We start from the raw sequence: 57,121 nt of genomic DNA, 5'->3' as shown, positions 1-57,121 counted from the left end.
GAGTTTGGGGCTGCATACATTCTCCTCTTAGAGCTTTTCATTGGACTTAAGCATGGCTCTGAGAAGTCCCGCAGTAATGGAACTAACCCAGTGTTTATTTACCCAAGCTTCTTTTTCTCCTACTTCAACAACTGTTAACATCCTGAGGGAGAGTTACTCTGAAGAAAAAACTGTAAGAGTGGGGTCTGCCTAAGTGTTGCAAAGATGATGCAATAAGATCCAGACCGTTGGAGCTTCCTTGGTGGCACAGCGGTTAAGAATCCGCCTGCCAATGCAGGGGACACGGGTTCGAGCCCCGGTCCAGGAAGATCCCATATGCCGCGGAGCAACTGAGCCTGCGCTCTAGAGCCCACGAGCCACAGCTACTAAAGCCCACGTGCCTAGAGCCCGTGCTCTGCAACAAGAAAAGCCACCGCAATGAGAAGCCCACACACCGCGACGAAGAGTAGCCCCTGCTCGCTGCAACTAGAGAAAGCCCACGCGCAGCAACAAAGACCCAACGCAGCCAAAAATAATAAATAAATAAAAACTTTAAAAAAAAAAAGATTCGGACCCTCTCAGACCAGCCTGGGCCCAGCAGCCTTCCCCATGGGGGCCTCCTCTTCCTCCACACGTGCGCAGCCTTAGGCTTTCTCCTCAGCTGCAGCTTAGAAGCTAGTTCTTAAACTGCAATCTTCTTACTCCTTTTAGCTTACCCCTCAGGTCTAGTCCCTGCAGAAAACTTCCCCTTTCCCATCTGCTCCAGAAGTTTCCGGTCCCTCGTCTCTTCCCCGTGAATTATGTGGTCAGAGCAGGCCTTTTACCTGTAGAGCCAAGAGGCTCCAGGAGCCATGCCTCAGGTGAGGTCATTCCTTTGACCCGCCCTGCCAAGGTATATGGGCAGCTGACAACCAAATGATGGGGTTTTTATCCTTCCACAGGGTATTTTGGGAGCCAATTTGGGTTTAAAAACAGACAAAACCCTTTCAGACCCAAAGGACTAAGTCAGTAGTGGTAGAATCTGATGTGTCACCGAAGGAGGGGATGGACCCCTCCAAGCATCCTTAAATCCCAGGATGTGGTCGCCGCTTTCTCAGGAACCTAACAAATACGAGCCACGGGGGAGGGAGGCCCAGAAGCAACGTTAAGAAGACCACCGGGAAAGAAGAGCTGTTCCCTACGCTGGGTAGTAATTTGTCCCCCCCACCCCATCGTCCAGACTTCCTGTCTCTCTGGGCTGTGACAACGAGAACTTCAATTACCCATAAAGGATATGTAAAGGGCTGAAGAGAAAGGAAGTGCGTCCGTGACAGCCTGCAGGCCACCTTGCTCCATTTTCACCGAGGGAACAAGGGGCAGTCTTTCCAAACAGGTGGACTTGAAGAGCCAGGGGCACTGTTGCTGGCTCAAAGCCAGTGGTCGCAGTTTGGCAGCCCCCCAAGGTCGCAGGGCCGCCTCTGAGGAGGGGTGACTCCGCGGGGATGAGTCCTGCGGAAGATTGCCCCTCCAGTGGCCGCTGGGTCTATGGCCCAGTAGCTGGCTGAGAATCTGATCTTCCTGGATGTGGGCAGGCACAGTCAAGGCACGGTTTGCTGGAGGACGCTGATAGGGTTTGGGGATCATTCTCGGAGAGACAGGGTACCTGGGAGAATCTAGAGGCTTGGCCAGAGATAAGTTTCCCGGTGGAGCCCCTGTCTGTGGCTGGGCCCTCCTGGGCAAGGCAGCCAGAGGAAGTGGATCTTTACAGGCACCTCCCTCAGGAGGCAAGGGCTCGCTTCTACCGTCTGGCAACAGCCCCGGGAAGCTTCTGCCCAGGTGAGTCAGGTGGCCTGATGGATCCAAGAGCACCTTCTGTAATACTGAGTCCACAGCCTGGGATATGGCCCCCGTCAGTTCTTTCTTCAGAATCTCCAGCAAAGCTCGTGCTCCAGAAGGAAGGAACCTGGGTTCCTCAGACTGGTGTTTGACCTCAGACACTCTGTGTCTCTCCACCCTGGAGAGGTCCCCGCTGGAACCCTGGCGGTGGTCACTGTCCACAGCCCAGGACCTAGACCCAGAGGGACCATTCCTCTGCTTTACACTCAGAGGGACCTTCCCTGTCCCTGAGCCTCCCGGGCCCTGAGCTGTGGCCTTGGGCTCGGCAGCCTGCAGGATGTGCTCCTGCAGGTGTTTTAGCTGTTGCTTCAGCAGGTGAAGCTGTTCTCTCACCCGAGGGCCCCCCTTCTTGCTTCCCCGGTCCCCGACAGGGCCTGGCTTCAGGGGGCCTTGCTGCACGGGAAGGTTCCTCTTCCGCTCCCGGGCCTTCTCTGGGCAGCACGGGCTGTCCCTGGCTGGGGCATTGCCTGGCACCGGAGGGTTAGGGGAGAGGCACATGCCTCGGACGATGGTCTCTACTCTGGCCCTCTTTGCCTGGATATGCTCATCCCAAAACCAGTCAGGGTCAGCGAGGCTGGAGCTGGGGACCTGGCTCCAGGGAAATGGTGAGTCTCTGCCCTGTTCTCTGGGGGACGGGCTTCTTCCATCTTTGGTACAAGGTTCTGCCAGGTATGAGCAGGCCTGGGATGGTTGAGAAAGCAAGCTGAAGTTTGGATCCATCTCTTGGCTCCACAGAGGCTGTTAGTCAGGGTTCCGTGAGAGAATTCCTCCCCGTCAGGTCCGCAGCTGGAGGTGCACCTACCGTGAGCTGGGGGCTTCTCTTCACTAAGAGGAGGGATTCAGACTCTGCGATGCTGGGGCTTACCCACCTCCTGGTCAGACTCTGAAATTAGAGACAGGAGAAAACAGTACATGTGACTTTGAGCAGTGCTTTTCAAACTTGTACGTGCAAACAAGTCACCTTGGGATCTTGTTAAAATGCAAATGCTGAGTCTGCGGGTCTGGAGTGGGGCAGAGATTCTGCGTTGCTAACCAGCTCCCAGGTGATGCCATTGGTCCAGACCACACTTTGAGGAGATTCTGAAGAGCAATCCTCCAAGGAGAAGGTTCTTCTCCTGCCAGGGCATAACAATAAAATAATCTGTAATAATAATGATAGTGGCAGCTAACTGCATAACTGGCATTGGGCCAAGAACTTTACATCCATTACCTTATTTATTTCTCATAACAGCTCCGTGGGAATGTTGTCAGTACTATTTACAGATAAGGAAACAGGCTCAGAGGAGTTAAGAAGTTACCTCCCTAAGGTCAAACAGCTAGTAAGTGTCAGGCTGGAGTCAGAACAATATTTGTCTTGATTCAGAGTTACTATCTGCAGCAGAATCACCCTCGGCACTTGTTAAAACAAGCAAATTCAGCAGGCCCGCCAGTCCTAATTAATCAGAATCTCTCAGTGCTGGGGCAGGGCAGTACCTGCCTTTGAAATAAGCAAACTAAATTTTGAGAACCCGCTGTTTGACCGCTATGCTATCTTGCTCCTGGAAGTGTCAGATTATGTATTTCTCTTTCAACGTTTCACAGCTACTTTTTTTTTTTTTTTTTTTTTTTTTTGCGGTACACGGGCCTCTCACTGTTGTGGCCTCTCCCGTTGCGGAGCGCAGGCTCCGGACGCACAGGCTCCGGACGCACAGGCTCAGCGGCCATGGCTCACGGGCCCAGCCGCTCCGCGGCATGTGGGATCCTCCCGGACCGGGGCACGAACCCGTGTCCCCTGCATCGGCAGGCGGACTCTCAACCACTGCGCCACCAGGGAAGCCCTCACAGCTACTTTTTAAGCATCTACTATACATCAGGCCTTCTGGGCACTTGGAGAGTCGGTGGTGAACAAGACAGCAGAGTCTTGCTCTCACAGAGCTGGGCGTGTAACAGGGGAAGAGAGAATAAATAAGTACATTTTCAGGTCGTGCTAACTGCTGTGAAGAAAAAGTACAATAAGGGACTGGAAATTGGGATGAAGGTATGGGGATAAGGAGAGAGCTATGTTAGAAAAGACTGAGTAAAGCTGTTTTATTCCCATGAATATCAAAGTACACTGCATTTGAACCAGAAGGCTTCTGGTAGCAGGTATAAGGCACTTTGAGTTTACTAAACATTCGTTCATGTAACGTCATTGCATCTCACACCAACCTTGAGAGTCAGTGTAATTCTCCCATTTTATAGAAGAGGAAACTGAGGCTCAGTGAGGCTGAGTGGCTCTCAGTTACAAGATTCCAAGTCTTCTGATGCAGCCACACTTCAGCTCCCTCCTGAAGATGAAAAGACCTGCATAAGAGACCGACTTCTCTGCCTGTTAAAAAGTTTCATCCTTTCCTAGAAAAGGTAAGTGAATTTCTTTTTTCTCTACAAATTTTCACTCTCGATTGCTGCTCTAGTCCAAATGATGGCGGGAGAGAGCTTGCTTTCTTCTTCCCACTTTCACCCTGAAGCTTACTTGGAATTCTGTGCTCCAGGAAATCTCAGCTCTTCTGCATCCAGTGGGTTCTAGTCAGTAGACTTGACCACAGCCTCCACCTGGAGCTGGCAGGTGACTGGCAGCTGCACCACACAAGCTCTCTACGAGCGACATCATGCCAAGTGCCAGGGCGGAGGGTGGGAGGTGGTGGCATCTGCCTTGCCAGATGGGAGAAGTGCCACTGAAAGAAGGCTAGGTTCTCAAGTCAGAGTAATTAGAAGATTCTGGCTTTGAGTAAGTAAAACATTTGTAAATTACTAAAAAAAAAATAGGGGGCTTCCTTGGTGGCGCACTGGTTGAGAGTCTGCCTGCCGATGCAGGGGACGCGGGTTCGTGCCCCGGTCCAGGAGGATCCCACGTGCCGCAGAGCGGCCGGGCCCGTGAGCCATGGCCGCTGAGCCTGTGCGTCCGGAGCCTGTGCTCCGCAACGGGAGAGGCCACAATGGTGAGAGGCCCGCGTACCGCCAAAAAAAAAAAAAAAAAAAGAAAAAGAGAGAAAAAAAAAAGTGACTCACCAAATTAATATAAATTAAAGAATTTGTTATCGCCAAGTTTTACCAACAGTTTGGATGGTTTACCACCTCTTAGAGAGAAACATTTAACATCCTGTGATCATTTGGCAATGAATATATATTATTTGTATCATATGAAAAAATTATTTTAAAATCATATCATCTAATAAGCATAACTGGATCATTGAGCATGCCTTAGCTGCTTTCTAACTAATAATGATCACTACACTGGAAGAATTGATATTTTAACCAAGAGGAACTACACAACAATAGTATAAACCATGTATATTTTCAGTTAAGTAGCTTCCAAAAAGAAGAGGGGTTTGGTTATAGTTATTCTAACTACTTAGTGAATAGTTCCTAAACTCAACATTTTCAAACCCAAACTCTGTAGCTGCCCCTCTGCCTTACCTCTCTGCTACCTATCTTATTGTTCAAGCCAGAAGCTGGAGAGTCTCTGTGACCCCTGCCCACCTCCTTATCCTCAACATTGATTTGGTCACCATGGCTGGTAAATTTGGGGGCAAAAATGTCTCTGAACTACATTCTGCCATGCCTTTCCCATTATGTTTTCCTGATTCCACGTCTCATAACTTTTCACCTGGACAATTCCAATACCTCATGACTGGTCCCCATCCTCTAACTTCTCCTTACTCTGGTCCTTCTTCTACATTCCTTCTTTTATTCTTTCAACAAACGTGGATTGAGCGCTGACAACAGACAAAATCCTCTGCCCATGTGAAGCTAACATCCATGCAAAGGGAGACAGATGTAATAACATACTGAGAAATGGAAGGCCGTTATATAGGGCCTTGTTGGTCATTTGTAAAAACGTTGGGCTTTACTCTGAGACAAATGAAGACCCATCGGAAGGTTATGAGCAATGTGACCCTGACTTAGTTTTAAAAGGCTCATTCTTTACTGGGTGGGGAATAAACTCGGGGGTGGGGAGCAAGGGTTGAAACAGGGAGACTACTTAGGAGGCTCTTGCGATTATCTAGATGATAATAATCCAGATGAGATGACTTGGGCCAGGGTGGCAGTAATGGAAGTGGGAACTTGGGTCAGATCTTGGATATATGTTGAAGTTGGAGGCAATGGGATTTACTAGCAGATTAGATGGGAGGCCCAAGAGAAAAAGAAGTATTACTGGTGATGACTCTGAAGTGTCTGGCCTGGAAGGATGGAGTTGCGTGAACTGAGCTGGGGAGGGCTGCAGAAGGAGTGGGCTTGGGGAGGAATATGAGGAGCCCAGTTTGGGACATGATAAACTTGAGGTAATTATTAGACATCTAAATGAGGGTGTTGAGAAAGCAGTCGGATAACTAAGCCTCAGGTTCAGTGGGGAGATCTGGGCCAGAAATATAAACTTGAGAGTTGCTGGTGTGTAGATGGGTGAGCTCATCAAGGAGTCAATGTAGATAGAGAGGGGGCTGAGGTCTGAGTCCTAGGACTTAACAGCATGAAGAGGCTGGGGCAAGAGGGGACCCAAACAGGAAAAACAAGGACCAATCAGTCCTAGGAAGAAATCTAGTCTAGTCTAGGAGTGGGGAGAGGTCAAGTCACATAAGGATGGTGAATTGACCGTTCAAGATAGTAACTCCAGATGTTAATTGGAGTCATTTGGGATCTTGATCAGAGAAGTTTTGGTGGAGTGGGGCGGGGGGGAAGCCTGGCTGGATTGAATTTTAGGGAGAGGGCAAGAAGAGGATTTGGTGACATTAACTATGACAACTTTTTCAAGGTGTTTTGTAAAGAAGAGAGAAATGGGACAGTAGCTGGAAGGAGAAGTGGGTGAAGAGAGGGTTTCTCAAAGGAACCCTCCCACACTGTTGGTGGGAATGCGAACCAGGGCAGCCAATGTGGAGAACAGTATGGAGGTTCCTAAAAAACTAAAAATAGAGCTACCGTATGATCCAGGAATCCCACTCCGGCGCATATGTCAGGAGAAAACTCTAATTCAAAAAGATACATGTTGGGAATTCCCTGGAAGTCCAGTGGTTAGGGCTCTCCGTGTTTCCACTGCAGGGGGCATAGGTTCGATTTCTGGTCAGGGAACTAAGATCCTGAATGCCGGGTGGAAAAAAATTTTAAAAATAGATACATGCACCCTAGTGCTCATAGCGGTACTAGTTACAATAGCCAAGATGTGGAAGCAACCTGAATGTCCGTCAACAGATGAATGGATAAAGAAGATGTGGTATATATAGACAGTGGAATACTAATCAGCCATAAAAAAGAACAAAATAATGCCATTTTCAGCAAAATGGATGGACCTAGAGATTATCATACTGAGTGAAGTAAGTCAGACAAAGACGAATATCATATGATATCACTTATATGTGGAATCTAAAAAAAGTGATTCAAATGAACTTATTTATAAAACAGAAATAGACCCACAGACATAGAAAACAAATTTATGATTACCAAAGGGGAGATGGGTGGGGGGAGGGATAAATTAGGAGTTTGGGATTAACATATACACACTACTATATATGAAACAGATAAACAACAAGGACCTACTGTATAGCACAGGGAACTATATTCAGTATCTTATAATGGAAAAGAACCTGAAAAAGAGTATATATGTATAACTACACCCGAAACCAATACAACATTGTAAATCAACTATACTTCAATAAAAAATAAATTTTAAAAAAAGAGAGAGAGGATTTCTCAAGACAGGAGGAATAACAGGATATTTGCAGGCTGATAACAATGATGTTGTAGAAAGATAGCATTTGTTAATATAGGCAAGAGGGGGAGAATTTCTGGAGCCTTGTCCTTGGGTAGGAAGGAGGGGGTGCGATGTGGTGCACATGAGGAGGGCTGACTTTAGAGAGGAGAACCCTCAGTTCATCAGTGGTGGCAGTAGAAAGGCAGGTACGTGGGCAGGTGCCGGCATGTGGGTAGAGGCGGTGATGGGAGCTGGGGGAAGTCCCTTTTGATTGTTTCAGTTTTCTCAGCAACATTGTCATTGGCATGAATTGTCTGAACTGTAGGTCTGCTTATGCCCATCCATGGAATCAAAGACTTTGCTAACTTCCTATCGACCATAAGGTTCAGATGTCTCAGCTCCTCTTAACATGGTCTTATTCTAACTCCTCTGGAGCCACTACCCTCAACAGTTACCTGCATTGAGTGGTTAAGAATCTGCCTGCCAACGCAGGGGACGCGGGTTTGGTCTCTGGTCCAGGAAGAACCCACATGCCGGGGAGCAGCTAAGCCCGTGTGCTACAACTACTGAGCCTGCGCTCTAGAGCCCGCGAGCCACAACTACGGAGCCTGCATGCCACAACTACTGAAGCCCAGGCGCCTAGAGCCCATGCTTCTCAATAAGAGAAGCCACCACAATGAGAAGCCCACATGCCACAACGAAGAGTAGCCCCCGCTCGCCACAACTAGAGAAAGCCTGTGCGCAGCAACGAAGACCCAATGCAGCCATAAATAAATAAATACACAATAATAATTTGTAAAAAAGAAAACAAAAAACAATTACCTGAATTACACTGTCCTGGGCTGTGTTTCCTGAGCTCACCAAACCCCTTCATGCCTCTGGGTCTTTGCACCTACTGTTCCCTCCACCTGGAAGGCCCTTCTCCTGCTTTTCCACCTGAGAAACCTCTACTCCTCTTTCAACATCCAACTGAAATGTCAGCTCCTTTCTGAAGCTATCAGTGCATCTCCCCTTCAGACCCTGAGCTCCCGCCTTGTGTCCCCAAATAGTGCCTGACCGTGAATAGTCACCAAACAGATTTGTGGTGACTCAGTTAAATAAATTATTCTCTCTGTACTTTAGACTGACTTTTGTCTCCTCATTAGAGGTACATTATTTCAGATCTCTCTAGCACCTAGCACAGAGCCTTGTGCATGAAACAAAATCAACACAGACAGACCGAGAGACAGACAGACAGACAGAGATAGAAGAGCATAGAACCACCAACTGCCAAATCTCCCTTGTGGGTTATTGAAGGTATTGTTTCTTTGTGCCCCAGAAGGCACAACTGCTAGAGTAAAAGACAGGACTCAGTGTGTCCAATGAAGCAAAAATCAGCAAGAATGCCTTGAGGTCAGAAACTGGAAGTCCAGCCAGACTCTGCTGTGGTTGGGTGCCCAGAGACGTTTACGCCCGTCTCTGTAGGACAATCATGGAAACTCTGCATCTGGGCAGCTGAGAAACAGGAAACCTCTGTGCTGGGGCCAGTCTGCTGCCCAGAGCCCTTGATCTGGGTGTGGCCTGAAGCAACAATGCTTTCTGTCTGAAAATTAACTAGCAGCACTCTCACATTCACTGATCGAAGTAGCCATTGTCACAAGCCTTTAAAAATAGGTTTACTGCCTTTCTTAGATTAAGAAAGTAATACAGAATCATTTTACCCCAAATATAGAAATGTATTAATAGGAGAAGAAAGACACTTATAATGCTTCCTCCTAGAAAAAAATCACAGCTAACATTTTGGTGTTCAACATTTTTTCCAATGTTTTTCTCTGTGTGCAGATAAATTTCCATAATTTCATTAAAAAACCAACAATGGAATCATAAATGCATAGTTCTATAGCTTCCAATTTTTTTCCCTCTTTCGTGGCAATGAATATTAATCTACAGCAACACTGTGAAAGCCAATTAGTCCAGTGTATGGATGTACCATAACTTATTTAATAAATTCCCTTTCTAGGGACAGTTAGATTCATTCTTATGTTCTCACTATTATAGCCGTAGCATGGACCTTGGAGTCTGACGCCTAGATTTTTTTAAATTAATTCATTAATTTTTGGCTGCATTGGGTCTTCGTTGCTGCCTGCGAGCTTTTCTCTAGTTTGTCGAGCAGGGGCCACTCCTCGTTGAGGTGTGCGGGTTTCTCATTGCAGTGGCTTCTCTTGTCGCGGAGCATGGGCTCTAGGCACGTGGGCTCAGTAGTTGTGGCTCGCGGGCTGTAGAGCACAGGCTCAGTAGTTGTGGCGCACGGGCTTAGTTGCTCCACGGCATGTGGGATCTTCCTGGACTAGGGCTTGAACCCAGGTCCCCTGCATTGGCAGGTGTATTCTTAACCACTGTGCCACGAGGGAAGCCCCTGACTGCCTAGATTTGAATCCCTAGAGCCACTTACTAGCTTTGTGACCTCTCTGTACTGAGCGTTCCCATCAATAAAATGGGAATAACCATAGTGCCTACTGTTATCATAGGGGTGTTGTGAGGATCCAATGAATTAACATATGTCATATTTTTAGAGCAGGTCCTGGCACACAGTAAATTGCTGATGTGTTAGCTATTGTTATTATGAGTAGTATTGGGTTGAACATGCCTATCTATATCCTTGGCAACTTATCCTATTATTTTCTTATGTTACATTTCTAGAAGTGGAAATTCTGGGTCAAAAGCTAGGCGTATGTTAAACTGATTGGGAGTGAAGATGAGGATCTGAAGGAGAATTTTCAATTTTGACTGTATATTTCTGTATTAATTGAATTTTCATAAGATAGTACTCATGCATTACTTGTATATACACTTTTAAATAGCCAGTTTGCTCTCTTACCAACATATCTTTAAAAGAACACATATCCTCTCATCCTCACCAACACTGAGCATGTCAGTCTTTTATCAGAGTCAGTCTTTTAAATCTTTGCCAATATGTGATGGGTGAAAAATGTTATCTCATCATTTGTATTTCTTGCTCATTTTTCATATATTTTTGGAGAAATAGTTATGTTGTGTATATTACAAAACTTAAACATGTTTATATCATTTGAGTCAATGTCTCTACATCTACGAAGTAAAATCAAGATGCTATTAAAAAATAAAATACATTTTTAAAAATTAGAAAAAGAAAATGAGGGCTTCCCTGGTGGTGCAGTGGTTAAGAATCCGCCTGCCAATGCAGGGGACACGGGTGCAAGCCCTGGTCCGGGAAGATCCCATATGCCACGGAGCAACTAAGCCCATGTGCCACAACTGCTGAGCCTGTGATCTAGAGCCCACGAGACACAGCTACTGAAGCCCGAGTGCCTGGAGCCCATGCTCTGCAACGGGAGAAGCCACCACAATGAGAAGCCTGTGCACTGCAGTGAAGAGTAGACCCCGCTAGCTGCAACTAGAAAAAGCCCACACACAGCAACGAAGACCCAATGCAGCCGAAAATAAATTTAAAAATTTTTTAAATAAAAATTTAAAAAAGAAAATAAAAAAGAAAATGATCTGATACCCACAGATTTATATCAAGAATGATTATCTTAATATTATTTATAAGACTAGAGAGTGGTTAAATAAATTATAAAGTATGATATCATCTATGTGATGCTATATTATGCAGCCATTTTAAAAAATCATGTTTGAGAAGAGTTTGTCAAACATTATTTTATAGTAAGTAGAGGGGAGAGAAAAATCACGTATTAAAAATACAAAGAAGAAAAGGATGAGAAAGAAATACATTAAAATGTTAGCAATAGTTCTACATGGGTGATAGAACAATAGGTAATTTTTTTCTCTATTTCTTCTTTTTACTTTTCTGTATTTTCCATAATTTCAGTGGGTATGTTCTCACTCTCGTAATTTAAAAAAAAGGCATCCCTTGCCTTGGATAATTTAATAAAACTTGCATTTATAGGGTAGCCCATGCATGTTTTGGGTCAGAAAATATATGGGAAATCTCTGTACTTTCTGCTTCATTTTGCCATGAACCTAAAACTGCTCTAAAAAAGAGTCTGTTAAAACAAACAAACAAAACTGGCATTTTTCTCTTATTGACTCTTTCCCAGACATACATTTCTGGGCACCAGACAGGAAGAACCTCACTGGAGAAGAAAATTCAGCTACAAACACAAGCATAGAACCCAGGGCTTATAAGTTAACTCCAAAGGTATGTAGGATTTTATAGCTAGAAAGTGTAAAATGAGGGCAAGGTTGAATTTCAAGTAAATAATAGACATAAGAAAGAAGCTGTGTGTCATCTCTTTTCAGCTGAAGTATTTGAAACCATGGGTACGAGCTGAAAAGACAGCTCAACTGCACAGATCACCTCCTGACCTGAGAGCCTTTTTCCCTGCGAGTCTGTGCCCTTCCATGGGATCTCCCTTGAGATCTCCCAAAAGCTCTGCTCAAGAGGGCCAAGGGGAAGAGCTGCCCACAGGGCCAGCTGGGGTGAGACTAGCAGCTCACAGGCTGTGTTTTCCCTTCTGTGGTGTGTCCACATTTAGGGAACAGCAAACACTTCTGACAAACTCCAGCAGGACCACTAAGAACCAATCAATAAAACAAGGTGGGCTTATGAGGAGTCCGTAGATAAGAGGCACCATGTGAAGCCCAAGAGATGCTAGGTCATTCTCATCCCTATGACTGACGCTCAGACCAGATTTATATGAGGTTTATTGTTATTTCCTTGATAATGTTCCTGCAAGGTTTTTGTTGGGAAAATTTAGTGTTTGTCTCTGCAGGATTTTGTTCATTCATTTCCTAGACTCAGTTGGATTCCGATTGGACCAGCCTAATAGATCACCACTCCAATATGGTTGGAGAAATACGGAGGAAAATGCCTTATCCTGAAACAGCCTCTTCTGTGCAGATGTCATGGGATCTAAGGGCCCATCACGGGTGATTCATAATAGCGATCACTTAATCATACATTTATATATGAATACATTTATGCCTGATCCATAGTATTTCTGAACAGCCTCCCATCCTCATACTTAGCAGGCTCAGCAAACTTTAGCTGCCACCTAAGACTTGTTCAAGGTGGCACATCTCGAGGACATACAGCATTTCCATGCTTTACTAAGGTGTTTTCATATACGACCTCACCTCTGCTTCATTTTCTGAGGGTCCCCTGCATCATCCACCCCCACATGGCTGTGGGTGGGAGCGGGGGCACCCATTCATCTCTGGTCCAGCCCTGAGTAGCTCTTCCCGCTGCACTGGCTGATGATGGAAATGGTGAGAGGAGGTCAGACTGACGGCCCAATATGCACAGCCCTGACCATCGACAGACATAGATGCAACCAAGTCGGAAGCCCTGGTGGTCTGCGTGACTAGTGCCATGAATTATAGAATCATCTACTGGTGTTGGATCTGGGTCAGACTTACCAGCTCTTAGGTGATCTCATACAAGTTAACTTTGCCTCTTCCCTCCCTCAGTTTCTTTGTCTGTAAAATGGGGTTGATAACAATGCCATTTACTAGGGGTTCGGTGAGGATCACAGGTGTTAACACATGTCCAGTGCTTGCTCTCTCCAGCACTGATAATAGGTGCTCCTTAAATTGCAGCTTCCTTTTCCCGTAGGGCAGGTCTGGAAGGCCCCATAGCCCTGGAACTTTAGCACTGGAATGGGCTTAGGGATCACCTGGTACAGTGGGTGGTTTCCAGACTTTTAGATTTCAATCATTAATAAAATGAAAAAAAAAAAAAAGGATCAGCTTAAGATTGCTGACACTTCATTTGCAGTTAAGGGCACAAAAATAAGTATAAAAGACTGCAACCTACTATCATTTTTATTTCATAAAAAAAGAATCTTAACCACCCTATTTAAAAAAAAAACAGGAAGGGCATAATAGCCAAATAAATTTAGCTTTGTAAAAAAAACTCTTTACATTGTCTTTTCTGAAAATCAGTGAAAACATCACAGACCAGTGTTAAGGAAGCTCCGATTGTCAAACCATTCCTTCCCTTTATGGATGAGGCAGCTGAAGCCCAGAGAGGTAGGGGGACATGCCCAAGGTCACACAGTGACTGCCATGTCTCACTGTTATCTAGGACAACACCCCTGGACATAAGAGTTCCTTTCATGTGGCTGAGACAGGTGCTCTGAGCTGCGAGTTAGTAGGTCTGGGATCTACTCCCAGCCATTTGCCCTCAAGCCACACTTTATGCCTTATCTGTTTTTCTAAAATGGGGATGAGAATCACCCCCTCACTAAGACTGTCTGAGAACCTAATGAAAGATGAGCTTCAAAACTGCTCGGAGATGCATACCAGGGTATTAGAGAGTGAGGTATTAGGAGTGAAAAGTCTCACTGTCTGTGATCTACTTGAAAGTATTTCTGCCAACACAAATAGATGAAGCAAATATGGCAACATATGAACAATAGTTAAATCTAGGTGATGGGTTTATAGATGGATGTTGTTACTCTAGTCTCTCCACTTTTCTGCATCCTTGAAATTTTTTAAAATAAACATTCCGTCATCATAAAAAGTGCTCTGGCAAGGTAAATGGAAGGGATGGTGTTACTCACAGAGAAGATGCCCTCAGGGAGGTCCGGTCCTGGGCACTTCAGCCAGGTGGGGCTCGCCACCCCAGGAGCTGGAGCAGCAACACAGCCACAGTCATGAAGTGATTCTGGTTTCCCGGCTTCCTCCCCAGGCAGGCCTGGTGCCTGTGGCTGGGTAAGGGAAGCCTCCCACCTCTTCTCCGTGCAAGGCACCATCTGACAGACCCAGCCCTGGTGCAGCCGCTGGCACTGAGGACAGTGAGGGCTGCCTAACGCAGCCAACCAGTGTGGGGGGGTTATGAATATGCAGATAGAGGCCAGAGCTGGTTGGCTGCCCCCCTGCCATCTCCCACTCCCACCCCATCTCAGATGTCCAGAAAAGCCAGCTCAGAGAGGACATTCTTGAAATGCCATCTCTTCTGTCCTTGCCTAAGGATCCACGGAGCCCCTTGATATTTTGAGACTGAGTTACCCAGCTTTGCCCATTACACTGGCCTCCAGCAGGGAGTTCCTGACCTCTGCTTCCAGATTCTCCAGAGTCAGCTCCAAAGTGAACATCTTTCTCCCTACCCCTCATGCATCCTGAGGATACGGAAACCAGGCCAGCACCAAAAATATGGCATCTCAGCTCTGCAGGAAGGCTATGTGGCCTCTCCCTCCAGCAGAGGCCTGAACACTTTGGGGGAGGCTGTTTGCTGGGCCAAAAGCCCCCTTCTTTGGCAGAGCTGGGGAGAACTCACTGGCCAAATCATTTTCCCCCAACATCACCAGAATTTTAGCAACTTCTCCTTCATTTTGGGAAGTGGAGTGAATGTTGTGAAATACAGCAATGAAAATTGATGCACTAAAGCTCAATTCAACATGGATAAAGCCTCAAAATGTAATGTTGAATGAAAGATGTAAATCACAGAATGACACAGGTACTGTGATTCCATTTATATTACGTTTAAAAATAGGCCCAAATGTCTAGATTTTCGCTGAGTACTCATCTATCCATTATTTTTAATTACAACTGAATGAAGAGATAGATGGAATCTAGGTGTCATGAGTAATTCAAAGTGAATATAGGGTATAGTCTCTATTTTATGGACCCCAGGCTCTAGCTCCATCTATCATCTGGTCAATAATATTAGAAAAAATATAAGTAAGGATGTGAGTGTATAGTTCAGACCACACTTATGAATACTGGGGAATTTCAGTTAAAGAAAAAGAATGCTGTGTGTATTATTTAAGCTGAGCTGCCCTCTCTGTGGTGTTTTTTTAAATTAACGGAGCCATTTATTCTTCCTAGAAACACATTTCTTTTTCTTATATAATTTGAAAGTAAATACATCTTTTCCTCAATTTAAAGAATAAAGAAAAACATGTGTACAGTTTAGGACACATGCATATTGAAGCTGCAGTGAAAGCCTGGGGATGGTTAATATATAATTCAGTATAGCAGTGGTTAACTCTGGGGTGACCAGCAAGGAGGGTCACATAGGGCTTTGACATTTCTTAAGCTGCATGGCGAGTGTGGGTATTCTTTTTGTTACTTTTCTTTAAATCATACACATATATTTATATACCCTTTTGAATATATATTTTGCCATAAAATTTTTCTTTTGAACCCTGCCATAAACAGAAGTTTATGAACTTGTTTTCATCAACTCCTGTCCCAATAGATGATGCTGTGTCCTGAAAGGCTTTAAATACAGAAGAAGGTGTGAGCTTACTGAGTTGGACCCTGGGCTCCACGGAAGCTCATATGTGACTCTCAAGGAAATCAGTTTTAACCTTTATCCTGTGAGAGAAATTTTGCACGCAACCGTGTGTGTGTGTGCACTCCTACGTGTGTGGTGTCTAAGACTGTAACATCTAATTAACTTGGGCAATCACTGAAACTCCAGGAGAAATGCTTTGCCACGTTATCCAGGCCTGAGCGTCTAAACTCTCAATCAGAATCTCAAAAATTAATTATTTAAAACTGAAAAAATTAAGTGGTTATCTAAGAAATATTAACAGCAACCCCTGCAAAGGATTGCCACAAGTCCTGATTAATGTTCTTGGACTGGTTAGCTGCATGCAGCAGTGCTGTCAGCATGGCAGTATTTAATCATTCCACTTGTATTTATTGAGTACCTACGGAGTACCAGCCACTGTGTCCTGTGCAGGGGATTTAGGAAAATGGAGTCATCTCTTTCCTTCTGCTGTTGTGCCCAATAGAGGAGACAGACAGGTAAAAATGACATTACAATCAAGGTAGAGATACAGACACATTGCTTTGGAAAAACAGAAAAGGTATCTGTTAACTCTGCTAGAGGGGCTTAGGAAGGGATTCAAAAGACTTTTAGAGGATGATTAGGAGTCCCTAGGCAAATAGGAGTTGGGAGCAGCCCGGGCAAAGATGTGAAGGAGTGAAATAGCACTAAAGCTCAGCACCTGGGAGAATGGGGGTGGGGAAGGTAGGGAGAGGATCACAATATAGCCAGAGACCAGGTTATCAGGTGCCACCTGGTCAAGTTTGAAGACTTTACCCTACTGACAGAGAAGCAACTGAAGGACTTTAAGCAGGGGAGTGACAGGAGTAGATTTGCATTTCAAAGACATCTTTGACACAGGTGTGGAGGATGAGTTAGAGAAAGTGAGAGTGGAGGCCCAGATCCTTTCAGGAAGCTTTTTAAATTTTTTACTTTTTTATAAATTTATTTAATTTTGGCTGCGCGTGGGCTTTCTCTAGTTGCAGTGAGCGAGGGCTACTCTTCATTGCCGTGCTCGGGCTTCTCATTGCGGTGGCTTGTTGCGGAGCACGGGCTCTAGGCGCCCGGGCTTCAGTAGTTGCGGTGTGTGGGCTCAGTAGTTGTGGCTCGAGGGCTCTAGAGCGCAGACTCAGTAGATGTGGCGCATAGGCTTAGTTGCTCCATGGCATGTGGGATCTTCCCGGACCAGGGCTCGAACCTATGTCCCCTGTATTGGCAGGGGGATTCTTAACCACTGCACCACCAGGGAAGCCCCCAGGAAGTTTTTAAAATAATCCAGGTGAAGGATGCTGAGGACTTGATCGCGGGCAGCTGCAGGACAAGGATGTTTTCTCTATTTAAAGTTAGGGCTTCTGCTCATCCCTCCAGAATTGCAGTGGAAGTGCTTTCAGGGTTTGGGTGAGTGAAGGCATCATAAAGCTCCTAAGGATCAGGCAAGAAGACTCAGCTAAAGAAACCAACATGAGTAGGCACCAAGTGGCTCATTCATTCATTCATTCTTAATTCAAACTGAACCTTATAGAACACCTTTTCTATTAGGAACGCGAACTATAAAAGTGGATACCCAGGGGCCTGGGACTTTAAGGGGAGGATAAACTAAAGAGTAGTGGGAGTGCTACCTGCTTTCACTTTGAAGCATGGTCTGCCCGAAGCTGGGAGGCCCCAATTCAGCCCACAAATATTTATTGCACACCTAAACTGTGACAATCTCTGTTCTAAGTGCTGGGGATACATTATACTTCAAGAACAAGCAAACAAACTCATAGAGAAAGAAATCTTATTTGTGGTTACCAGAGGTGAGGAAGGTAGGGGAATTGGATGAAGGTATAAACTTCCAGTTATAAGATAAATAAGTCCTAGGGAGGTAACACACAACATGATAGATTAACACTGCTGTATGTTAGATATGAAAGTTTTTAAGAGCATAAATCATGAGTTCTCATCACAAGAAAAATTTTTTTTAATTTCTCTAATTTTGTACCTATATGAGACAACGGATGTTCACTAAACTTTTTGTGATAATCACTTCATGATACACATAAATCATTATGCTGTATATCTTAAACTTACATAGTGCTACATGTCAATGATATTGCAACAAAACTGTAATTTAAAAAAATTGCTGGGGATACATCATTGAACAAGACAGACAAGGTCCCTAATCTCATGGATTTTATATTCTGGGGGTAGAGTGACAAATGAACGGCCTTCAAAATGCACAAGATGTATGGGGAACAATTAGCTCGGCTGGAGACAGTTTGCGTTGGCACTATGGAAGATCAGGAGACGTGGATGCAGAAGTAAGCCTACTTGGTGAAGAGCTTCAGCTCGGTTAAAAGGCAATGGGAGCCCTTTAGAGGTTCCTTGGGGTTCTGTTTCTTTGTTCCGGGGTTAGGGAGCGAGGCAAGTGATTATTGTTTTCAATATTTGAGGAACCTGAGGCTTAGGAAGGCAAGGTCACCTGCCCAAGGCCACCCAAGTGTAAGATCAGGCAGGCATGACTGCCAAGGTCCGAGTCCGAAGCCCATGCCGCCTTCGGCTCTTTTCCGGTAGTGCAGAGGACGAACGGCGCGGTGCCCCTGGGTGCCAGGACAGATGGATACCTTCGGGAGGACCGGCCCCAGCCGGCTGGCAGCGCGGCAGCCTCACCAGCGCGGACAGCTCCGCGCTGCACGTCGGTTCCCCCCGTCCGCCAGTGGTTCGCTCCGAACACCCCTCCCCGAGCAGCGGGTGCCGCGGCCCGCCCCGCTTCCGGTTGTTGCCGGGCCCTATATCCGGTGTCCGCCTGCCCTCCGCTCCGCCGCCTCCGCCAGCGCCGAAGCAGCTGCAGCTGCGATGCTGTCCCGGTCCCGCTTCCTGTCCAGGGCGTTCAGCCGCTCGCTCTTCGCCTTCCAGAAGGTATGGTACGGCTGGGCCGGGACCTCGGCGGGTGAGAAACTCGCCGGCGGCGGATGGGCGGCTTGGGGACAGGGGCGTGGCGCCCCGGCCAGGCCGGGCACCAAGGGCACCGGGACTCGGAGGCCGCGGGCTGGGCGGCCGAGAGCCGCTGTTGCCCTCGGGGCCGTCTTGCGGAGCTCAGCGGCCCGTCGCCTTCCCGAGACAGCCGGCGCCCCGTCCCCTGCTGGACCCCACCTTCCGCGCCGGCGGAGGAGCCGCCTTAGAGCCGCGCCCGCCCCCGCACGAGATTCAGAGTTCGGGAGGAGGCGCCGCGGGAGCCCCGACGGGATCCGGGGGCCCGTTTCCTTTCTGTTAAAGTCGGTGGATATCAGTCCGGTTGGGAAGTTGAGATAGTTTGGCAGGCCCCGTGTGCTGACGGACTGAAAGCCCGCCCAGGCTGTTGCCTTTACCTTTTGGAGTCGTGAGATTCGCCTGTCACCGGCACCTGGGCAGCTTTGAGTCTGTGCTTGAAAGAGAAAGCTGTTTCTTCTCTCCTTTCGTCTTGGGTGACGTCGATAATGTCTTCTTTCTCAACAGGGGAACTGCCCTCTAGGGAGACGTTCCCTGCCTGGTAAGTTCTGCCCTTGCCGTCACCTAAAATGCTCTTCTCCTGGGCAGAGCAGTATGCGAGGAAATCGGGGTGCCTGTGTTTCTCCGTATCGTGTTCAGATAGATAGGAGTGAAACAGGTGTTGTTTAATAACAGCTATCATTTATTCATTTGGCACTTAGCTACTCAGTATCTGCTGAGTGTCAGGCACCATGCTAGGCCCTCACAAGGGATACAGCAGTGACGGGTTCTCGCCCTCCTGGAGCTTACAAAATGTAAATTGCTAAACAAGTGAACTATAACGGATCTTGGTTAAATGCTGAGAAGGAAACATACGAAGCTGGACACTAAAGCTGTGACCCAGAGGATGTGACAGGCCAGCTGGATGAAGAGCAGGAGAAAGAAAGGGAATAGCATGTACAAAGTCCCTGAGGAAGGAAAAGGTTGGCAGTATTTTGGAACTGGAAAAAGAGTGGTTTGGCCAGAGCATTTTAGTTGAGGGAGAGAGTGGCATGAGATAGAAGATGGCATAGAGACTAGTGAGAATTTAGGTTTTATCTCAGCAGTTCTTTATATGCGTGGCATAAGTATTTGTTGAATGAGTTGATCTTATTGTGGGCATTCTGTGTGCCAGGCATTGTTCTGAGTGCTTTCTGTGCATTTTTTCAGTTAATCATCAAGAAACAGTAAAAGAGGTGTTTTCTCTATTTTACGAATGTATAACTCAAGACTAAGAGAGGTTAAGTGCCTTGACCAAGGTCACGCAGCCAAATATTGGTCAAGCCAGGTCTGCCTACTCCTCAGCCCGAACTCCTAACCCACCATGTTATCATTTACTCATATAATCAATAGATTATTGAATTCTTACTACATGCCAGGCAGTGTGCTACGTGACAGGGATAGAGATGGTCTCTACCCTCCAGGATCTTAGGGGCTACTTGGAGAGAAAAACAGATATATATTTATGCATGCCTAAGCACATAATTACATTGTGATCACTATAAAGGAGAAGTGGAGTGTAATGAGAGGATGGGATGATGTAGCCAGGCTTGGGAGGGTGGAGAGTGTGGTGGCAACGTCAGTAAAGGCTTCCCCAAAGAAGTGACATTTAAGCTAAGTCTTGAAGAATACATAGGAGTTGGCCAGGAGAACGATATTCTAAACAAAGGGGATTGCTTATGCAAAGGTTTTCAGGCAGGAAGAGACTTGACCGGTCATAGAAATGGAAAGGAAGCCTGTCTGGGAGTGCTGGACAGGAATATGGAAAGTTTTTGGACTTTATCCTAAGAGTCATGAGATCACAGGCACCTAGCAGAGTGTTCACTCATAGTGGACTCTCAGTAATAAACTTTTTAACATGGAATTTAGAAAAATGTCAGTAAACATTTTCTCCATTTTATAGATTGGCAGGACAACGGGAAGAGCCTTGTACTTGGGGTTTGCGTTGTGGTTCAGGGCTTCTCCTTGGGCTAGTCACTTAACCTCCAGAAGCCCTGCTTATATATGAAACGGGAGTAATGGCAGATGGTCGTTCCACTTCAGGGAGTTGTGAGACACAAAAATCAAAATGAGGTCATTATGTGAAAGCTTTTTATAAACTCTTAAACGCTGTACAAATGAAACTTGCTATAGGATGAACTCTAAATTGGAGTTAGGGTTCCAAAAATCAGTAAGGGCTGCTGACTGTTCTAGCTCAGATACATGCTGTGTTTGGGATTTGCACTGCTGCAACGTCATTGGTTACTCGACATAGAGGTGACTTAACTTGTTTCTGAAACCCTGGGGGTGTTTGTAAGGAGGTGGGCAGAAGAGAGGATTGTCTCCCACTTGGTGTTTACCGTGCTGTGGTTCAGAAAGAGTTGCTAATAGATCTGAAAAAATAAGACACCTGAAAGAATATAATCAGGTGAAGCAGATATAGTAATTAGTTGTCAGTTGAGGAAGTGTAGTTATCTGTGATAAGGACAATTGGTGGGGCAGAAAGGAGCTCCCACCTTGTTGAGTATGACCAGAGTGGAAGGTCTCGGGAAGAGTTTAGGAAGACAGTAAACTGAAAGGAGGGACAATGATTTGCTCGGTCCTAGAGCAAGCTGGAGACCTTAGGCCTGAAGTAGCCTTGTCTTTGCTCCTGGGGTTCAGGCAACAAGACTTCCAGCTCAGTGCATTTTAAGTAACCAGGGAAACAAACTCAGATCAAACATTCCCACTGCTTCTCTGATTAGGCTCTATGTAGTCACAGGATAAGCCATCATGTGTCTTTTTCAAGCTTCAATTGTATTTGAAGTCTTGGGGAGTAGAGCATTTTATTATGAAAACATAAAGGGATAATGAAAGTTTATGAGTTTTAAGATAAATAAGACTATAGAATTCTCCCCTTTCTTCCTCAAAGCCATTCCCACCCGAAGTCCCACATACCTGTTGTTCTCTGCCATAACTATTGCTATGGTGGAAAAGTTTAAGAAGCAGGACTCTGTGTGATAAAGATTTTGTTGTTGCCTGCTGTTGATCCTGTTCTATCTCAGAGTTAGGGGGTGAACAGACTTCTTTTCCATTCCCAGCAGGTATCCTGTATAAGATAAAGAGTTGTTGGTTAAGAGTTATTTTGTTTCTTGCAGGGATCTCCTTATGTCAGGGACCAGGTTACCCTGACAGCAGGAAGATTGTGTAAGTATCACTGGGGAGCACAGATACGTGGACATGGGGTATTTAAGACACCAGTTGAACCATCTGCTTTCTTAACTGTCTTTCAGGCCTAGTAATCAAGCTGGTTATGTTGAGTCCCTCTACCTAACCTTGATATTAATTTATGACATGTGCTTGAGCTTCAGCCCCATGTTAAGTGCTGGACCAGGAGTGTGTCTGTCCTGAGGTGTTTAGATTATAATGAAAGTGAAGCTGGAATCCTCTTTTTATGGGAATAGATATAGAAAGGTGCTCCTAAATATTCTGGTTGGGTACAAGTGAAGCTGAAGGACTGGAGGTTACATTTATTGTGGAGATTAAGAGCATCCTTTTGGTTGTATGGTTACTCATTTTAGAAACAGTAAAAGCAAAAGACTAGTCAGTTGAGTCATGGGACTTTGACTAGTTCAGAGGGAATGCTATTATTGCATAATGCAAAGTTTGGAGAAAGGCCACCCATGTGTGTTTCAGATTAACTTCTGCTTATGAATGTTGGTTAATGCTACTTTGCATTCCAAGTATTTTCAGGGTGGTGGTAAGAGGATGCTCTTTAGTTACCTGTTGAGCCTCTGTCAAGCTATTTTCTCTACAGGTGGGATCTTCAAAATGAAGGGTGAGCAGATTGGCTCCTTCTTCACTGTGCATTACAAGCATAATCCCATTGTAAATGTTCTTTTTGCTGTTTCTAAGTATTCTACTGCTAACATCTAATACTTTTGTAATTTAGAAGTTATTTAGGGAGATTCAAAATGTTACTCACCTGCAGTTTAAGTGAAAAGTGGAGCAGCCACAAATCCTATGCAATAAATACAATAAATAACTATTCACAAGTAAATTATTTTAAAATACCCTAAACTTTGAGGGATAAGAATCACACATTAGGGTATTACTCTAATCTAATAACTGTTTTTGTGTTGTATATTGTCTTTTTTCATGAATAAGTTACCCATTTTACTTAAAAATCTTTTATTGTAAAACTAGTTTTTGGTTTTGTGTTTTTATTTAATAGCTTATAAATTTACATGGTTCAGAAGTAAAAAGAGTGTCCATGAGAAGATTTTTTCCTGTTCTCCGGTGCCACCAAGTTTCTCTTCCCAGAGACAGCCAGTGCTCCAGGTTCTCGGGTGTCCTTAAAGAGCAGTCTCTGCATTTATACATTACCTGTTAGTTCTTGCCTACGAACATGTACCTATACATGGTTGTAAACTTTTCAAAGTGTTCTGCGTTTTTTTAATAACATACATTTTCCCCTTGATTTTACATAGACCTTATAGTTATTTTGAAATTATAAAAATAAAAATATCGAAAGGCAACTTAAATCTGTTATACTTTTCTATTATAAAGATGCTTATGGTAGAATATTCAAACTGTCCTGAAGTGTAGAAAGTGAAGGTCCCCATCAGTCCAAATCACTCTTCCAAAATGTGTGTGTATGTAAGAGATAACCATAGATACCACATATATCTACGGTTCCCACTCTCCAGTGGTAACCACTATTAATGTTTTTCTGCATACAAGGTAATATCATTCTCCAGTTTACATTATTTAAAGTTAGTATCGGGCTTCCCTGGTGGCGCAGTGGTTGAGAATCCGCCTGCCGATGCAGGAGACACGGGTTCGTGCCCCGGTCCGGGAAGATCCCACATGCCGCGGAGCGGCTGGGCCTGTGAGCCATGGCCGCTGAGCCTGCGTGTCCAGAGCCTGTGCTCCGCAATGGGAGAGGCCACAACAGTGAGGCCCGCATACCACAAAAAAAAAAAAAAAAAAAAAAAAAAAAGTTAGTATCATATCAAAGAATACCTTGCTCTTTTGAAGTTCCTCTTGAATGAGTCCAGAATGGACTGATATGCTGCCTCCTGGCAAGAGAACAGATTAGGAGATACTATTATCAGTTTTTTGGTGTTTTGTTTGTTTGTTTGTTTTGCATATAACACATGGTTTTACTTGTTAACTGTCTCATCTTGCTGTCCTATATAAATCTGTAATCATGTGGACAGAAATTCTGTTGTATGTGGCACAGTGGCATGTACCCTGAGGGCACACAATTTATCTTACTTGCATTTAGTTAAGAAAAAACGTCATCAGGAAGCTGAGTCCTTTTGGTGGGTATGCAAAGGGGCAAGATGCTATCTTTTTCTTCAAAGAGCCAAACTAGGTCTGTTCTGGGAGAGCTGGCATTTCACTGCAGCACGTTGCACTCACCCAAGGGACTCGCTGTTTAAGGCACCCAAGTCATCCAGGCTTTGCTCTAGACCTGCTGAGTCAGTATCTCTGGGAATGGGGCCTAGACATGTATGCTTTGAAAAAGTTCCCCCAGGTAACACTGACTGTCACTCCTAGTCAAGAATCACTGATTTAAAAGGAAGGTGAAAGTATCTAAAAAAGAGTGGATATATGTATATGTATAACTGATTTACTTTGATGTACAGCAGAAACTAACACAACATTGTAAATCAACTATACTCCAATAAAAATTTTAAAAATGAAAATAGAAAAGGGAAGGTGACCCATGGTACCTTATCTAGACTAAAATGTGAGTGAATCACCTGTTAAAGGAGTTTACTTTTATGTTTGTTTTCTAGCATTAACAGCGGTAGTGTCTTCAGTGTTCGCTTTTTCAGAACTACAGCTGTGTGCAGTGAGTACCTTCAGCTCCCTACCTTATTGGGAATGGAGTTTTAATGGGAAGAACAACAATTGACTGAATTTAATTAAAAAAAAAAAATTAAAAAGGAGAAATGTGGACTATGTGATTTTTTTTTCCCCTCTTTTCCTAGAGGATGATGTGATTACAGTCAAAACCCCAGCATTTGCAGAATCTGTCACAGAAGGGGATGTCAGGTGGGAGAAAGGTAAGATTTAGTGCCTTCTCACTTCTTAAGTTTAAATACTTTTGAAAAGTTCCCTTTACCCGCACAATAATCAGTGGAACTTACAGCTCCACCCTTTTCTTTACATGCAGTGTGCTTTCCCCTGGCTTTAGGAAAGGGGTCTTGTAACACACCTGCCAATGGGGATTTTGTGGCTACTGGAGGGTCCGTGTTCCCACCGCCCCCGCACCCTAAGAGGTAGCCTTTGACTCTCTTTTCAGCTGTTGGAGACACAGTTGCAGAAGATGAAGTGGTTTGTGAGATTGAAACTGACAAGGTAGGCTTGTCCTATTAGTGCCAACTTTTCATGGTCTCCCCTTGGTTTCTTAACCTGATGAAAGGAACAGGGACTTAACTGTTGGTTATAGATAATTTTTAACTGCCTCAGTTGTAAAATTGTTGGAATAGCTTATTAAAAAGAAAACATTAAAAGTTTAATTTTAGATTGTTCTAGGTGTATGTACTATGTACTTTAATAGCTTTAGTTTTATAGCTTTTGTGTGTGTGTGCATGAGCTGTTTCCAGTTGTTTTTATGTATCACTTGGAAACACATTAACTGAATCTTGCTTTAGTGTTCTGAGAAAAGACAGAAAGGGTGAATCTTTACAGTAGCATTGATTACTCTTACTCTGAAAGTGTGGCCTTGGTGTTTCTATATACAGGGTCTTGTGTATCTGTGTTGCAACTCTTGTGACTCATTTGAGATTCTATACAATTAATTTTCTAATGCTGAGTAAAAATTTGGACTCTTTCTCCATCTGTCTTCTTTTCAAGACATCTGTGCAGGTTCCATCACCAGCAAATGGCATGATTGAAGCTCTTTTGGTACCTGATGGGGGAAAAGTAGAAGGAGGCACTCCTCTTTTCACACTCAGGAAAACTGGCGGTAAAGAAGTTCTCCTGGTTGTCAAGGTCTCCAGTGTTCCCCCTTGGAACTGGGGCTGAGCATAATATACTAATTCCTTGATTACCTCAAAGACCGTTTGGCATTACCTGTGCCCTTTCTGAGGCAGTAAGAGGGGAAAACTGGCGGTAAAGAAGTTCTCCTGGTTGTCAAGGTCTCCAGTGTTCCCCCTTGGAACTGGGGCTGAGCATAATATACTAATTCCTTGATTACCTCAAAGACCGTTTGGCATTACCTGTGCCCTTTCTGAGGCAGTAAGAGGGGAGCTATTTATATTGTGAACTTTAAATGTCAAGTTTTAGAAGAAAAGGATATTAAAAAAATAAAGCTCATAATACTCTGTTCTTTATTATGCTGGACCTTTTCTTAAATAGGAATGAAGAAGATTCTAAGGACAGTGATTTCTCCCCACCCCAACCCTGGCGTCAGAGTCACTTGGGGGCTTTAAAAATAATACAAATGCCTAGATTCTGAGTCCCAGGGATTCTGATACATTAAATCTGGGGTTTTCAGATCCTGGTTATCTTATCATAGTTTTCATTGTTGTTGTTGTTTTTAACGCTCTCCAAGTGATTCTGATACACAGCCAGGGCTGGGAGCCACTCTTCTAAAACGAGAAGTAGTATTTCATCCTGTCTATTATAGAGAATTTGGTGTAGTTTTTTTCATATCTATTCTCTCATAACATTTTTTTAGGAAGGGTTGGATTTCTCTTGGGAAGAAATGAGAAATAAGGAAATGAATTTATACTGGATCTTACAGTTAGTATTAGAGATTAGAAAAGAACTTTCTGATTCTTAATTAAATGCTATAACTACTAAAGTATTTTTTTCATTGTTAAGATAGTTAAGCAGAAAGATGGTAGATTGCATCGTTAATGATTGATCAGGGCAAGACCAGAAGCCCAGAATTGAAAGAACATGCAGTAGAAGGCTAGGGGATAAGACTGATTCTTCTAGTTGGAGAATTTCATCTTATCATTCCTTAAGAGACTGTTCTTTTAATTTAAATATAAACCCAGATGTTATGTCCAAATTGGTAAAATCAAAAATATTTAAAGTTGTGAATTTATATTGCTTGACCACCTCATTGGTTTATAAGAGTTATCCTAGATAAAATGCTTTGAAGTCTTAAGTCTAAATGTGCCCTTGATTATTTAAACTTTTAATTTTTAATAGTTAAGAGTATTCTCCCACATGGGATGTTAAAATAGAAGAGGAGACGATCAGTATTACCATAACTAGAAAGGTGTTGCTCTTATGTGTGTATTTTAACATCTTAAATTACCTGGGTTTCTTTTGCTTTGAAGTTTACATTACCATGGACTTTAGTAGGTGCTTTGAAAGTACTGGCTGAATTTGATGATCAGTAGATATTTGTGAAATCAGGAAGGCAGCTGAATTAAGTCAGTTATCTAATGTAGGACATCTAGGAGCCCTGGGGAATAGAAGCATAGTGCCTTAAATCATTCTGTGTATCTCAAAGCCTTACATGTATAGCACATACTCAGGAAGCATTTGTTAACTGATTGGAGATAGAGCTTTTGCTGCTAAATTCTACTTAGTATCTGCAATTTGGTTGCTTTCCATTCCAGATAGTGCCAATGGCATCTATTTTTCTTGTTTTTCAGCTGCTCCTGCTAAGGCCAAGCCAGCCGAAGCTCCTGCTGCCGCAGCCGCAAAAGCAGAACCTGCAGCATCGGCAGTTCCTCCTTCCCCTGCAGCATCTATACCCACTCAGATGCCACCAGTGCCCTCGCCCTCACAACCTCTCACTAGCAAACCAGGTAAGCCTCTGGCTCCCACGTGTCTTTATGTGGGAGAACAACATCTCATCTTACGTCATGTTCCCTCACAGTCTAAGACAAATTATGGCTCTGAACAGGCTCCATTGGCTGCTTTGTAGAAAGAATTCTAGACTTTGTATCAGAAGACCTGATACAAAGGGTTTGCATCTCACCTTTATAGCTGAGTGTATAGCTGTGTGGCTTTAGGCTAGTTAATTAACGTCTCTGAGCAGATTGTTCGTTCGTGAAGTAGGAATGATACGAATACACCTCAGCATATCTTGAAGATTAAGTGAGAGTACAGCATGAGAGAGCACTGGCATGTACTCAAGTAAATGTTTCTCATTTTCTGATGCAGTATACCCTTTCTTCATTTTCAGTGTCTGCCATAAAACCCACTGCTGCTCCTCCAGCAGCTGAGCCAGGAGCTGGCACAGGTCTGCGTTCAGAACATCGGGTAAGTCTCTGAGGACCACTTCCAAGAAAGAAGCCGAGGGGCAGGGCTGAGATTAATGGAGTGGGTATGCTCTGCCTACCTTTGAATGGCTGGCAGCTGATTCCTTTGGCCTTGACAAGGAAAATGAGTTTAGGATGCGACTTGTTCGGTGACATGACTGTCAAATGACAGGACTAGAACCAGAGGTCTTTTGAACACTTGTCCATTGGTTTTTCCCACTGTGTTATGCTACCAGCGAAATGCTCTGGGTGAGTAAGATATATGCAGGGGATGGTAGCCTAGTGATGCATCCGCTCCCTCCCACAATAACACATACTTCAGAGAGGGGGTTTAGTGAGCTCCATTCCTGTACTTCCGGGATACTTAGCTGAGGGCTACCCAGTGGCAGTCAGGAGCAGACATAAAACCTCAAGGAAGTATGATCAAGAGGGTGGGTTCCTCTGCCTGGGAATACCTCCTAAAAATACTATAGCCTCAAAAGTTTGTTGCTTCTGAGTTTCCATTCCACAAGTAGCTATTCTTGTGCAAGTCTTTATTACCAGAAATTTCGCTTTCTGCAATGACTCTTGGGCTGGCTAGCCCTACCCCACACTCTTCCATAAATTGATTTTGATTTTTAAATCAAACCATCTCTGAGGCCTCTGTTCTTTATTTTTTTTTTTTAAACATCTTTATTGGAGTATAACTGCTTTACAGTGTTGTGTTAGTTTCTGCTGTATAACAAAGTGAATCAGCTATATGCATATGTATATCCCCATATCCCCTCCCTCTTGCGTCTCCCACCCTCATCCCACCCCTCTAGGTGGTCACAAAGCACCGAGCTGATCTCCCTGTGCTGTGCGGCTGCTTCCCACTAGCTATCTGTTTTACATTTGGTAGTGTATATATGTCCATGCCACTCTCTCACTTCTTCCCAGCTTACCCTGCCCCCTCCCTGTGTCCTCAAGTCCATCCTCTACGTCTGCGTCTTTATTCCTGTCCTGCCCCTAGGGTCATCAGAATCATTTTTTTTTTTTTTAGATTCCATATATATGTGTTAGCATATGGTATTTGTTTTTCTTTTCTGACTTCACTTTGTATGACAGACTCTAGGTCCATGTACCTCACTACAAATAACTCAATTTCATTTCTTTATATAGCTGAGTAATATTCCATTGTATATATGTGTCACATCATCCTTATCCATTCATCTGTCGGTGGACACTCAGGTTGCTTCCATGTCCTGGCTATTGTAAATAGTGCTGCAGTGAACATTGTGGTACATGACTCTTTTTGAATTATGGTTTTCTCAGGGTATATGCCCAGTAGTGGGATTGCTGGGTCATATCGTAGTTCTATTTTTAGTTTTTTAAGGAACCTCCATACTGTTCTCCATAGTGGCTGTATCAATTTACATTCCCACCAACAGTGCAAGAGGTTCCCTTTTCTCCACACCCTCTCCAGCATTTATTGTTTGTAGATTTTTTGATAATGGCCATTCTGACTAGTGTGAGATGATACCTCATTGTAGTTTTGATTTGCATTTCTCTAATGATTAGTGATGTTGAGCATCTTTTCATGTTTTTTTTGTAGGCCTCTAGGTCAGACTTCAGGTACATCTGAGTGGGTAGTTTGTGTCTGTGTTTCCTTGTTCTCACACGGAGGAGCAGGGCCACCACAGGAAAGAGGAAGCCTGGCTCTCTCCCTGTATTTAGATACTACAGTCTGTCCTTATCCACTCCTAGCAAGCCCAGTGCTCCCTCAGACTAAGTGCGAAGGGTTAGGTCCAGAGAGACCAGGTGGTCAATACTTGTCCCACTTTCCCTTTCAGGAGAAAATGAATAGGATGCGGCAGCGCATTGCTCAGCGTCTGAAGGAGGCTCAGAATACCTGCGCAATGCTTACCACTTTCAATGAGATTGACATGAGGTGAGAGCTCTAGTCCTCTTCCTCCCTGTGCCCATTTTCTTGGAGAACACTTGAACTTGCCCAAGTCCCTACCTAGTGCTGATTCCAAAACTAAACAGGAAAGAAGTACTTCTTTGCAGTGCTTGTTGACTTACACAGAGTGACCCACTTGTTTCACTCTCTAATCGACTTTCCTAATACTGTGCCTGCCTGCCTGCCTCCTCTGTGACCTAAAATACTTAGCCTTTTACTTTTATACCTGAATCTTGTGATTTCTGATAAACGAGGCTGGTAATAGTCTTAAACTCTAATGACTACTGTCGAGCTGACAAGTAGAGATAGGGCATCCAGGCTGACAAGGCTCCCCTAGGGATACAGAATCACTTGACAGCATGCCCAGGGGCAGGCATCATACCCTGCTTCCTTCTCACTGTGACTGCGCCTTATGTGTGTTCCTAAGCGACTCAGAATTGAGTGGGTGGAAAGGCATAGGCTAGTCATATCTTTCACCTTTCCCAGCTTTGGTAATGAAATGGGAAGCAAGTTGTGCTTTTAAAGAAAAACCTCAGAATTAACCAAAGGGGCTAATTCAGTATACCCATTTCTGTAGTGAGCTAATCGTTGTCTCACTTATCTTCTTCAAGACTTTGATGTTTATAGGTGTCAGGACTGTAGGGAAGAGAATGTAGTTAAAGTCAACAAACAGTTTTTGCATGCTTACTGTGCACAAGATATTACACTGTATTTGAGTGGGATGCAAAGGTGAGTGAAAAAGAGCCCTTACTCTCATAGAGCTACCATCTTGCTTAGATAAATAGAAAGTAAAATCTCTAGTATCAGTATCAGGAGGATACAAAACGTATGAAGTGGAGAAGAGAATGAGATCATTTGTTTTTGAGGTGTCAGGGTGGAGGTAGGGATCAGGAAAGGCTTCCTGGAGAAAAGAGATTTTTAATAGACCTTAAAGAGTGACTAGCATTTTGACATAGCGGAGGAAGGTCATTCCAGAAGATGTTAACAATATGGACCTGGCACAGACAGGAAAGTACATGACACATTTGAGAAACAATTGCTGTGAGAAATATGTGTAGGAAAGAATGGTAAAGGAAGTTGGATCCATACTTCAGAATGTTTTAAGTGCCAGGGTAAGAATTCCTAGTTAATACAGGAGGTAAAATCATCAAGTCTTCAGGTCATCTCTTTGTTTTTTATTTTTGTCCCAAGTGTTTAGTCTGTGAATCTATGTTTCATTAAGGAAATTGGTCTCCTTTGGAAGGAGTCTGAGAAGTGTAGAGAGGGGAGTGTGCTGTGGCACTCACAGAGTAGGGCTTTGTGTCCCATTTCACTAGATGTCATATATTCTATTGTGAAGCTTCCCCAAAGACTGGGTGTCATTCAAGCCAAAGATTTCTCTCCTATCCGTAGGATGTAGGGAAGGACCTTGACTAATGAATCACAAGGGCTGCAGCTTATGTTTCAGTGCATTAGGGCCAAATTGTACACAAATCGAATTGGGCTTTGAAATTCTACCCAATTCCTTAAGACAAAACATGTAAATATTTGTGGCCTTGAAAGATGCAGTTGGCTCAACAGCTTTGACTGAAGGTAAGTACAATAGCTGGATCTCCTTTCAGCAGCTAATCGAAGTGTCACTTAATGATGGCCCTGGGGTCTTACTGCAGTCAGTAATCTCGTTTAGATTGAGTGCCCTTTGGGTCTTAGGCTGATCAGCTAACCCATAAGGGGCTTTTCTGAGACCTTCTCCTCTCCCCTGTTGTCCCAGCCTCTGCCTGCAAGGACAGAGCTCTGAAATAGAAACTACTTAATGACCAGACAATAGCATTTGGGCAGTTTTGAGATCAGAGATGTTTATCACTTCTCTTTCCCTCTTCTGCAGCTCTTGTGTCTTGGGAACCAGTAATGTCTTTAGGGTGGTAATCCTAGCACTAAATGAGGTTAGACTCAGGAAAACAAAACATTTTAAAACCAATCAGTCCTCCTAGGAAAACTTCCCTTTTAAAAAACAAAAGGTCTAAAGGGGGGAGTTAAAGTTATATCATCTTATCTTTCGCTCTAATGTCAAATTAGGCCATTATAGAGAGAAAGGGAGAACTGAGCATTTGGGCCTAAAATAAAGTTAAATTTGATTTCCAACATGGAACTGTATTCCCATAAATACAGAGGTTTCTGCAGCAAAATGATGGGAAAGCCATTTCCCACTAACTCTGTTGCACATGTGTTGTATGTATGTGAAAAACCAGCCCCGAAGGAACAAAGACTGGTCACCTTGCAAAGGCTTCTCAGGGGCCTTGCTGCTTGTACTTTAAAAAGCCTAGGTCCACACATGGTCACTTTTCTAAATACCAGGGAAACCACGTCCATCAAACTAATCTTAACAGCAGGAATTGTGTCTTTATTATCTTTATATCTTGGTGCCCTGCATTAACCCCCACGTGTGGTGGGTGTTAGTACCTGTTTGAAGGAACAAGTGGATGGAACTGCTAACTCTGGGGAGATGAATGAATCTACTGACTTTCTCATGAGCCTAAAACAACACTGGATTATACCCATCCACAGATAGTCATGACTGCTTTTGCTCACATGAAGCCCACGCACCTGTGGGGCTTTGGGGTTTTTTATTGTCTTCACTAGTTAGGAGACAGGAGGAATGTCACAAGGAAGTCATAATCAGGTTTGATGGTATTTTGAAAATAAATCAAACAAGAGATAAAAAGAATGGTGCTTACTTTTGGACTTTGTTTATGCTTAAAAAAAAAAAAAACTTTTCGGGGTAGATGGCTCATGATTTTAGTGTTGCTGGAAGTCACTTTCTTGTCCAGGGTGAGGATGTTGGTGTGCTGTATGAGCTCTCGTTCATATTGTCTGTAACAAATCTTTGACTTCTGGAACACGAAGGAGCCCTGTAAAGGGCTCAATCTACCTTAAAGACAGATTGGATCCGATTCCTTTGGGTCCAGGTTTTGTAAAGGAATAAAGTCGTTGTGTTGACCTCTAGTGGACTCAAAACTTGAACTTAGGTAGATGGTCCATAGTAAGGGAAAAAAGCTTACCCAGCTGTGTACACGGAGTTAGAAACCAGTATGAAAGTCAGAATTGAGGCTTCTTTTGTGGTCAGTTTGTTTTGTAATGTGTTTTTGCAGTAACATCCAGGAGATGAGGGCTCGGCACAAAGATGCTTTTCTGAAGAAACATAACCTCAAACTAGGCTTCATGTCGGCATTCGTGAAGGCCTCAGCCTTTGCCTTGCAGGAGCAGCCTGTTGTAAATGCAGGTGAGTTTGTGGTGGCTGGAATCACAGAGGCTCTGGGAGGTGTGCACGTAAACACAGACCTGCTCCCACACACAGACACAAAGTCGGCGGTCGACAGACTAAGGCTTCTTATTTCATACGTGTGAAAACTTGAGTACCTTCCCTGGGGATTTCTTGACTCACCTTCCCAAACGGGCATCATGATTACTTCCTCCCCGCTAGCTGGACAGAACAGGTTCTCTTCACAGTGCATATAGCTTGGCAGCTGCTGTGGTGATGGGCAGTTCTGAGCCAGCTCAGCAATCCAGGCTTCTCATGTCAGTGTGGAGACTCGTGTTCTGGCTGATGCCCACCCTCCCACAAGCCCTATTATCTTGGGACCTGACTCTTACACCTGGCATAGCTCCAGGGTGACCTTTGATTTCTGGTCAGTGGACCTCATTGGGAGGCCTTGGGCTTGGCCCCTCTTTCCTCCTGAATTTGGTGCCCATTTTCCTTACTTTTTGCTTACCTACGTCATTGGAATGTTGACCTAACAAGCAGTTCTCTTTCCCATTGAGACAATTCTCTGTTCCCTGGAAGATTAGAGAGGACAGTGGCACTTCTGCAACCCTCAGCAGTGCAGGGTCCCTAAAGATCTAGAAATAGAAGTCCTGGTCCCTTCCGCCAAGTGGTATGCCCTAAGGTATGTGGAAGGGCTTTGTTGCACCCCAGTGTGTATCTCTTTATTTCTTCTGTCCTTCTTAGGCTTCCTGATGACTCTCTCCATCTCTTCTGCCTATACATACATGTAGGCATTTCTCAGAGTTCCCCTGACCTCTTTCTCACTTTACATGCTTTTCCGTGGTGTCTTACCTGTAATACAATGCAGACTTTCTATGAAAAAGATTCCCAAGCCTGTATTTTCTCATGAGCACCAGACCTAAATTTTTAGCTGCTGGTTTGCTCTCTCAGGCCAGAGCGCCCTGCTTCCTACCGAGTCGCCTAGGAAGAGGCGTGCCGCCTTGTTGAGAGTGGGCAGCAGAATGGGCAGCACCCCCATCCCCCCACTTCCACTTCCTTTACTAATTCGCCCTTTGGGGAACGCTTTCTAAACCTGCCGTTAGCTAAGGGAGGGCTGGAGGAGAGCTGGCTAACAAGAACTTCGGCACATACTTATCCCGTGTTAGCCTGTGTATTGATCCCTCTGAGGGCTGCCAAGGAAACGGATGCTCCTGTGCTCATGCTTAGTCAGGGCACTTGGGAGAAGTTACAGTTGGCTGGCCTGGGAGTAAGAGGAGTGTCAGCTGCCACTTGGAAGGCGGTGGTTTTTGTGCTAGTTGGTCAGCCCACACTGTACCAAGCACCGTGGATTTTTCCTCTGTTAATGCAGATTTTTCCTCACTAGCCTAGGCCTGGGGAGTTGTATGTAATGTGTGTTTTCTCTCTCATAGTGATTGACGATACAACCAAAGAGGTGGTGTATAGGGATTATATTGACATCAGTGTTGCAGTGGCCACACCTCGGGTATGTTGGGGCAAGAAGTGGGGAGCTCTGATCTTTGACTCTCTCCTTACCTGTGTGAAGAAGCAGACCCCTGGGAGAGATCTTTCCTGTAATTCTGTCTTTTTAGAAGGGAGTTACTAGAAGAGTAACCTGTTTTTGACCATACCACGTTCTTCTATCTCTGGCAAGCCTAAATATCTTAGACTCTGTTAATCACGTTGAGTAACTAAGATATTCTGGGGGAGGGGAGACCATAGGCTTGAATCAAGAGTTATAACTATAAAGGGTACTATTTTTTTTTTTTAATTTATTTATTTATTTGGCTGTGTTGGGTCTTCGTTTCTGTGCGAGGGCTTTCTCTAGTTGCGGCGAGTGGGGGCCACTCTTCATCGCGCTGCGCGGGCCTCTCACTGTCGCGGCCTCTCTTGTTGCGGAGCACAGGCTCAGCAGCTGTGGCTCACGGGCCCAGTTGCTCCATGGCATGTGGGATCTTCCCAGACCAGAGCTCGAACCCGTGTCCCCTGCATTGGCAGGCAGATTCTCAAGCACTGCGCCACCAGGGAAGCCCTAAAGGGTACTATTAATTTGCAACTGAAAAGAACTTTTCACTCTCGTCAGGGTCTGGTGGTTCCCGTCATCAGGAATGTGGAAACTATGAATTATGCCGATATTGAGCGAACCATCAGTGAACTGGGAGAGAAGGTAAAATAGAAAGGATGGTATGAGCTGCTGGGCAGGTCAGGGAAGAGAGCCTGGGGAAGGCTGGGCCAGTGAGCGGTGCTCAGGGAGCTGGAGCCTCACTTTGTTCTGAAAGGAGTGCGTGGCCCCTGCGAGTGGCGGTCACAAGCGAGAGCTGAAGTACAGTTACCTGGTGGAGCTTATCGTGCTCTTACGACTGAAGAGCTCATCAGATGAAACCTGCTCGGAAAAGAAAAGATTCTGAAGTCCTTTCCCCTGGTGGAGCACTAGTCACAGGCATCTCAGCTGAATGCTTTCGTGTTAAAGCTAGACCTTGGACCGTTGATCTCAGATTGAGCCTTCTGGGCTTCCTTTAGGTGAAGAAAGCTGGGTTGACCTTACCTTTTCAATGATAAAATCTGTTTTTAGGCCCGGAAGAATGAACTTGCCATTGAAGACATGGATGGTGGTACTTTCACCATCAGCAACGGAGGCGTTTTTGGCTCGCTCTTTGGAACGCCCATCATCAACCCCCCTCAGTCTGCCATCCTGGGCATGCACGCCATCTTTGATAGGCCAGTGGTCGTGGGAGGCAAGGTAGGGACCATCACCATTAATGTCCTCGCAGCTGGGCGATAAGGAGAGGGAAGTCTAACTAGATGCTCATTATAAAAGATTCGCTATAATTTCAGGCATAAGTTGCATCTCGTAGTTTCTAATTACTAGCTGAGGCGCTGGTTCTTAAATTGTGTGTGGAGTAGCAGCACCTGGGAACTTGTTAGAAATGCAAATTCTTGGACCCCTTCCGAGACCTAGTGAAGCAGAAAGTACAGATGATTCTGATGCACGTTAAAGTTTGAGAACCTTTGACTTGAGAAAGCTTGCTCCTTCATCTGGGACTAGTCAACAGGCTTCGTTCTCTAGGTGTTGTAGAGAGTGTGGGGACACAGTTGAAGACATGGTCCTTGCTCCTGGGGAACAGAGGACAGCAGGGCAGAGCCATCTACAAGCTGCCCAGTTGTAATGATGAGGCTTAGAGGTTTTCTGGGAGTTCACGGAATGAGGGCAAAGGGTCTTGAGCTGGCCCTGGAAGATATGTTGGTAGGAAAATGTTTTCTGGGACTCCTGTGTTTAGAACCTTTTTGGGTCACTAACTGCTTTTTCAATCTAAAAATCATAGATCTTCCCTGAAAATGCTCATACACCCAACTTTGCATAGAGTTTCAGAGAATTTGTGGACCCCAGGTGAAAAAAAATTTTTTTTTGTTGTTACTATAACCCCAAAGAAGAAACTGCAGGCAGCCAGAACTGAAGAGGAACTTCCCTGTAGACAGCAGACAAGTGAGAGGGCAGAGCATGGTGTTTTGTTTTGTTTTTTTTTAAAGGCAGTTGTAAGGAGACTCCTATTTTCTTGGGTTAAGCTTTGTTTTTGAGTGTGGGAGCTTTGCACTCAGGGTAGGGCTTGGTCTTTTAATATACTGTAAGTATCCAGAAGCAACAAAGCAAAGTAGGAAAGGCTCTGCAACTGGGAACTTAACTATGGGCTGCGCTTTGTCATCTCCCCTTTCATCTGGGCTTTCTCTGCCCCGCTGCAGACAAACCTGTCAACCTCTCTTCTCTGTAGGTGGAGGTGCGGCCCATGATGTACGTGGCCCTGACGTATGATCACCGGCTGATCGATGGCAGAGAGGCTGTGACTTTCCTCCGTAAAATCAAGGCAGCGGTAGAGGATCCCAGAGTCCTCCTATTGGACCTGTAGGAGGAAGCCATGCACCCTACACATCAGCCATGCAGGAACTGAAAACCAGTCTTCTCCCTGTCCCCTCACGGGCCCCGGGTTAGCCTGGTGACAGACAGGCATATGCTGTTGTTCTCAAGCAAGGAAACCAGGGCACTATGTAACCAGCAGTCACAGGTCTCTTCTTGATGTTCCTGCCAGGCTCTCTCCCTGTTTTGCACCGTTCTCTTACACTCGAATATCTGATTTCCTTAGGCTTGAGGGAGAGAGAGAGAGAGAGAGCCTTAATGGATACTCATTAATATTCCTGCCTTTCTCCATTAGCCCTCCGCAGAGATGATTTTGCTTCTCTCCCATCCGGTATACCATAGGGAAACTGCCGGGGACCGTGTGATTAAGTTTCTATCTCTTGAAAGTCAGTTCTCCAGAGACGCCTAGGAGGGTGCTGTGCCTCCCAGGCTCGGAGCAGCCTCTGTCCTGGCTGTGCACGTCCTTACTCAGTTCCACCCGTGTGGAGGTATTGACCACAGCCCAGGAGGTGCTGCTTTGCTTCTTAAATGGCATCTTCATTCTCAGCTGTCACTGACTTCAAGCTGCCTCTTCTACCTCTTCCAGGAAGCACAGGCTGGGGGATCTGGAGGGGCGGGGGGATGGAGAGGCAGTGTTGAGGGGGAGGACAGATTCTAAGGTCCGAGGTTATAAATGAGACTGGAACAGAGGCCAGGCCTGCCCTCACACTCTCCGTCATAGCTTTGTACCAGGAAGACCCATTTTGGCACAAGCACGCCCAGCTGTGGTGGTGCCGACCTTTCCAGACCACTGGGACCATTCTACCACATTATTCTCATCTAGAGCAGATTCTAGCACATCTTGGCAGTGAGACAGAGCGTGTCACAACCAAGGGCTGGATGGCGCCTGGTAGAGATTAGAGTGAAAGGCATGCTGTGGACTGGCTCACATTGTCTTGAGCTTTTAAATTCCATTGGTTTAAGCCTGTGGGCTGAAGAGGCAGTTCTGTTCCTTCCTGTATCATGGCCCTTAGGGAGCAGAGCCTTAGCTCTTCCTCCACAGAACACAGGTCTGGGAGAGGATGGATTGTGATGGAAACCAGCCCAAGATGCTAGTACACGGTGGGGAAATGGCCGATGTCACCTTTGAGGTACTGCCTTGGGTCTGGGGACAATCATTGGAATTCTTCGGAGCATGGTTAAATGCACACATCTTGTCATGAAAGCTCCTGGGCTTCATCGCTTCGTATCCAACTGCATCCAGGCCTGAGGCTGCTGACAGTTGACGTGGAGCCATTTATTTAGTGCACGGTGCCCATTTGTATTCTGAGCGAAGAAGCAAGGCCTGGGGGTTGGGGTCGGGGGAAGGGGTGGGAGCCAGTACTGAGTGCCTGCAGCATCTCCTGTCTTCACTATTCAGAACTTGTAACTAAAATATTTAAAGAAACTGATTTTAAATGCAAATTAAAGGGCAAATGTTCGCAAACAGGGTTCCTGCTTCTGTACTTCTTTTGGTTACTGAGGTTGTACAAGTCTGCGGCACTGTAACTGTCATTAGCACTGAAAGCCACGTAATGTCCCTTCCATCCAGAAAAGTGCCCTGGCTTCCTTCCAGGGCACTTCCTTCCTTCCTCGAACCTGGTGAGCCTGGCAAGCCACACTGTTGAACAGAAACTGGTTCTCACCTGTGTGAAGCCCCTTCAAACACCAGCAGATTTACATTTTGGTGGTGCCTTGTGTTATTTCTGGGATGGCTGGGGGAGTGCTGGAGCAACATAGTTTTGCATTTTGCACTTGATTGCCAGTGGGTACCCAGATGCTCAAGGTTGATTTGAACAAATGAGGGTAGGTCACCTCCTAGGAGCAAGTGGTCTGTGAGGGCGAGTGGACGGGGTTGAGAGCTAATCTGCGCTGACTACGTGTGATAGGCTTGATGGTGTCCAGGCTTAAACTCAGCCTGGCTTTTCCACACGCGGTCCCTGCCTGCTGATCTTGCTTGCGGTGATACCAGCTTTATGGGAAGGTCTGTCACGGGAACAGAGTGGCTCCTAGAGGGTAGAACTAGAGCTAGTAGAAAGAACTTGGGTTCAGTGAAAGGAAGAATTTTAGGTCAGGTTTGGGGCATGGAGCTAGAAGCTTTAATTTCTTTAGTAAACCTACAAAGGAGGTCTATTTAGCCCCATTTTTATCACATGGAAATAGACTGTACGCCCCTTAAGGGCTGGGACCACAGTATTCTAAACTCAGGGCCTAGGAAAGTGCCGGATGTGCAATGTTCATTGCATGAATGAGGCCCAGAAGTTCCAGAAGCACCTTGCACTTTGTACAGTAGTTGGAGGTGCTCTGACCTGACTGGGAGTGTAGCGGAAGGCACAGACTTGGGAGCGGGCTCCACCAGGCTCTGGCCAGGTCCTATCATTTCCCTCTTTGAATTCCAGTTTTCTCAGGAGCCACCATCTGTTGAAGAGGTCACGGTGAGGGTTAGGTCCACTCCCCTGCACCACCCCCAGGCGCCATGACCCTCTTCAAAGATGTCTTTTCCTGTTTTACTTCCCAAGGAGCCCAGTGCCACCACTTTCCGGGGGGCTCACAGCTGCTCTGCTGGGTACAGGCTGGCGTGCTGTTCACTATCAGCCCTGCTTCCTCCTTCTTAGCGGGATCCAGGCACACTCTTGGTTACCATGGAGCTTGCTCTGGAGGAACCCTCCCATCTCCCCATCCCCCTCTCATTGCATTAATGAGGCAAGGACGCCAGAGGCAACAGCAGGCTTTATTGGAGTCGGGTGGACGGACGTGGGCAAGCCCCAGGGAGAGCCAGGACCTTCCAAGGGCTGCACCTCCCACGTCCCCCAGGCGCGTCCAGAGGGCCTGAGGAGCGACGTGCCATGCCCACAACAGGTCCCCAGCCCCAGAGTTAGAGCTGGGCCTTCACTGCCAGACTGGAGGGTGATGTCAGAGACGCAGGCGGGAAGGAGTTGGCGGAGATCTGTCGAAGTTTGTCTTAGATGCCACATCCCAGTGACAGGGTGAGTCCTGAGAGGAAGAAGGCTCCCAAATCTGGGGAGGGAATTGTCTTTGGGGGTAACTACTTACCCCAGTTCTTCCAAGACCAGAAACATTTTGCTTCCGGCTAAAAGCTTGGGCAATCATTCCATGTGTTTTGTGGTTTCATTTCAAAAGGAGATGAAGTCACAGTGGGCAGTGGATTGAGTGGACCCTCAAGACTAAAATGCAAAATGGTAAACAGGACGAACGTCAGAGGAGGGAGTCCTAGTGGGTACAACTTTTCTTCAAGTGGCTTCAGCCTGGAGACTGAATGGCGATCTCCCCTTAGACCCATGGGGCAGGTTTTCCTTTCTCTCCACATGGGTGGGCTAGCCGGGGAAGGGAGCTCTTTGTTTCCAAAATTTCTTTAAGTGGCAGAGCTGTGCCTTCCTCTCTCCCCCCATTCCTCTTTATCCTTATTTTCCTCCCCTCCTTTCCTTTGGCTCTCCAAAGTCTGTAATCACAAGATAAGGGGCATGGTCAGGAGGGGGGAATGGGTTGTCCTGTTCCATTCCCTCACCCCACCCCATGCCCACTACAGACTTCTTCCCTGCCTCCCCAGCTTCCCGACCCCCTGCAAAAGTAGCCTCTGGTGGAAAAGGCCCACTAGTTGCATGGTTAAGATGACCAGCCAGGGCAGCCCTGGTTTGGGACCACTAAGCCAGTGGACTAGTATCCTGAGATGAGTCTCCAGAGACATCCCGAGTGGGGCACATGGCAGATAATGAGTCACAAAATTTCACGGCTCAGCAGGTGGTTAGTAGCTCAGAGCTAATGCAAAGGAAGGCACCTTTTAACATGATAGGTCCAAGTTCAAGTTCAGGGTGTGCACTCAGCAGGTGACTGTTGACTGATGGGTGGAGGGGTTCACGCAGCTTAACAGGCTTAGATCTCTCTTTCCCTCCCGCTCAGCACCTGTCTAGGAAGGGTTTTTCCAGGACGTGGCTGGGGGACTCCGTAGGCCCTTCCTGGTCAGTGAAGAGACTTCTGAGGCCCAAGGGGGGGGCCCGACCAGGAAAGGCAAGCTGCCTTTCATTTTTTTGCCCGAGGGCCGCTGATTAGAAGGGCCAGCTCTGGGTGGCAGGCAAAGAGAAGAGAGGATATCCAGACCAGTCCAGCTGCTTCCATCGCCTACTCCACCCCCTCCGGTTACCCCACCAGTTTGCTCCACTGGATGGTGCTGAAAAAGGGGTGGGACTTGAGTTTGTTGACACCGCCTCCTCCAGCTCCCAGGCGCCCGGCAGGATCAAACTGCAGCAGCTGTGGAGAAAGGCCCAGTCAGCACTGGGCGGGCATTCCCAACCCCCGGTTGCTCCCTGCCAGCCCGGCCCACAGAACCCCCAGTGTTACCCTGGGGGACATTGGTGTTTGGCCACCAACATATAGAATTTTGTTGTCCCCATTAACCTCCTGCACCCACATCAGACACCTAATGCACTGGGCGTCTTGTTCACACACAGGGCTCTGTCCTCCCTTCTGTCCACCCTCAGGCCAAAGAAGCTGCCTGCTCCGGGCCGGCCGCACCTCACCTCAGTCAGCAGGGAGGCTGCGGGGCGACTGAGCCACTCAGGCAGCTGGAGCTGGGTGTGGGGTTGGATTCCTGAGGGGTGGCTCTGGGACAGCGCCTGGGAAGACACACGGGGGCGACCCCAGGAGAGTCCGTACACCCCAATGGCGGCCAGGTTTTATTTTTCTCCCCCTGTGTCACATCTCACGGGGAGGCTGCTGCTGCTGATTGTTGCCTTTTGCTTTGGATCTACTGCATGTCAGGCTGCGGAAGATGCCTGAGACCCATTATCTGTCATTTCCACAACAACCTTCAGAGTAAGTATTATTACCCCCATTTTAAAGACAAGAAGCAGGCTCAGAGAGGTCAAGGGATTTGTGCTGAGTTCAGGCTTTGAACTCAGGTCCCTGTGGCTCCAAGCTTGCTAGAAACATCGGTCTTGGGTTGCAGTCAGGGCAGGCACTCTGTCAGGAATAGCACCGAAACTTGTCTCCTTACAGAAAAAAAATGTCCATGGGCGGCTCATTTGACATGGCATGCTACCGTCAGGGCCAAGGCAGGGCTGTGGTGAGGGAAGAAGGCAGGACCTCTCTGTGCTCCAGAAGGGTGCAGCTGCAGGGAGCAGAGAGGTCTGTCTGGAGGTCAGGAAGAGAGGCAAGAAGTGACCAGGAGGAAGGCCAGGAGCCCTGATCTGGAGAGGTGGTGGGAGGCCAAGAGGAGAGAACCACTCTGTGGGGATGTGTGTAGCCAGGGCTCTCAAAGGCCCCGGCTACAGGACCAAACCAGGAGGAAGCCAGGAGGGACCGGTCAGATCTGGACTTCCGGTCACACTGCATCCACTCGGGGCATTTCCTGCTCAAATGCAGTTTGGCCTCTCCCTGCTGCCTGACCTAACCAGCCCCACGTGTGGCGTTGAGCTCACGAGGGAGGATGGAGGGCGGAGGCCACCATCCTGTGCAAGGGTGCTTGCCAGGGGAACTTTAAGCTCTGGGTTGATCCAGGCTGGACAGGGCAGCTGCCAGGCTGGGATGAAGGAGGCCCTCTCTCTGGCCTTCCAGCCAAAGTCTGGGGGTTATAGCTCTGAAGGGTGTGGATGTGGGGAGTGAGTGGCGGGGAGAGGAGGCTTGGGGGAAGATCGAGTGGCCTTCTAAGTAAAAGGGCTGTGTCAAACTCCACCCTCCCTCTAGATCCAGGCCCGGGCTCTCTCTTCCAGAAACCTTCCCTCATCATCCTGACTCAGCTCTCACTGAATTGACAGTCCCCCTAGCTATAGCCACTCATCTGGCAGCGGTGCGAAGTATGGCCATGGCCTGGGTGGGAGCGGCTTCCTTGGTCTCTCATGGCCTCAGCGGTGGAGGCGGGAGCTGTGCTGGCAGAACACCGGGCCCGACGACCAGGTCTCGGGGAAACAGGCAGGCTCTGCCCCAACACCAGCCCCTCCTATATTCAGTGACACCCACCAGGCCCTATACCCTGCCCACACACCGCTCACCGTTCCCGTCAGCAGTTCATACAGCAGAGACCCAAAGCTCCACCAGTCGCAGGCTTCGGTCAGCTCAGAAATCCCACCCACCTCTGTGGGAACAAGAACATACACGTCTCAGTCTCACCCGCCCAAGGAGGCGGGTCTCCCCTCCACTCACCCTACCCAGATGCCCCAGTTCCCTCCGTTATCCTCAGTCCCCTGGCTTAACCCACATAAAGACACCCAAGGGCTACCCACTACCCCTTCCCTTCTTGCCTGGGGCGCTGTAGAGTTTGTCCAAAGCCTCCCTGCAGCACTGGGGCTCCACCTCAGACCACTGGCCGAAATACGTGAGCCGGATGTGGCCTTGTCATGCAGTGTGTGCAGGGAGGAATAAAAGGGGACAAAAATTGCTATTAGTCATCTTGGAGCTGCAGGCGTGAGGCAGGGGACTCCAGCGCTTCTCCCAACAGCCACAAGGCGGGGGCCAGCGGCTGCGCTGGGCAGAAGCTCCCTAGGGGCCCGCCCCCGCCCCCAACCCCCCGAGGCCCCGAAACAACCTGGTCTTCACAGGAGCCTTGCCCTGAGCTCATGGAGGGAAAGGGTTTGTTTCCCAAGCTCAACCCTGGCCAACCAGGCTCAGCAGAGTCCTTCCTGAAAAGGCCGGGGAGGGGAGGCAAGGGAAGACGCAGATAACCTCTGCATCCGCTTGACTTTGGGGAAATTTCCTTCTCTGTCTTGAGGCTTCGGGGGCCTCCCGCCGGAGGGGTGGGGTAGGGTGAGGGCCCACTCTTCTCCCCCTGGGCCCAGGGCTCCTACCTGCCTGGTCCAGGAGCAGGTTCCGGGGATTGAGGTCCCGGCACAGCACCCCCTGCTCGTGCAGCGCCTCCAGGGCCACCAGCATCTCAGCCGCCCAATGCCTCACCTGCTCCTCCCTCACACTCCAGGTGGTCCCACCGGTTGAGGGGCGGCTCTGACCTCTGCCTCGGCCACAGCCACCCAGCACCCGGCCAGCCCCTGCACGAACCCAGGGGAGCCCCCGAGGGGGCCCCGGATCAGAGCTCTGGCCGGGCCCCCGCCTGGCTTGGTGGTGCAGGTGGCCACCTGGGGCCTTTGGAAGGTCCCAGGAGCAGGAAGGGCTGGTCCCTGCTGAGGGTTCACCTTCAGCCTCTCTCTGGGGTCTGATGGCTGCGGCCCCCCTGGCCGGGGTAAGGCTCTGAGAAGTCCAGGGAGGCTCCAGGGGGATTCCGTCCTGCAGGCAGGTGTGGCCAGGTGGGAGGCGAGCCGGGGTCCTGAGGCTGAGGCGGGAGTTGAGCTGAGCCTTCATCCTCTCCAGGCTGGAACCAGACTTAGTCCCAGGCTGTTGGAGGCACGGCTGGGAGAGCAGGTGGGACCACAGAGTGCCTCCTGGGCCGTGCAGAGGGTGCAGCAAGCATGGGGACGGGGAGTAAAAGAGCGTGGGGCCCAGGTCCCTGTCCCACTCCTGCTCCCCCCGCCCCCCCAACCATCTTGGGCACCGACCCTTTGCCTTCCAGGTCCTCACCTCTGCTCCCTCCCCTCCCTCAGCCTAGGATGCCCTCTCCCCTCCTCTCCACCCACCTAAGGCGCCCCAGCCTCACAACCTGGCACAAAACAGGTGCTTAACCCCTAAGGAGATGTAAATTATTCTTAATATCCTTGGTCTAGGTGGTGGGTTCGCCAGTGTTCAATGTATTATAATTTTTTTTAAGGGAGAAAAGTGTAATGAAGCTTAAGTAAGTAAAATAAAAACAAGGCCAGGCATGGACCTGCGATGACTGTATGTCATGACCCAGAACTGTGTAACTCATTAAAAAAAAAAATCATAGCAGATCAATAAATATCTGCTACGTGACCCAGTTCCTGTCCTTACAGCTTCAGCACCATCACCCCATGGGGCCACTCTGAGGGATGGGCACAGACTAGAAAAGTGAAAAGAGCCAAGACTGGAGGAGAGGGTGACAAAGGGGACATCTGCATAAATGCCCTCTCACCCGCCCAAGATGTGAACATCCTCCCAGGATGTCCCCTGCCCCCCTGGCACCACACAGAAGCCCCCAGCAGCCATCATCCTCCAGGAAGCCTGGGTCCCCTGGTCTGTGCTGGGCCTCTGGGTTCGGCAGCTTAAGAGGATGAGACAGGACGACATCCCAAAGGCCCGAGGAGCTGACAGGGCCCCCTCACCTTGCACATGCTCCAGGTGCAGGAAGATAGAATCCTCACTCACAAAATACCGCAGCAGCTTGGTCATGTAGGGGACGCCGTGTGGGATGATGGTCAAACGCTCCCGGCTCACCGCGTGGCACCTGGACAGGCTCTGGGGAGGGAGCAGAGCAGGCAGATCAGCTGGGGACCAGCCAGAGGCTGCTCTGCTCTTCAGGGGCAACCAGATGAAGGGTGGGAGCCACCCTGGAGAGCAGCTGCCACCCCCCAGTTCCTAACCTGAGACTCAACCCTCTTTCCACCCTGGAAGGCAGGCCCTCCCATCTCTGGTCCAAGGATGAGGCAGTGTGTGTGTGCGTGTGCGCACGTGCACATTTCTGGGAGGCAGGGTGCATGCTGGGGGCAGAACAAACAGCTGTTGCATTTGGAGGGAGTGTGGGTTTCCCATACGGCTTCTGGGTAGAGGTTCCCCACGGGGTAGGGGTTTCCAAGAGCTCTGAGAAAGTCCAAAGGGGAATGCAGAACGGCAGGGGGTTGGGCGGCACCTGCCTTCACTACGAAGGTCCCTCCAGTCGCTGGGTCCTGGACCAGCTGCACCTGCCGAGGCCCAGGAGGCACTAGTCAAGGCACATGCTAGTTCCCGGGACTCCAGGGCCCCAGCCCCAGACTCCCAGGGTCCCCCACCAAGGCTTGGCTGGGAGGCCAGGCTTTGGTAGTGCAGAGTGTACCCCCCACCACCAAACTGACATCAAACCCGTCCTGTTCATCCACCCTTGTTAGATCTGCAGGTCTTAGCTCAGGTACCACCTCCTCCAGGAAGCCTTCCCAACCTTCGCATTAGGCTGGGGCTCCTAATCTGTCTCTAGTGCTCTCTGGGCTCACCCTATCACACTGTGTCTAATTTCCTGTCTCCCCGCTGGGCTGTGAGCTCCGAGAGGTTAGGGACCACACGTCCAGCTCTGTACTCCCAGAGGCCTGCATAGGACAGGGAGGTAGTCAGTGCTTCCCACATGCATGCTGAGTGGTCCATCCTGTAGGGTCTGAGGGTGTCATGGCTGGAAGGGACCTCAGAGCCAGTCACCTTCTCTGATCTCTTATTTTACAGGTGAAGAAGCCAAAGCTCTGAGAATGTGGCCCCAGTGGTGCCTGAGACCATGTGGTCTTGGCATGCTCCTTCAGGTCTCATCTCCTGAGGGGCGGGCGGGGGGGCAAGACCAGCACCCTGGTGTTGTGACTTCTTAGCCATCAGCCTGCCCTGCACACGTTCCCCGTAGTGGCACATGGGAACCAGGCCCTGAGGCCAGGCCACTGGGCAGTGATGAAGGCTGCAGCCTAGTATTGGGGTTCAGATCTTGGGTGAGCGAATTGATTTTCTCATCTACCAAACAGGAATTACAAATGCCCACCCTCCCTTATCCCTGGTTTGTTGAGGTCACCAATGGGAAGGCCCTTGGAGAATGTAAAGGTGGTGGGAATGTCAGTTACCACATTTGCCAAGTCACATGGCCTCTGTGAACCTTGGTCTTCCTCCCTGCAAAATGGGTCATAGCAGTACCTCCTTCAGAAGGCCATTAGGAGGATTCTATTAAAGCAAGCTACTCAAGTATAGCAGCGGCCTGTGCCTGCCACATAACATGCTGTCAATAGTCTATAGTGACGATTATTAATATCATCACAGGGAAACCCCACACTGCCTATACAGCATTTACTCTGTGCTAAGGGCTTTATCTAGGTCATTTAGTTTTATTCTCCAGCCCTACCAGGTGAGCATTACTAGTGACTCATTTTACTGATGAAGAAATTGAGGTTCAGAGAGGTTATGTTGTCTACGGTCCCCCTGCTAAAAAGTGGTAGAGCCAAGATGTGAATCCAGACAGGGTGATCCCGGAGCCCTGGAGACATAACTGCAAATAGGGGCACAACCAGGTGACCTGGTGCATGCCTTCCCCTCTGGGCCTCAGTTTCCCCATCGTCAGTGAGATGAAGGTGGTGGACTCTGAGCACAGGGGCAGCAGGGGTGAGGCACCCCTTCTGACCACTAGAGGTCTCTCCTCCAACAGCCAGAGATGGAGTCCAGCCTAGTCCCGCTCCTTGGCCAAATTTACGCAAAGCTTGAAAAAGAAAGAGAACTCTGGGGTCATTTAGGATAATACAGTTTCCCACAAGTGCTGACACCCCGGATAATTCCCCACTGCCACTTGCCAAGTGGGATTCCCCTCCACCTTGTCTTGTCTTGGGCAAGTCTTCTCATTTACAGGGTACAAAAAAACAGCAGTGAAGGTCGTGGAGGCCAGAAATAAAACTTGATCAGTGCATTGAAACAAGTGTGTTAAAAAAGAGAAGAAAAAACATATATATACACACACATCTATCAAGATAGAATCAGACCAAACCATTAACAGTAATTATCTTGGAATTAGATAGGATGGTGGGGAATTTTTTTTTCTTTTCTGTTCTAAACTCCTTTCTCTTTCATGATATTTCAAAAGGGTAGAAAAGGGGGCATTTTCCCATTAAACCAAGCAAATTAAAAAAATCCCCTTCCTCTTTTGTTCTGTGCTATAGAGCACTACTTTGTCCCTTGACCTCTATGAACCTCAGTTACATTCTCTGTAAGACAATGATTAAAATGCAGCACTGTCCAGGGACTTCCCTGGTGGTCCAGTGGGTAAGAAAGACTTGGCACTCCCAATGCAGGGGGCCTGGGTTCGATCCCTGGTCGGGGAACTAGATCCCACATGCATGCCACAACTAAGAGCCTGCATGCCACAACTAAAAGGTCGCACATGCCACAACTAAGAAGTCCACATGCCGCAACTAAGACCTGGCACAACCAAAATAAATAAATACATAAATACCTTTAAAAAAATGCAGCACTGTCCAGTAGGACTTTCTGCCATGATGGAAATATTATATATCTGCACTGTCCATTAGAAGCCATTAGCCACATGTGGCCATCAAGCCCTTGAAAGGTGGCTGGTGCCACTGAGAAATAGAATACTTAATTTTAACTAATTTTAATTAATTAAAATAGTCTTATGTGGCTGGTGACTACTGTATCGGACTGCACAGTATAACCCTTTTTCTCCCCACGGTGACCGAGCGGGTTTAATGCAACAGCTTGGCAAACTAGAATGGGCCTTACGAATGTCAGGTGAGCATTGCTATCGGGAAGGTGGAAGGCAGTTCTGGTGAAGGGTGCCTGCCCTCATCTTTTTAAAAAGGGAAATCTTGGGCTTCCCTGGGGGCACAGTGGTTAAGAATCTGCCTGCCAATGCAAGGGACACGGGCTTGAGCCCTGGTCCGGGAAGATCCCACGTGCTGCGGAGCAACTAAGCCTGTGAGCTACAACTACTGAGCCTGAGCTCTAGAGCCTTTGAGCCACAGCTACTGAAGCCTGTGTGTCTAGAGCCCGTGCTCCACAACACCAGAAGCCACCACAATAAGAAGCCCACGCACAGCTACGAAGACCCAACGCAGCCATAAATAAATAAATTTTAAAAAATGAAAAGGGAAATCTCTCTCTCTCTAGTGACTCTAGTGACTCATTTTACTGATGAAGAAATTGAGGTTCAGAGAGGTTATGTTGTCTACGGTCCCCCTGCTAAAAAGTGGTAGAGCCAAGATGTGAATCCAGACAGGGTGATCCCGGAGCCCTGGAGACATAACTGCAAATAGGGGCACAACCAGGTGACCTGGTGCATGCCTTCCCCTCTGGGCCTCAGTTTCCCCATCGTCAGTGGGGAAAAAATAAAGGTATTTTTGCGGTACGCGTGCCTCTCACTGCTGTGGCCTCTCCCGCTACAGAGCACAGGCTCCGGATGCGCAGGCTCAGCGGCCATGGCTCATGGGCCCAGACGCTCCGTGGCATGTGGGATCATCCCGGACCGGGGCACGAACCCATGTCCCCCACATCGGCAGGTGGACTCTCAACCACTGTGCCACCAGGAAAGCCCAAGGAAATCTCTTTTTTAAAAATAAAACCCACTGAGTTCTCGGGATTCAGGGACAATGAAAGCTTTGGTGAAACACATTAACCCTTTCTTTTAAAATGCCCACAGTATCAAGGCCAGGAGGACTCCTCCTGGAGCAAACAAATCCAGAAGTTTCAAGCAGGTTCTCAAGCACGAAGGTCCACAGGGGCTGGGCACGTGAGCCAATGGGCAGGATGAGAAAGGGGTAGACGGAGGGCAGTTGCCCCATTAAATCGGGCAGCCCGTCCTCTGCTCCGGCTGACATGAATATGAGCCAGCATTTCCAGATCTTCGGATTTCTCACGCTAAGTAGGAAATCTGGACTTCTCTATGAAACCTGCCAATTTTTAAATGCTGATAACTAACAATAATTCAAAAAACACCCCTGTGTTTGAGCCAAAAACACGGAAGTGACTTGGCTGGTCTTCTCTTTCTTCCCCATCCCTGACTCAGAGCCTGGCTCCTGGACAAAGCTCAGCAAATAGGCAGCATTGTCTCCCAAGCCACCCAGGCTCCCCAAGAGCAGACCCTAGTTCTCCTGGCCAGCTGCCTGCCTAGTCCTTGATCCACCCTCCTTGCTGTTCCCTGCCACCCCCTACCCCTGCCAGTATCTCTTCGGCCCCAAGGGACCCCCCGCTCCCCAGCCCCTTTAACCCTCACAATGGGGTGTTTCTGGGGGCACTCAAGGCTTCCTGAGCGGGGCCCTCTGCTCCCCCTGAGTCTGTGAGCTGCTGCAGGCTGGCACTGCCCTCCCACCTGCCTGCCCAGATCTGCCTGGGCAGAGCTGTGGTATGGAATGTGGTGATACTCATCCAGGCCTGGCTGCAGGGACCTGGGCCCAGTGGCCCCAACACCTCTCCTAATTTGGGGAGACTGGTGTTCCTGGTTTGGGAATGACTCAGAAAAAGGAAGCATGATTTTAGGATGGAGATGGAGTAGGTAAATTGAGTGCCCGAGAAAGTACATAAAAAGAAAGAAAAGAGGGCACTCTCAAGACAGAATGGCTGGGCTTGGCCTGGATTTCTAATTCCCATACGCACAGGCCTCAGAATATGGGATTCCAAAAATGCTTTGCACATGTGTGTCTGGGGTTAAATTCAAATTCGGGGAATTCTGTCACAGACCTCCCTCTTGGAGATTCACCGTGTACATTTGCATCCTAAAAGCTTGAAACTTCCTATACTTAAAAAACGGAAGTAATGTAACTTTAACTCCCTGTCTCCAAAACTTATTTGACCCAGAACCCCTCTCTCCAAAACACCACTGGTTCAGTGGGACCCCACATGGGAAACGGTGGTGGCTGTCACCTCCTCCGCCTGCCCGTGGAAGCGGCCAAGCCACGTGGACTCGCGCAATGGGAGGGAAGGGCTGGGCAGATGGAAGCTGGCTGGGCCTTGGCTGACAGACTGGGGCCTGTTCCAGGGACCTGGGAGCAGCAGCCGGACCAGGGCCGGGATGGGAAGCCTGTTCGCCACACACTCTCGCCATTCGCCTTCACGGCCATCAAACTCGTATCAAATGCTTTAGCGTGTGCCAGGCCTTTCCCCCGATCCATTTCACTTTAGTTCCCATATCACGCTGGGTGGGGCAGGGGTGGGTGGGAGGATCCTTACCCCACTTCCAGATGAGAAAACCAGCACCCAGACAGGGAAAGGAGCTCGTCTGTGGCCACGCAGTGCCAGCCCAGCCAGCACTTCACCCTCAGCATGTCGGGGAGCACACACCGGTCCCCTTTTCTCTGTGGGCTCCCAGACCGGTCCAAATCCCCCGTGAGTGTTTTAAATTACAGGTGCCTGGGCTCAACCCTAGAAATTCTGACTCAGTGGGTATGGGTTGGGGCCCGGGCATCTGTATTTTTAGGAAGCTCCCCCAGGGGATTCTGATAAAGAGCCAGTTTGAGGGGAAAAAAATCCTTTAGCAAATATTCAGGTACCCCTGGGCTGGGGCGGAGAGCGATCAAATATTGGCTCAAATCTCATTTGACCCAACTTGTCTGTCCTTCTGATGAGTGTCCCAGGTTCAAGTTTGGCTGTCGGCTCCTATCTTCCTGTCTGCCCCGAATGAAGGGAAAAGATCCTAGATGGGGTCAGGATGGGGGGTGGCCAGAGGAGCCAGGAGAGAAAGGGCAGAGCTGCCAAGGCCCTGGACAAGGCACCAGCCCGCTTCGACCGTCCGCAGAACGGGTTTCTGGAGATGAGCGCGCTCCTGCCACAGGAATCTCTGGCTTGTGCTAGGTGGGGAGACTCCTGGCTGCAGCCCTGGGGAAGTGGAAGGGCAGGGCAGCACGGGCTGGCTGGGCACCCTGGAGGGAGTGGCTTTCTGCGTCTGAGCTGGCGGGCTGCGCGCCTCTGCTTTGTCCTCACGTTTTCCTTTCCAGAGCTGACTGGTGCGGGCTGGGGTGGAGGAAGGGCGCGGGCCCGCCACAGCCGCTCTCCTCCCCTTGGACTCTCTGACCCCTTTCCAACACCCTCCCAATTATGCACAACACCTCCTCCCACACCTCGGGAGGTGCTCACTCACCTTCTCGATGACAGCAACCACCTTGCAGCCCCTCAGCTGCTCTAGGGCAGAGCTCAGCGTGCGGATGGGCCGCAGCCTCAGGCTGCTGAAACCCTGCAGAGGCAGGAGAGAGCCACGTAGCGGCCTTCTCACCAGGCAGTGGGCAGGGCCCCGGCTGACAGGAGAGCAGTGGCCACAGAGGGCAGGACCGGGGTATAGGCACGGCCCACCTCACAGGGACAGACTGAGGAGAGAAGCTGGCCTTGGTCCAGCGTGGCCAGGCCACCGTCTCAGCTCGGTCCCCACCTAGCCCTCCTCCCAGGCCCAGGGAGTTCTCAGGGCTTCAGAAACCTCCTCTCAAAAGCCCCCCCGCCGTCCACAGGAGGCAGATGCGCCCAGGGAGGAGGGAAATGACCTGGGAACCCGTGCATCTTGGGGAACACGCCTCGAAGACCAAGGCATGTGGCCCAGGAACCTGCTTTGGGGGAAGCAGCTTACAAGGTGCAGCGAGCCTAGAAGGGGTGTGTATGTGCACACCTGCGGACTTGAGAAGTGTGCATGCATCTTCAACCCTTTCTGAGTGCCCACTGGGTCCAGAAAAGCCGTATGGGGAGAGGACTTTTGCACATATTCATGTGCGTGTATATGCACGTGGGTATTTGTGTCTGTGCCAAATACGTCACTGCAGCCCAGCCAGACACAGAGAGATCTGGGAGCCTGAGTGTGCACATAGGTGAGCACGTGTACGGGCCATGCGTGAGGGTGGAGAGGTGTGTGTGTGTGTGTGTGTACTCTGTGGGGGCGTAAGACTGGACTGGAGATGATTCACTAAGCGTTTGCAAATGAATGAATTATGGAGAGTGTGGGATAGAGAGGAAGCCAGGAGGAGGAGGGCAGGAGGGCAGCCCTGGCACACACACCAGCCAACCTGTGCTCTCCACCGTCTGCCTGCCGCCTGCGATGGCAGGCCACAGCTCCCTGGCCTGTGGGGTGAGGGCCTCAGCTCTCACCCCTCAGAGCCCTCAGGCCTTTGGGGTCTCCTTACCGTGCCAGGGCTGGCTCCACTGCCCAGCGTTCTCTGCAGGTGGCAATTAAAGATCTCCTCCGCCCGCCGCAGGTACTTGGTAATTTTCAGCTTTACAGCCTCACATCTCTCCTTGTTGGGGTCGACTGTGGGGAGAAGGGGTCCTCTCCTTGGGAGGACGCTGGGGTTTGGGCTCCCATTGTCCGCCCTCTGCCCTCCATAGGAGGTAGTGCCTGTTTCTGATGCTGGTCAGTGGATTCTGATCCCACATCTGTTCTTGGGTCCTCCTCTGGATGGGAGACCAGCAGGGGAGGAGGAGGAGGGATGGTGGCAGGAGAGCTTGCGAACCACGGTCGCCGCTCAGCCTACAGCACTTTACAGTTGGCACCTACTACCTCGCTGGCCACGATCACACCCTGGGAAGGGACACAGTGTGGATTTCCATGTCTGTTTTCCAGAGCAGGAGACAGAAGCCCCCAGAGAGCACACGTTCTTCTATCTCTGATGCCCAGTGTAAAAGAGGCCAGAATGGGGATCAGGACTGCAGGGTAAAGGAAGTCACTGGACAGGCGTGAAGCCCAGGTGTTGAGAGGTCTCATCGGCGGGAGGGTAGGAAGCGTGAATTGGGGCCTGACTCCTACCCCCAGCCTGGCCACCAAGGCCCTCAGGGGTCTCCAAGTGGCCTCAGGGCCAGCCTCTCCCTCTACTTGGAAATGCCTCCCTTTTCCCTGAACAGGTCTCCCCTCTCACCTCCAGGCCTGTGCGGTTCTCTCTCTGGAGCCCCACCCAGCCCTTCAGCTGGACAACATGCCCACCATTCTTCAGTACTCAGATTAGGGTTTTGACTTATAGAAAATACCCTTTGCCAGCCTAGTCTGGCCTCAGTTTCCTTCTTCCCTCCCTTCACTTCCTCCTCATTGTTCTTGCCACCTGGGACTATAATAGTCCAACATCAACTCATCAATCTCCCCCCCATTAGAATGCAAGCCCCCAGAGGGCAGGACCCCAGCCCAGCTCCAGGGGCAGGCGAGCTTAGTGAGCCAAGCGCACAGCCTCTGGAGCCCACACTGTTCGAACCCCAGCTTTGCCACTTGACGGCTGTGGAGTCTCAAGCAAGCTATTTAACTGCCCTGTGCCTCAGTTTCCTCATCTGGAAAACAGGAATAAAAATCATTCTTATATATTTGGAAGTACATGCAAGAACATATACAGTGGCTTGTATTACTGTGAATGGGAAATGAGCTGCTACAGGTAAAGCCCTTAGACCAGCGCCTGGTGTATAGGAACCATTCGATAAATGAGAGCTGTTATTACTGTCCTTTGCAGAGGCCCTGCAGGGTCCACACAGAAATCCCTGCTCGCCCAGCTCAGATGGACAGATGGCGGGATGAGCCCTTCACCACCGGCCTCCATGCCTGCCCAGCCCCAGCCTCACCATTTACGCCTCGGAGCAGCACGTCCACGCCATTCTGGTAGTGGTTGAAGGCTGCTTCATAGTCCTCACTGACATCCCGCTCCAGGGCCAGCCGGATCTGTGTGGCTGCGTCCACCAGGTAGTCGCGCTTGGTCATGTCAGGTGCCCCCGGAGTGACCCGGTTGCAAATCTGCTCCAGGTACACTAGGGCCTGGGACCGCACTCATGAGCAAGGCTCGGGGTCCAGGCCAGGGCCAGGGGGACACTCACAGGCCACCAGGCTCACGTCTGCCCTGGAGCAGGGACCTGGAATGAGCAGAGGCATTAGGGAGAATCCAGCTGGGAGTAACACCCCATCTGCACCCTGGTTTCCTCCACTGAGTACTGGGAAGGCTAATACTCACCCCCAAAGGCTGGAGGGATCAGAGCTAATGTGGGTAATATCCCTCACTGAGCCAGATCTTTCCGAAGTGGTGGTAATAACAGAATAATAACGTTCTTTGGGCTCTGGGTTTTTTGTTTTCAATTCAAATTCAGTTCATCAAGTATTTTTTTTTTTTTTTTTCTGTACGCTGGCCTCTCACTGTTGTGGCCTCTCCCGTGGCGGAGCACAAGCTCTGGACACACAGGCTCAGCGGCCACGGCTCACGGGCTCAGCTGCTCTGCGGCATGTGGGATCTTCCCGGACTGGGGCACGAACCTGTGTCCCCTGCATTGGCAGGCGGACTTTCAACCACTGCGCCACCAGGGAAGCCCCTCATCAAGAATTTCTTGAGCGCTTACTATGTGTTGAGCACTGGAGAGAGCTGAGAATATGCCTGCAAAGGGCCTCTATACACATTAAACATGGAGGTCACACACTCTGAGGCTGAAGCCAGGGCCCGGGGCCCAAAGGCCATTCCTTATACTGTTCCCTCCATCCTGCCTGTTCTCCCCTCCCTGCTCCTCCCATGGGAATCTCATTTATCCTTCAAGGTTCGGCTCCATGGCACCTCCTCGAATAGGATGGATTGCCCCTGCTTTATTTCATTTCCCTAGGTCCTGAGGTCAGTGTGGCCAGGGAGCGAGGACCCCCCAAGGAGCCAGGCAGAGAGCCGGGCACAGGGCTTGGCCTTAAAGTCTGCGGGCAAATGAAATGACTGAGTGGCAGATTCAGTGCCACTCTGGGTGGAGTTAGAGGAATGAGGTCAGAGCCCAACCAGCCCTAGGGAGGGGATGCCTCTGGCTTCCTGGCTCTGTCTCTGAGAAGGCCAGGAGGCCACATGGCCTCCAAGGACCGTACAGCAGCTCCTCCCTGAGCAGTGTGCGATACAAATGGCCAAAGGGATAAGAGCAGTGTCTTCAGGAAAGGAAAGGGCTCAGAGAGAGGCCACCAGAGCTGCCTTTGCCCCTCACTGCAGCCTCTGCACCTTCGCTCTCTCAGGCCCCACTGAGAAGGGGCAGGGCCCAAATTGCCAACTCCAGGTCATTTCTGCCTCTGTGGAGAGAGGGAGGAGAGAACAGGATGGGGAGTGGGGCGTGGAGGAAAACCCACATCGTGAAGCCAGCGGGGAGCTGAACCCTGGCCAGGATGCGGCCAGGAGGCGGAGGGAGGGGGGAAGGGAAGCCGCACCCTCCCCACTCGGCCCAGTCACCAGGGACGTGCCGCTCAGAGTCCTGTGCTCAGAGGCACCGAGGCCGACAGGGTGGGCTGCTCTGTGTCAGGGCCCGGCTTCCGGGGCCACCCGCCGGGCCGGGTCCTTTCGGGCAGAACCGCATAGCCGCGCCTGGACCCAGAAAGCGGCGCGTGCAACCCGCGAGTCCCAGGCACGCAAGGTGCACCGCCCCGCGGGGGTCGCCGAGGAGGGCGGGCTGGGGGAGTGAGAAGAGGGGGTATCCTCTCCTGGGGGAGGGGATGGAGGAGGAGCCGGGCAAACACCGTACCTGCCCGAGCCAGAGCTCGGTCCGCGCGGCCAGACCCAGCCCTGCCGCCACTTCCGCTTCGCCCCCGCGGGGGATCTTGCACCGTGGGCGGCTGCTTTCAGCCCTCCACCCAGGTGCAGGGGTCTGGCCGGATGCAGCTCGGTCATTGGTTGCAGATGTGCTCATCCTCTATCCGTTAGAATAAACCACCAATCAGCGCCCGGCTCGGCTTCTGCGGAGCCCTTAAAGCAGAAGCGCCCGCAAAGCGGAGCTCTGGGTGAGGGGGCGGGGGGGGGGCGGGGAAGGGATTGGGGTGGGGGTAAAAGCTGTGGAGAGAGGAGGTCCAGAATCTCTCAGGGATGCGGAAGGAGTAGCTTCAGAAATCTAGGCCTACTAAAAGCACACATGCAGCTTCCAGGACTTTTCTAATCTATTACTTCATTCATTTATTCAACTATTTAAATATTATGTATTGAGAGACTACTGTGTGGGAGGAGCTAGATGCCAAGATACAGCGACGGAGGGGACAGTCTCTGCTCTTGTCTTCATGGTGTTTACAGTCTAGGGAGGGATACAGGGATTAAAGAACTAAAAGAATTAAAGAACTAAAGAATACAATGAAATTGATATTTCATTCCAGTTGTGATCAGAGTTGTGAGACAGAAGCACCACAGGGGCCATGAGACAGCAAGGGGAGTGACTTAGTCTGGGGCTGAGAAGACTTTCGGCACGGGGTGATATCTGAACTGGGCACACAGACCTCACCTGCACCCTAATGTTGCCTGGGCTCACACTATTCTTCCCTAGTGTACTTGCTCTCTTCTAGATACCTTATCATTCCATTCCCTTCTAATTCCCAACACCTCCTCCCCCTCACTCAGCCAAAGACCATGCTTCTTCCATCCCTTGAAAATTTAGGAACACAGACTCCTACCCTACCTGCTATCTGCCTGCTGGCCAGGTCTGCACCCACATACCGTCTCTCCATCTCTTTCTATATATGACCTGTCTGAGCCCCATCAAAGGCCAACCTTCCTCTTGGGA

The 57,121-nt window shown here is 48.5% G+C and overlaps 3 protein-coding genes across 12 annotated transcripts in view; 1 reads left to right on the top strand and 2 right to left on the bottom strand.

The window, feature by feature from the left end:
- Window positions 1-2,574, bottom strand: part of PROX2 (prospero homeobox 2) — an 8,615-nt gene extending 6,041 nt beyond the window's left edge. The window contains exon 1 of the mRNA XM_059055843.2: window positions 1,260-2,574. Coding sequence (XP_058911826.1) covers window positions 1,260-2,574 — 1,315 coding nt within the window. The remainder of the gene's footprint in view (window positions 1-1,259) is intronic.
- Window positions 2,575-18,077: 15,503 nt separating this feature from the next.
- Window positions 18,078-38,557, top strand: DLST (dihydrolipoamide S-succinyltransferase). Its single transcript, XM_059055880.2, has 15 exons — window positions 18,078-18,710; window positions 19,287-19,320; window positions 21,914-21,962; window positions 24,563-24,618; window positions 24,758-24,832; window positions 25,072-25,127; window positions 25,626-25,737; window positions 27,386-27,541; window positions 27,922-27,998; window positions 29,809-29,906; window positions 33,047-33,177; window positions 34,590-34,663; window positions 35,261-35,344; window positions 35,750-35,917; window positions 36,945-38,557. Exons 1-15 carry the CDS (start codon window positions 18,408-18,410, stop codon window positions 37,077-37,079), a joined length of 1,608 nt encoding a protein of 535 aa, XP_058911863.2. The 5' UTR covers window positions 18,078-18,407; the 3' UTR covers window positions 37,080-38,557.
- A 1,260-nt stretch (window positions 38,558-39,817) lies between these two features.
- On the bottom strand, window positions 39,818-56,235 carry RPS6KL1 (ribosomal protein S6 kinase like 1). 10 transcript variants are annotated; one of them, XR_010839467.1, is made up of 13 exons: window positions 56,099-56,235; window positions 54,197-54,481; window positions 52,783-52,907; window positions 51,759-51,851; window positions 45,814-45,861; window positions 45,286-45,418; window positions 43,903-44,490; window positions 43,360-43,449; window positions 43,111-43,193; window positions 41,641-41,736; window positions 40,902-41,371; window positions 40,160-40,290; window positions 39,818-40,052 (listed from the first exon to the last, which is right to left on the bottom strand). XR_010839467.1 is itself a non-coding variant. In XM_059055845.2 (11 exons), exons 2-11 carry the CDS (start codon window positions 54,330-54,332, stop codon window positions 41,261-41,263), a joined length of 1,503 nt encoding a protein of 500 aa, XP_058911828.1. In that variant the 5' UTR covers window positions 54,333-54,481; window positions 56,099-56,235; the 3' UTR covers window positions 39,818-41,260. The 10 variants fall into 10 exon arrangements, 5 of the variants coding, with proteins under 5 accessions (XP_058911828.1, XP_066884179.1, XP_066884177.1 ...); XR_010839465.1 differs by having other exon boundaries at window positions 39,818-40,565; XR_010839466.1 differs by having other exon boundaries at window positions 39,818-40,290.
- Between the last annotated feature and the right edge of the window lie 886 nt (window positions 56,236-57,121).

The sequence above is a fragment of the Kogia breviceps genome, chromosome 3 (assembly GCF_026419965.1).
Source record: "Kogia breviceps isolate mKogBre1 chromosome 3, mKogBre1 haplotype 1, whole genome shotgun sequence".
NCBI lineage: Eukaryota > Metazoa > Chordata > Mammalia > Artiodactyla > Physeteridae > Kogia > Kogia breviceps.
Note: the sequence above shows the minus strand (reverse complement) of the source record. Positions and strands in the feature narration are given on the sequence as shown.

Coding starts and splice junctions, on each gene's coding strand:
- DLST (XM_059055880.2), top strand. CDS start 18,408: ATGGATACCTTCGGGAGGACCGGCCCCAGCCGGCTGGCAGCGCGGCAG. Junction 33,178..34,589: donor GCAGCCTGTTGTAAATGCAG/GTGAGTTTGTGG, acceptor TCTCTCTCATAG/TGATTGACGATACAACCAAA. Junction 35,345..35,749: donor TCAGTGAACTGGGAGAGAAG/GTAAAATAGAAA, acceptor ATCTGTTTTTAG/GCCCGGAAGAATGAACTTGC.
- RPS6KL1 (XM_059055845.2), bottom strand. CDS start 54,332: ATGACCAAGCGCGACTACCTGGTGGACGCAGCCACACAGATCCGGCTG. Junction 51,852..52,782: donor GTGGAGCCAGCCCTGGCACG/GTAAGGAGACCC, acceptor CTGCCTCTGCAG/GGTTTCAGCAGCCTGAGGCT. Junction 43,194..43,359: donor CAAACTCTACAGCGCCCCAG/GCAAGAAGGGAA, acceptor TTGTTCCCACAG/AGGTGGGTGGGATTTCTGAG.